The sequence below is a fragment of the Castanea sativa genome, chromosome 10 (assembly GCF_040712315.1).
Source record: "Castanea sativa cultivar Marrone di Chiusa Pesio chromosome 10, ASM4071231v1".
Taxonomy (NCBI): Eukaryota; Viridiplantae; Streptophyta; class Magnoliopsida; order Fagales; family Fagaceae; genus Castanea; species Castanea sativa.
This window is the reverse complement of record NC_134022.1, coordinates 32,759,437-32,826,973: the sequence shown is the minus strand read 5'-3', so window position 1 is coordinate 32,826,973 and position 67,537 is coordinate 32,759,437. Positions and strand designations below refer to the sequence as shown.

The window sequence follows — 67,537 nt, the reverse complement described above, 5'->3', positions numbered from 1 at the left end:
CGTTTTTCATTAGTCCTCCTCGGATAATGACCATCCACTTCTCTATCCAAGCTATATCTTCCTCAGAAGCGAAAGCATAAAGTATAGAATACAATAACATACGAGAGTTATGAATCATAACATGTGTATATATAGTAAACTAAATCCTAAACTAATAGACTTCTAGTACAAGTAGAAGACTTGACTTGCACACAAAGCAAAATTAAGCTTGAGTCTATACTAATGGGCTAATATATTTTTAACTATAGGTATTGCAATTAGGGATCTACCAATTTCCCCTTTAGGCTTTTTCACCGTAATCCACCAATATATTCTATATAATATTCGCAATATTCAAATACCCATTCTTGGTTTAGATTGTTTTTTCACCGGAATCTGCCCAAGATGATATTCTTTTTGGGTAATAACACATTACATTTACGGGATAAAGAGATTTTTTGATGAGATTATTTTAATATAAAAATATTGAGACAACTCTTAAAAGTTTTAGATCAATGCATTTAAACTCAATTATGTTGTCTGTGGTACCTGTCCAACATTCTTTTTTACAATATTAGTTGTTTTAATTATAGGACCATATCTTGGAGGCTCAGTCCCATTATCATCTTGTACATCACTCCTACTACTTCTTCTAGACCTCCCTCTTATTTCTTGTAGAACACTCATAAAGTGTGCCTATAAATATGTTTCTCCTCTCTTTCAATAGGGTTCAAGAAGCCCTAATTGCTGACCATAATTTGGCTCAACATTAATTTAATTGCTGACCATAGTTTGGCTCAACATTAATTTAATTGCTGACCATTGTTTGGAACAGATAACAGTCATCGTCTGCCACTGTCTTTGCATTCTGCATACATATAGTTGTTTCTCTTGGATCTCTATCTTTAAAATGTCTCTTGGACTTTTGGGCACACTGATCGATAGATCTCTCATTTCACACGTTGCCCATAGAAGTAGCCACGCACCCTCACGAGCAGCACATGCCTCACACGTCCAGAGAGACTCGAGTTTGCTATGTCATATCAGTCCTAGAGTTTGTCGTGCAAACGCCAATTTGAGTGACATTAGCCTTGGTTCTACATGCTAGTGTTTGTCATCTGTTAATGTGGCAAAAGATGACTCACAAACTATTATGTTTTCCACATTAACAGAATGCATATATGCCAGCCATCATTGATTATTGATCGGCATTAACAACAGTCGTCATTAACCGGTTTTTTATCACTATTTTCCTCCTAGCATGGTGCTTTTTATTATGTTTTTCCAATAAATTTGGTGTGGAGTCCGTTTCTCAATTTGAGGCTTCTACAACATTGAAATTGGAGAATCCTCTTGAAAGCAATACCAAGGATGTCAAAAAATTCTTAAGTACTACAGGAATGGACTTAGATTTACGAGTTAGGGGAGTCGAAGTATAAGTAAAAAAAAATTATGAAATTTCAAATAAGTATTTATTCAGCATTAACAAACTATCAACAAAGACAAATATACAAAATCATTGTTTCATAATACATTATAATACAATTATCTACTAATAAAGACAAAGACAAAGACAAAGACACAAAACATCACTTTTTCTTACTGCATTAGAGTATTTGTATAAACTCATGCAAATATTTATGTTTATTTTAGCATAATTATAACATTTTTATTTTATTTATATACTTACTTTTCAAAATATCTTATATCATATTATTTATTTTACAATACATTTCATGAGAATATTATTTCCTTCTCAATTATTATTATTATTATCTTAAATCATCTCTTTTTTCCTCAACCAAAAATCATTGTTCTCAATCTAAATAATTTCTAAAATATTTATTTGCATAACTATAGTAATTGTGTAAAATTTCCCAATCACCTCCAAAATACACTCACATTAGTCTATGTATCATTGTAGAAGAATACATTTGTGCTCTAGTAATTGTATAAATTTGCAAAAATGTGTTTGTGCTACAGTAATTGTGTAAATTTATACGGTTACTGTAGCACAAATGTATTTTTGCACAATAATACATAGATTGATGTAGGTGTATTTTGGAGTTGACTGGACAAATTTTGGGCCTTATGCTATTTTACAACCGGTACAAATGCTATTAAAATTAAATAAATTAATGTAGAATTGTAGAGGAGGGGCCAAATATAAAATTGTATAGAAAATACCTCTCTCTCTCTCTCTCTCTCTCTCTCTCTCTCTCTCTCTCTCTATATATATATATATATATATACACACACACATGTATATAATTTCTTACGACTAGGTGAGGCTTGGGTCCCACCTAGTTCCATCCCTAGTATTTCTAGAGTACGGTAAATAGTGCTTCTCTTTTTCACATTTATTTTTAAGAAAGTATTAACTTACATTCATGGTGAGTTATTATTCTAGATATATAGATATATAATCTATGCCCACTAATCCAAGGATGTCACCCAACCCATTCATATTATACTAGATACATAGATAGTACAAACAATAGTGCCTATGCTCACAACTTGCGTCTCTTTCTTTGTGGTCATAATATTTGGGAAAATGTCACTATATAGGGAAGAAAATTTAGACAGCACTAATATTATTCTGAGAGCTCCTGTGCCTCTCGTCGTCATAATTATTTTTAAAAAAGTATAGAATGTTGAAACTTTTTATTTAGTGGGAGCCACGGCCCACAAGTGATCATAGGCTAATGACAATTCGTTTTACTCGAACTAATTATATTTCTAATAAGTGTGTGTGAATATATATATATATATATATATATATATATATATATATATATATATATATATATATATATATATATATATTATTAAAAAAAAATGTTTCAAATGGAAAGAAAAGAACGGGGGTTTCAAGGAGGTCATGGTTCCCTTGGTCCCAACGTGAGCCCACTGGCGGAGCCAGAGGGGGGCGAGGGGGGGCACCTGCCCCCTGACTCCTTTCAAAATAACAGAAGTTATAAAATAACAGAAGTTTAATATTAAAAAAAAAAAGAATACTACAATTGGTGGAGTTTCAGAAATTTTTTTGAGGGTGACCATTAAGGAATTTAAATTATTCAAAATTTAATAAAAAGAAAACTTCATATATTGACGACAAAACACACACATGCAAACACAAAGTCTTACAATTTCCTTTTATGAATTTTCTAATTTTGAAATCGTTACATGATAGTCTAATCATCAATATTGCAAGTTACATCTCTTTCAAAATTTTAGTTAAATAAAATTGACTTTTTTTTTGGCTAATAAGGACCTAATATGTTATGGGGACTAAAGTTTGAGGACAAAATTTGACTACAAACTAAGTTGTAACACAAGACTACAACTCTCACTAAAAAAATTAACATTATTACTGTAAGTGCACAATTGCACCTGGACCCAAAGACAATTATGGGCTCAGGCCCAATGAGCCTTAAATAATGAAATTTGTAGAGCGTGGGCTTGAAATCTAGATTAGAGGTACTGAGAACTTGATAACAGACTATGGTGTGCAAACACTTGTAAATAATGAATGATAATTGCAGATGGACCTTCTCGGACGTAAGCCGAGGACTACTTCTGTATTATTTCTCTTTCTTTCTTAAAGATTGCAATTCTTTTCTTTTTCTCCCTCTTGGTTACAGACTGCCCCCCTAAATACTTCTTCTCCTAATGCTTTATCCACGTGTTGTTCAAATCCTCTCTCCTCTAGATATTTCTTCTCTTAGTGCCTTTGAATAGTAACCAGAAGTTTCAGTTCTACTGTTCAGGGGTCACTTCCCCATTAATGCGGCCAGGGAGGTAGGTGCAGAGTCTTTAATGTGGAGGTGGCAGCCTTTGCTCATGATATTTTTCTAACACCGGTGTATCTAGAAGGTTCAAGGTTTCCCCCTCTTAACCAACAGTCTTTCCGGAATTCTGCCTTGACCTTCGTAGTGAATCTCCGAGTTCTCTTGGGTCTGTCCGAGGAGAAACTCACCATCGGATGTGTCCTCGGACCCTCGGTGTATAGGCCGATTCGTAGTACTAACAAATTCTTAGCTTAAGAACAGATCGGCCCTCCTTGCTAGAGCCCAAATGCCCGCTTGGGTCCTTTTACTCCCTACAATAGCCCCTCAAAACTCTATTTTTCAACATCCGAGGAGAAAAATAGGGTTTTGATGCAACGAGAACTTACCCCACACGTTTTGTTAATAACTGCGCGTGAGGAGATCGTTTCGTGTTCTAGAGGATGCCACTTGGCAGTTTTAATTTAAAAAACGCGCGCATTTATTACCGTAAGTTACACCCTGTCCCCCACGTTCAACGTTGAGATGAGCATCTAACGGCCCTTGTTACCCCTTGAAAATTTGGGCGGGACGAATGCAATTCCAAGGCCGCTTCCCGCACGTCGTGACGCTTTGGGAACCGCGCCTTCATTTATTTCTTCAGAGGCTAATCCCATCAAAACATCAGTAATCACCTTTTCTCTGCAGAAATCCGTGGAAACTCGCACAACTTCAAACTTGTAAGTTCCTATTCTTTTTCTTTAACCCATTCTCCTCGGATCCTGTCCTCGGCTCCCATTTTAACAGTTCTCCCTCTTAAAACTTAGTCTTTTGTTCCTTTCTAATGGGAAAATTTAAGTGTTTAGTTGACACCGCTGTCGGGATGGAAGGTTTTAGAGCCAAATACCGTATTCCCAATGACGTAGGTTTAAGATACTGTCCGGCAGGAGTCGTGGCTGGGTCTAGGAAAACGGGGGAGGTTATCATCCCCATGATTGCCTTCATAGAAGGTGGGATGACCCTCCCTATGAAAAGCGTGACTAAGGAATACCTCCGCAACCACCGGTTGTGTCCTGACTAGTGTGCTCCCAACGTCTTTAGAGTCTTAGGAAGCGTCGATGCTCTAAACGAGCAGATGGGTCTGAACCTTACCTGGCATGACGTCGCCTTTATGTACGAATACCATAAACTTACTGGGGTAGGCTATTACATCAAATCCCGCTCTAGCGTAGTTAGATTGATTTCTTGTCTACCTAAGTCCAATAAAGGCATGAAGGACGACTACCTCATCGCCTCAGGCAACTGGCTCGACGGCCCCCACTGCCCAGTGGAGTGGGGAGATCCAGGTGTGACTCCTTAGGATCTAACTTCCCGCCCCATAGCTCCATCTAAACATCTTAAAATGTCCATTTACGTTTACTAAGCATTTTAACTTTAGTTTATTACATTTCTTGCAAATCTGACAATGTTTGTCTGTTTTGGTGTCTTTCTTTGCAGATAAACAATTCGTCCACCCGCGCTTGAGCCATTGCAACGTTGCAGATTTGAACCGAGTGCTACGCTCAGAGGTGTTCATGAGTGAAGACTTGCAACTGAGAGCGGCTCATTTGATATTAGGGTACGACCCTATCTCCTCGGACTTCCAGGAGATTGAGAACGCCATCATTGCGGGTGACCGGAGGCGAAGAAGGATTCACGTAGCCAGACCACACTTCTTAGCCGACCACGACATTCCTGACGACCCCTACACTATATTGTACATACAGCCCATTGCAGCAATCCCCCTCACCACGCACTCTCAGGCAACAGTTGTCCCAGAGGAATAAGTGTCTTCGTCGAACACGTTGGACGAGGAGATAAATAAGTTTCAACTTGAGGACGTCCAAAGGCCTCGTAGAAGCCCATTTGTCGTCCTCTCCGACGAGGAAGAGGAAGCCGCCGAGACCTCTAGGATAGCCGGTCTAGTGATAGCACGTCCAGACGACAGCTCTATTGAGGAGGAAATGGACGTGCTTAAGAACCTCCTGACTGCGAGAGGGGAGAAAGTTGCCAAAAAGGGGGCGAGGGGACCCCAAGCTCCCCCAGCCTTGCCACCACCCCCTCCTCCGGCCGAAGATCCGAAGAAGAAAAGGAAGGTAGAGGCCGAGGGGGCTGGTGGAGAGAAGCAAAAGAAGTTGAAACAGCAGCCCCCGCCGGCTCAGCAGCAGAAGCTGGACAAGGGCAAAGGGCGCGCCAGTTCAGTTGAAAGCGGGGAGATCAGAGACATGGCCGAGGTGCGCCGAGCACCAGCTATGTGGTCTCCCGAACTGAGACTGGATGGAGTGCCAATTCCCCTCCAGTCGAACATTAGGTTGTTCCAACAAGGCCATGCCCTCCACCTGACCGAGGCGTTGGAGCGTCCTCTGCTGCTGCCCAAGGACATGGAAGCCTTGGAGAAGATGAGCCAGCCTCAGCTGTTCCTTTCATTGAAAAGGGATTTAGCTCTGGTAAGTTCCACCTCACACTTATACTCTAGGTTCATTTGTAAACACTTTACCACATTTAACCCCCTGACAATTTTTTTGTAGGCCATCCAAGAAGTTTTCGCTGCCGAAAAGTTCGTGGAGGATTCTCGGAAGTGAGCTGGAATGGAGCAAGAGCTACAGCAAGAGACAGAAAGGTCCCTACGCCAGGCCCTAGCAGAAAATGGGAAGATCACATTGCAGCTGGCCAATCTAAAAAGAGAGAAAGATGGTGCCGAGGCCAGCTTAAAAATGATGGAGAAACAAGTGGAGGGGCAACGTAAGCTTCTTCGCCAAAAGGACGACGAGCTCTCCCAAGCCCAATGGGCACGCTCTGACTTGGAGAAGGAGCTTACGCGGATGAAGGAGGAGGCTCACACCCACAAGCGCTCACTGGAGGCCGCTAAGCAGGCCAGCTATCAGGAGGGAGTAACTGCAACGCAAGAACTGTTGATAGAAGCCTTTGCGGCCTTGTGCCGAGAGTACTGTCAACAGGTCTGGGGAGAGGCCTTGAACGCAGTAGGGGTTCCTCAAGCTTCCGAGTTGAGGAAGCCCGAGAACGTTTGGCTTCCCCTAGACATACAGGAGATAGAAGACCCTCTTGTTGTTGCCTCTCCTGCCCTTCCTCCCGTGGTGCTAGAACTCGTTCCTGATCCTACAGAACCTGAAGGTTCCCATAAAGAGAAGGACGGGTGTGAAGCTGCCGAGTAGGAGCAAAGCCAGAATGTAGAGCCCATCCTTCCTCTAACAGACAAAGGGAAACAAGTCTTGTCTACCTTTGAGTTGGAGCTGAAGAGCACAGAGGCTGGCAGCAGCTCCCTCCAAGACCCCCCTCCCAAAGCTTAGGGCCTAGCATAGGATTTTTTCTGTACTTTGCAGTTTTCTTCAAGTAATGATGTATTATGCTTATAATTAATGAAGAACAATGTTTATTTAACCTTTATTCAAGTTGTATTTATTTTACTTTATTCTTTTTGTGCTTTGTCATGAAAGTTCTCACTAACACATAGTTAAAGGAAGAACATAATAAATAAGTTTAACTCCACTTAGTTAAACAATTATAACTTTTAAACACCCATATGCATACTTGGTTTGCAAAGTATATCATTCAAGAATCTGGCAAAAACTAACTTAGCTTGGATGGTATGCAGTGCCTTACTTAGAAAGCCCACATGATAGTTAAACTTTGTAATCCGAAATATCAATTTTAGTAGAGTGTAAGGTTCGAAGATCATACTTTACAGAATCTTTACAAATGACAAGATATCAATTTCCACAAGGTTTGTGGTCCGAGGACCATACTCAACCAAGTTTCTGTTTGACACTTAAGAATAGTAACTTCAAATGTGAATTTTCCCAAAGTAGGAGGTCCGAGGACCCGGCATAACTAAGGTTCTGTTTAACAAATGACAAGATATCAATTTCCACAAGGTTTGTGGTCTGAGGACCATACTTAACCAAGTTTCTGTTTGACACTTAAGAATAGTAACTTCAAATGTTAATTTTCCCAAAGTAGGAGGTCCGATGACCCGACATAACTAAGGTTTTGTTTAACAAGTGACAAGATACCAATTTCCACAAGGTTTGTGGTCCGAGGACCATACTTAACCAAGTTTCTGTTTGACACTTAAGAATAGTAACTTCAAATGTTAATTTTCCCAAAGTAGGAGGTCCGAGGACCCGGCATAACTAAGGTTCTGTTTAACAAATGACAAGATATCAATTTCCACGAGGTTTGTGGTCCGAGGACCATACTTAACCAAGTTTCTGTTTGACACTTAAGAATAGTAACTTCAAATGTTAATTTTCTCAAAGTAGGAGGTCCGAGGACCCGGCATAACTAAGGTTCTGTTTAACAAGTGACAAGATATCAATTTCCACAAGGTTTGTGGTCCGAAGACCATACTTAACCAAGTTTCTGTTTGACACTTAAGAATAGTAACTTCAAATGTTAATTTTCTTAAAGTAGGAGGTCCGAGGACCCGGCATAACTAAGGTTTTGTTTAACAAATGACAAGATATCAATTTCCACAAGGTTTGTGGTCCGAGGACCATACTTAACCAAGTTTCTGTTTGACACTTAAGAATAGTAACTTCAAATGTTAATTTTCCCAAAGTAGGAGGTCCGAGGACCCGGCATAACTAAGGTTCTGTTTAACAAATGGCAAGATATCAATTTCCACGAGGTTTGTGGTCCGAGAACCATACTTAACCAAGTTTCTGTTTGACACTTAAGAATAGTAACTTCAAATGTTAATTTTCCCAAAGTAGGAGGTCCGAGGACCCGGCATAACTAAGGTTCTGTTTAACAAATGACAAGATATCAATTTCCACGAGGTTTGTGGTCCGAGGACCATACTTAACCAAGTTTCTGTTTGACACTTAAGAATAGTAACTTCAAATGTTAATTTTCTCAAAGTAGGAGGTCCGAGGACCCGGCATAACTAAGGTTCTGTTTAACAAGTGACAAGATATCAATTTCCACAAGGTTTGTGGTCCGAAGACCATACTTAACCAAGTTTCTGTTTGACACTTAAGAATAGTAACTTCAAATGTTAATTTTCTTAAAGTAGGAGGTCCGAGGACCTGGCATAACTAAGGTTCTGTTTAACAAATGACAAGATATCAATTTCCACAAGGTTTGTGGTCCGAGGACCATACTTAACCAAGTTTCTGTTTGACACTTAAGAATAGTAACTTCAAATGTTAATTTTCCCAAAGTAGGAGGTCCGAGGACCCGGCATAACTAAGGTTCTGTTTAACAAATGGCAAGATATCAATTTCCACGAGGTTTGTGGTCCGAGAACCATACTTAACCAAGTTTCTGTTTGACACTTAAGAATAGTAACTTCAAATGTTAATTTTCCCAAAGTAGGAGGTCCGAGGACCCGGCATAACTAAGGTTCTGTTTAACAAATGACAAGATATCAATTTCCACGAGGTTTGTGGTCCGAGGACCATACTTAACCAAGTTTCTGTTTGACACTTAAGAATAGTAACTATAAGCCCCAGAGGTATTTATAACTTTGAACTGTTAACTAACAAAAGCACATTTTATTAATAATAATACCTTCGAAGGTTATTTACATTCCATGGGCGTGGTACAATTCTTTCATCTAGGTCAGCTAGCCGATACGACCCTATGCCTGCTATTGAAACAATGCAATTGGGGCCTTCCCAGTTTGGTCCTAGCTTACCCTAAGCTGGGTTCTTAGAAGCGCCCACAACTTTTCTTAGTACAAGATCCCCAGGTGCGAGTGGCCTTAGCTTCACGTGGGCATCATATCCCCGCTTAGGCTTCTGTTGATAATAAGCCATTTGGACCATAGCTATCTCGCGCCGTTCCTCAACTAAATCCAGGCCTTTCTCCAAGAGGCCATCGTTATTCTTCGGGCTAAAAGAACTCGTCTTTAGGGTGGGAAAACCAGATTCCAGAGGTATCACCGCCTCGGCTCCATAAGTCATAGAGAATGGCGTTTCTCCCGTGGACCTGCGCGGTGTAGTTCGATACGTCCATAGAACATGTGGGAGTTCTTCTACCCATCTGCCTTTCGCATCGTCCAACCTTTTCTTGAGCCCATTGACTATGACCTTATTAACGGCCTCGGCTTGCCCATTTCCCTGAGGATAAGCTGGAGTGGAGTATCTATTTATGATGCCCATATCACCACAATATTTCCTAAAAGTCTTGTTGTCGAATTGAACGCCATTGTCCGAGATAAGTGTATGTGGTATACCGAATCTAGTGACGATGTTTTTCCAAAAAAACTTCTTGGAATCAACGTCTCTGATATTTGCTAAGGGCTCGGCCTCAACCCATTTAGTGAAGTAGTCTGTCCCCACGAGAAGCCATCTTTTGTTTCCTGCAGCCCTCGAAAATGGCCCCACTATGTCCAATCCCCATTGTGCGAAAGGCCAAGGACTGGAGAGAGGGTTGAGAACCCCTCTAGGTTGATGAATATTAGGGGCGAACCTCTGGCATTGATCACATTTTTGGGCATAGTCCTAAGCCTCCCTCTGCATATTGGGCCACCAATAACCCTGAGTTAGAGCTCTGTGGGCTAAGGATCTTCTCCCGGTGTGGCTCCCACAAATCCCTTCATGCAGTTCTTCCAGAAGTGCTTCCGTTGATTCAGGGTGCACACATAACAAGTATGGTCCTGAGAAGGATCGTTTATACAGTTTATGGTCCTCGGACAACCAGAAACGTGGCGCCTTTCGACGTATCTTATCTGCTTCAGACTTGTCTTTAGGAAGGATGTCGTTCTTAAGAAAAGATATGACTGGGTCAATCCAACTAGGTCCAGGCCTTATTAGATGGATGCGAGCTGTGTTGATAGCGGTAAGAGTTGGCTCTAGCAAATCCTCTACGAGGATAATCCTGGGCAAACCCTGAGCCGAAGACGTTGCCAATGTGGCCAAGGAGTCTGCATGGGTGTTTCCACTCCTAGAAATGTGAGCTAAGATGAAGGAGTCAAATTCAGCTTGCTGACGCTTGACCTGGGCCAAATATTCTTGCATTCTTGGGTCCCTAGCCTCCATGGTCCCCGTGACCTGGCCGACCACTAACTGAGAGTCCGAGAACGCATGGACTTCCTTTTCACCCATCCTATGTACCATGTTCATACCCACCAAGACTGCTTTGTACTCGGCCTCATTATTAGTAGCCGAGAATGACAGCCTCAGAGATTTTTCGAAGACAATTCCCTCAAGGGATATCAGGACAAGTCCGACACCAGACCCTCTCTGATTAGCTGCCCCATCCACATACACTTTCCAAGTCGGAGGTGCTGCGGCTGTGATCACACCAACTGATTTTTCATCCATGTGTGCTTCTTTCAGAGTTTCTTCTAGCAATGGTTCAGTAAACTCTGCCACCAAGTCAGCAAGGACCTGGCCCTTCACCGAGGTGCGAGGCCTGTATTTAACGTTAAAGGCTCCCAAAATGGTTCCCCACTTTGCCACCCTGCTAGAGTAATCGGAGCTGCGTAACACCGCCTTAAGAGGCAATTGGGTCAGAACCACCACAGTGTGGGACTGGAAATAATGAAGAAGCTTCCGCGTGGCATGAACTATGGCCATAAGTGCTTTCTCCAAGAGTAGATAGCATACCTCGGCCTCATTCAAAAACTTACTAACGTAATAGACCGGTCTTTGCACCCCGCTTTCATCCCTTATGAGGACCAGGCTGACCGCGTGGACGGTCACTGCCAGATAAGCAAACAAGACCTCGTCCGTCTCGGGGCGAGACAAAATGGGTGGCCGAGAAAGATATTGCTTAAGCTGTTGGAAGGCTAACACGTAGTCCTCGGTCCGTTGAAACCCTTTCCATTTATTCAACAATTGGAAGAAAGGACGGCACCGGTCAGCTGACCGAGAGATAAATCTGCTCAGTGCGGCAATCATTCCGGTCAATTTCTGGATTTCTTTTAGGTTCCGAGGCGGTTGCAAATCCTAAATAGCCTTGACCTGCGCTGGGTTTACCTCTATGCCTCTATGAGTAATCATATATCCCAAGAACTTTCCAGATCCCACGCCAAAAGAGCACTTTGAGGCGTTAAGGTGCAACTTGTACTTTCTTAGCACCTGGAAGGTGTCGGCCAAATCTTTAACGTGTGAAGGTATTGTTTTACTCTTCACCACCATATCATCCACATATACCTCAATGGTCTTCCCTAGTTGCTGTTCGAACATTCTGGTCATCATTCTTTGGTAGGTAGCCCCAGCATTCTTCAAACCAAACGGCATGACCTTATAGTGGTAGTTCCCTGTTGGAGTAATGAAAGCAGTCTTCTCTAGATCTTCCAATGCCAATGGAATCTGATGGTAACCCTGGAAGGCATCCAAAAAACTCATACGAGGATGTCCGATAATGGCGTCCACAAGCTGATCAATACGCGGCATTGGGAACAAATCCTTGGGGCAGGCTTTATTCAAATCTGTGAAGTCCACACATACTCTCCACGTTCCATTCTTCTTTTTAACCACAACCGTATGCGCCAGCCACTTGGGGTAGAAAACTTCTTTAATAGCCCCTGCCCTCTTGAGTTTGAGCACCTCTTCCTTCACAGCCTCGGAATGTTCTTTGGAAGAACGCCGATGTGGCTGCCTTCTCGGAACAATGGCAGGATTGACGTTTAAATGATGACAAATGAAGCTCGAATCTACGCCTGGAGCCTCATAAGGGTCCCACGCAAAAACATCAATATTGCCTTTCAGAAATTCCAACAACTCCATCTTCTCCTGGTGTGGCAAACGTATGCCGACTTGGAAGAACCTCTCTGGGTCATCCGCTATCAAAAACTTCTCTAACTCCTCACAAAGAGCCTCCTCACCTATCACCACTCCAAGTGCATCCGGAGCTGTTAATTGCTATGAGTCTTTGATGAGTAAAGCCGATGACTCGGCTTCTGTCTGATGAAGCACTGCAGCCGATATGCATTGCCTGGCCACCGATTGGCTGCCGAGGATCTCTTCAACATATTCCCCAGAGGGGAACTTAACCTTAACATGCAAGGTAGAGGAGACGGCTCCCAGAGCGTGCAGCCATGGCCTGGCGAGGATGGCTGTATATGGGGAGTACGCGTCAACCACAATGAAATCCACCTCAACCGTTTCTGAGCCAGATTGAACGGGCAAACGAATCTGTCCCTTCAGCACAACGGCCTTTCCTTCAAAGCTTATGAGTGGCGAGTCATAAGGAGTAAGATCTTCCAGCTTCAACCTTAGCCCCTTAAATAAATCAGGGTACATGATATCTGCACCACTGCCCTGATCAATCATCACCCTCTTCACGTCATAATTCCCTATCCTGAGAGTGACCACAAGAGCATCGTCATGGGGTTGAATGGTACCAACCTTATCCTCCTCTGAAAATCCCAAGACGGGTAAATTCACCTTCAACCTCTTCGGCCTGAGAATGGGAAACCGCCATCACCCTAGTAGGACCTGAGCCGGTCCTGCCAAGTGCAGCGAAGATAACGTTAATTGTTCCCAATGCCGGCCGAGATGGATTATTCTTCTAATTGTTTGAGCCGGATTGACTGCCCTGCCCATTAGGTTGACACAGGTGCTGCTTCAGTTTTCCTTCACTGACAAGCTGCTCCAAGTGGTTCCAAAGGGTCTGACAGTTCTCGGTATTGTGGCCCACGTCCTGATGGTACTGACAAAAGAGGTTCTGATTCCTCTTCGCGGGGTCTCCTGCCATCTTACTAGGCCACCTGAAGAAGGGCTCCTTACGAACTTTCTCCAGTAATTGGTGTACTGGTTCTCGGAACACAGTGTTCACGGTCTGAGGTGCTGCCGAGCCGGACTGCCCGATGTAATCTCTCCTCGGCTTGTTGTTGTGGTATCTGTCCGACTTGAAATCCCTTCTCTCCTGCGGGATAACCTTTTCCTTACCCTTTCCTTGCTGCTGGTCTTCCTCTACCCTTTTGTATTCATCAATACGATCCATGAGGCGACGTACGCTGCGGACGGGCTTTTTGGTCAAGGACTTCCTCAAGTCGTGATCAGTAGGAAGGCCTACCTTAAAGGTATTGAGCGCCACCTCATCAAAATCACCATCTATCTCGTTAAACATCTCCTAGTACCGGTCAGAGTATGCTTTCAACGTCTCCCCTTCCCTCATGGTCATGGATAACAGCGAGTCCAATGGCCGAGGCACTTTGCTACATGTAATAAACCATGAAGCGAATGCTCTAGTAAGCTCCCCAAACGAACCTATAGACCCTGATTTAAGGCCGTTGAACCACCTCATAGCAACAGGTCCCAAGCTAGAGGGGAAAACTTTACACATCAGGGTCTCGTTATGAGAGTGCATCGCCATCCTCTGGTTAAAGTGACTCACGTGCTCCACCGGATCAGTCTGGCCATTGTAGATGGTAAAGGTGGGCTGGGTGAACCTCCTGGGGAGCCTCCCCTTCTCAATCCTCCGTGAGAATGGAGATTTGGAGAGTTGGTGCAACGCCCGACTCATAGCATCGTTCCCCAAGCCCCTGGAAGGAAGTTTCTTGTGTCTGCGAGCTGGCGGGTCATCCTCCTCACAAGAGGACATTGCGCTGGGGGGTGAGCATGACCTCGAGCTGTAACTACCTCTCCGGACCTCCACTGAAGAAGGATTAGATGAGGATGGTGAAGGCTTACGTCTGGCGCGGCAAAGTTTTCTTTTCAAACGATTAATCTCCTTCTGCATGGCTTTAACACCATCCTCGTGGGTGGCGCTGCCCCCGCCATGAGTATGGCTAGCCCTAGGGTATTCTGTATGGACGCTTCCCTCTCGATCCATTCGACGCTCAAGACGCTCGAAAAGATCCTCCGGTTGTGATCCTTGAGATTCTAGATGGTGTGAACCTAGGCCTGCCATAGTATCCCAGCTCCTTCCAGATTAGATTCCCACAGACGGCGCCAATTGTAAGTGCACAATTGCACCTGGATTCAAAGACAATTATGAGCTCATGCCCAATGAGCCTTAAACAATGAAATTTGTAGAGTGTGGGCTTGAAATCTATATTAGAGGTACTGAGAACTTGATAACAGACTATGGTGTGCAAACACTTGTAAATAATGAATGATAATTGCAGATGGACCTTCTCGGACGTAAGCCGAGGACTACTTCTGTATTATTTCTCTTTCTTTCTTAAAGATTACAATTCTTTTCTTTTCCTCCCTCTTGGTTATAGACTTCCCCCCTAAATACTTCTTCTCCTAATGCTTTATCCACGTGTTGCTCAAATCATCTCTCCTCTAGATATTTCTTCTCTTATTGCCTTTGAATAGTAACCAAAAGTTTCAGTTCTACTGTTCAGGAGTCACTTCCCCATTAATGCGGTCAGGGAGGTAGGTGCAGAGTCTTTAATGTGGAGGTGGCAGCCTTTGCTAATGATATTTTTCTAACACCGGTGTATCTAGAAGGTTCAGGGTTTCCCCCTCTTAACCAACAGTCTTTCCGGAATTCTGCCTTGACCTTCGTAGTGAATCTCCGAGTTCTCTTGGGTCTGGCCGAGGAGAAACTCACCCTCGGATGTGTCCTCGGACCCTCGGCGTATGGGCCGATTCGTAGTACTAACAAATTCTTAGCTCAAGAACAGATCGGCCCTCCTTGCTAGAGCCCAAAGGCCCAAATGCTCGCTTGGGTCCTTTTACTCCCCACAATTACATATTTTGAAAATCTAACAGTTGAATTACATGTTCTCTCTATGTTCTTAAAACACATGTCAAATTTTATGTCAATCGGATGTTATTTTCTATTCAATCCATAAACTTATTTTTTGTGTATAATTAGATTACAAAAACTCGAAATTTAAATATTTGATTGATGACATAACTATTGATCTTTGATCTTCTTGAAATTTTGCATATATGGAGGATATAAGAAGAAAATGTAACTAAATGGTGGATTTGTCAAAATTCACATCCAATAAAAAAATATTTAATGGAGTTGTAGCCTTAGTTACAACCAAGTTTGTTGCCAAATTTTGTCCAAAATTTAATTATGTTGGGCCTAAAAAATATTTTGGGTGGTCACAACGTTTTTTTAAGGATAAAAAAAATCATAAATTTTTAAAACTTATTTGTAATAATTATTATTTTTTCAGATCGAGGTGGTCCTATGACCACCCTAGACTCTATATAGAGCTGCCAGTGATAGATTACAAACAAAATGTTATAGAGAATATGTATACTCTTTTCTTTGAGTGTTGTTGCATGTCAAGAAGCATTTTGAAATAAATAAGAAATTCATAATGCATGGCAAGATAATTAGGTCAAAAATTATAAAGTTGTTGAGGCTGATGCAAGTACTAAACGACAAAAGGGCTTAAATAACAATCAAGACCATAAACAGAAGAAGAAAGCAACATAGTACAAGTCCAATGTTTCAGCACGTGTGAAAGAAAGAAAGCAAGTGAATTAGAAGCTCCAACTGTCATGTGCTTATTGGTATAATCATAGTGGTAGTTATGTTGTTAGGATGGTTGTTAGAGTAGTTAGTTTTGGCGCCTTCTTTGCTTCTCTGTTTGTACATATATATATTGACTAAGCTTGTAAATTAACACTTACTGGATTTTACTGAATTGAATCAATTGGGAAGTTCTCTTTCATTCTCTCGAAACTTCTTTCTTTACATGGTATCAGATTAGAATACTTCTACTGAAGCTCTGTTTTTTTTTTTTTTTTGGTTTTCAATCCTTAGATTTGGTTTTTCATGTTCTTGAAGCTTCTTTAATGGCTTCCATGACTGATTCCTCACAATTAGTCCTTGTTTCAACAAACCCTTCACAGTCTGTGCCTTCTTTAAGCACGGCTATGGCAGACGAGTATGCCAACAATCTCGGTTTTGTTCTCACCTCTCAACCTTTGATTGGTCTTGAGAACTACATGAGTTGGGCCAAATTAGTGTTTTTGGCTTTAAGTTCCAGAAACAAATTTAGTTTCGTTAATGGTTCAATCATAGAACCAGATCCTATTCTCCATTGTTCAATTCTTGGAGTCATTGCAATACCACAGTGCTGTCGTGGTTAACTAATTCTCTCAGTATGAAACTCAAAGCAAGTGTGATGGACATTAACAATGCAAGGGATTTATGGATTGATCTTAAGGATAGACTTTCACAGGGTAGTACTCCAAGATTGTTTGAGCTTGAGAATGATATTTCTCATCTTTCACAAGGTTTACTCTCTGTGAGTTCTTATTTCACCAAGTTCAAAACTTTGTAGGATGAATTTGCCAATTATCAACCTTTTACTGTATGTAATTGTGCTTGTACTTGTGGTTCTAAATCTTCTCAATTGGATGCTTAACATAAGGAATATGTTTTCCGTTTCTTAATGGGGTTAAATGATAGCTATGGATACCTTATTGGTCAAATCTTGTTGATTGAGCCTTTTCCTTCCCTTAGCAAAGTATGTTCTTTAATCTTGCAAGAAGAAAAGAGAAGAAATGTAGGTCATGGAGTTAACATGGCATATCCTGTTGAAAATGCTGCTACAATGTATGTGAACAATAGTAATAAAGGTCACAATCAAGGTTATAATGGTGGTAAAGGAGGGGGGCATTCCAAGAAGGAGAGGCCTATTTGTACCTATTGTGGTCTGACAGGTCACATAGCAAATAAGTGCTATAAACAACATGGTTACCCTTCAGGGTACAAAACAAAAGGGGGTAACAAGGCTATGGCCAATGAAGTCTCTGGGAATTTTGGAAATCTTGATGTTCTTGTTGCCTTAAACACTCATCAGATTAATGGTGGTATGCCCAATGTTGGCTTTCAATTAGACCTTGCTCTTGCATCACAAAATACTCTTGGTGTTCCTTTTAGAGGTGTTGGTTTGCAATCTAGTTCACAACCTTCCTTGTCATAATGTCCAATATCTTGCACAATGTGAGCAGTCACTCAATTTCTTGAAACATTATTCAGCATCTAGATTAGGCAATGGTACTTAAACCCATCACCAGGCTGCTTCAATGATGGCACCCGCCGCTTTTACTTCTTCCAATTTTTCAGGTAATCCATATTGGATACCACCAAACCTTTCTCATTCTATTTTCTCTAATCAAGTTGTTAATAGGCATGCATATAAATCTAATGATTGGATCGTAGATACTGAGGCTATTGATTATATGGTCCATTCTGTCTCTCAGCTTACTACTGTAACTTCCATTGTTCAATCTTGTGTCTATTTGCCAAATGGGGAAGAAGCTTTAGTGACACACATAGGCACAATGCAGATTTCTTCTACTCTCACACTTACTGGTGTTTTGTGTGTTCCTTCCTTTAGTTTCAATTTGTTTTCTATCAACAAGCTCACCAAGAATCTTTATCTTTGCCTTATTTTTCTTGGGAATTGTTGTTTTATCTAGGACTTTGCTCAATGTAGCACGATTGGTCTGGGTAAAAAATGTAATAGGCTGTATTTGCTGAAAGATTTTGCTCCTTACACTACTCTTGCTGTCACTGATGGTCATTCCTCTTCAGAATTAGGGCATAGTAGGCTAGGACACCTTTCTTATTTCAAGTTTTCTTTGTTAAAAGATGTTATAGATGTTGTTTCCAATAAAGCAGATTGTTGTGATGTATGTCACTATTCTAAACAAAAAAGACTTCCTTTTTCTTCTAGTGTTCATGTATCAACTAAGCCTTTTGAGCTAATTCATTGTGACCTATTGGGTCCTTTTGCCACTTGTACTCTTGATGGATTCAGATTTTTCTTAACCATAGTGGATGATTTTACAAGATGCACTTAGGTTTATCTTCTCAAACATAAATCTGATACTCAATTTTTACTTCCTTAATTTGCAACTATGGTTAAAAATCAATTTAATAGTCAAATCCAAACCATTAGAAGTGATAATGGTACCGAATTTCTTTTAAAAGAATTTTTTCAATCCAATGGTATTTTGCATCAATTGTCTTGCGTTGATACTCCTCAACAAAATGCAATTGTTGAGAGGAAGCATCAACATATTCTCAATGTTGCAAGAGCCTTGAAATTTCAATCCAAGGTACCTTTATGCTTTTGGGGTGATTGCATTTTGACAGCAGTATACTTGCTTAATAGGATTCCTTCCAAGTCTTTGGGTAGCAAAAGTCCGTATGAACTCCTTTTCAATTCTTTCCCTACTTATGCTTACTTAAAATGCTTTGGTTGCTTATGTTTTGCTTCAACTCTTTCCCATAATAAGCACAAATTTGCACCCAGGGCCAGAAAATGTGTGTTCTTAGGCTATCCCTATGGCATTAAGGGTTACAAGGTTTTAGATCTTGAATCTAACTCTATTTTCATTTCTATAGATGTCATCTTTTACGATCATATTTTCCTTCATTCTGTTCTTGATTCTACTGATAATCCCATTTTTGTCACTGATGTTGGTTTTGTATCTAGTCAGTCTTCTCTTTCCACTCCTTTGATCCTTACTTCTGTTGATTCTTCTCTAGCAGACCCCACTCCTTCCTCTGCTGCATTTTTAGATGCTCCTTTAGATGTCACTATGTCTACAGATCTTACTTCTTCACCTGCACCTCTTGTGTCTTTACCCTCTACCCTTGAACCTCCTGTCCTTAGAAGGTCTATAGATCACATCATCCTCCTACTTACCTTTCTGATTACTCTTGTAAGTCAGTTAGTAGCAAATTTGCTCCTGGTTTGCCATATGATGTTTCTGAGAATTTGTGTTACTCTCATCTTGGTCCTACTTTCCATTCCTTTGTTATGGTGTCACTTCCACCTCATCAGAACCTACTTCCTTTCATCAAGCAGTTCAATTCTCTGAATGGAAGGATGCCATGGCCAAGGAAATTAGTGCTTTGGAACTTAATAATACTTGGACTTTGACCTTATTACCTCCAGGCAAGTCACCAATAGGTTGTAAATGGGTGTACAGGATAAAGTATCATGCAGATGGCACCATTGAGAGGTATAAGGCTCGTCTGGTTGCTAAGGGTTTTACTCAAAAGTATGGCATGGATTATTCTGAGACCTTTTCACCTGTTGCAAAGTCTGTTTCAATCAGGATTGTTCTTTCTTTGGCTACTGTGAAAGGGTGGTACTTGTATCAGTTGGATGTTAACAATGCATTTCTCCATAGAGATCTGCTTGAAAATGTTTATATGTGTCTTCTACCTGGCTTTCATAGCAAGGGGGAGAATCTAGTTTGCAAGTTAAATAAAAGCCTTTATGGTCTTAAGCAGGCCTCCAGGCAATGGTTGAGGCAATGGTTGAGAAGTTTTCCACTACAATTCTGCAGATGGGATTCATTCAGTCAAAATCAGACTATTCCTTGTTCACTCACACCCAAGGTTCCTCTTTTACAGTGCTCTTAGTGTATGTGAATGACATCTTGCTTACTGGGAATAATCCAACTAGTGTTGATAATTTGAAGAAGTTACTTGATGCTAATTTTGGCTTGAAAGATCTTGGAGCTCTAAGGTATTTCTTGGGACTTGAGGTGGCCAAAACTGATGCTGGAATTAGCTTATACCAAAGAAAATATGCCTTAGAATTTTGAAAGACACAGGGTTTATTGGTTCTAAACCAATCAAGTTTCCTATGAAGAAAAAATTGAGGTTATCTAAGTATGCAGGTAAACCTCTTGCAAACCCTGTATAGTATAGAAGGCTGATTGGAAGATTATTGTATTTGACCTTAACAAGATCTGACATCACCCATGCTATTCATTGGTTGAGTCAATTTGCGTCACTGCCAAGGGAACCTCAATTGCTTGCAGCCAATAGGGTACTTTAGTACATTAAAGGTTCACCAGGAAAAGAGATTTTCTTTCTAAGAAATTTAGATTTGCACATTAAATCTTTTGTGATGCAGACTGGGCAGGATGCCTTGACACTAGAAAATCACTAACTAGTTATGCAGCTTACTTAGGTGACTCTTTGATATTTTGGAGATCAAAGAAGCAAGGGGTGATCTCAAGATCCTCAGCTGAGGCAAAGTATAGGGCAATGGATAGTGTGGCTTGTGAAATTACTTGGGTTTTGCAGTTGCTTAAGGATCTGGAGATTGATCATCCTAGGCTAGCTATGCTATTTTGTGACAATCAAGCAGCATTGTATATAGCTGCTAATCCAATCTTCCATGAGAGGACAGAACATATTGAGGTAGATTGTCACTTGGTGAGAGACAAGATTGTGGAAGGCATGATTAAAACTTTCCACATCGCAAGAAATTCACAAGTGGCAAATATAATCACCAAGGCATTAGGCTTTTCATCTTTTGCAAGATTATTAGATAAGTTAGGCCTAAAAGATATTTTTGTTCCAAGGCAAATGAAGTCAGCTTCCTTAGTTCAAGTCATTGAACCTAAGGTTCATGACTTGAGGGGGAGTGTTGAGACTGATGCAAGTACTAAACGGCAAAAGGGCTAGAACGACAATCAAGACCATAAACAAAAGAAGAAAATGACACATTCCAAGTCTAATGTTTCAGCAGATGTGAAAGAAAGAAAGCAAGTGAATTAGAAGCTCCAACTGTCGTGTGCTTATTGGTGTAATCATAGTGGTAGTTATGCTATTAGGATGGTTGTTAGAGTAGTTAGTTTTGGCGCCTTCTTTGCTTCTCTGTTTGTACATAAATATATATATATATATATATATATATATTTTTTTTTGACTAAGCTTGTAAATTAACACTTACTGGATTTTACTGAATTGAATCAATTGGGAAGTTCTCTTTCATTCTCTAGAAACTTCTTTCTTTACAAAAATGATAGTTTTGGAAGGACTTCTCCTTGGTAAGGATGATCATGGTTACAACCAGGGACGGACTCCGGTGGGGGCCTAAGGGGGCCCGGGCCCCCCCTGGGCCAAAAAAAAAAAAAAAAATTAGCAGGTTAAATTTTCCAAAAAAAAAAAAGGCTTGGGCCCCCCTTAGTTTTTAGCTTAGGCCCCCCTCCCAAACATCATGAATCCCTAGCCCGGTCGGCCAGCCTAGGAGGCAAGATCTCATGACCCATGTAAATAAAAAAAAAAATCTAAAAAAGATAAAAGAAGAAGAAGAAGAAGAAAACTCAGCAGTCCAAAACCTAACAGGGAAAGTGAAAAACGAAGGAAAAAAAAGAAAGGAAACTTAGGAAAGTGAGAGGTAAGACAGAGAGATAGAGAGGCAAGATAGAGAGATAGAGAGTACTCTGAGTCAAAGAGAGAGACCAATGTCGTGACGCTGCCGCCCATGCCCACGCCCACACTTGCGAGACCCATCTTGCTACCCAGTACCCATGCTGACGCTGCCACCATCACGCGAGAGTCTCCCTGTCAGTTGTCGCCACCGCCCACTCTAGACCCATCTTGCTGCTGCCGCCGATTGCTCGATCTGCCCAGCCCAACTTCGTTGCTCCAGCCTTTACAGTTCACAGGTATTTAATCTATCATTTCCTTCAAAACCTAATAAAAATGTTTGTGAATCCAGAATCTAACAATCTGTGCTTGTGGATTTGTGGTGTTTTTGTTTTTACTGATGAGTGATGAATTGATGTTGGTGATTGTGAATTGAATCTGTACTGCCTGTGGTTTTTTTTTTTTTTTTTTTTGGCTTTTTGGCTTTGTGACTCTCTGTCATTGTGACTCTCTCTCTCTCTCTTGTATTATATAGATAAGAGAGATAGAGAGAGAGTAGAGTTTGTAGAGATTACTCAGATTAGAGAATATTTGTTTGTTCTTTGTTGACTGGTAGTTGGGCATAACAGGGATAAGTGACTGAAAAAAAAAAGGTAAAGTTAAGAAAAGTTTTTGTTAGTAGTGCAAAATAAATTTATAGTGTTGATGGTGGGATTGAGTTAGTGGGTCAATGTCAAAAAGATGGAGACAGCACAAAGACAAAGAGATAAATAAAGGCAGACCAAAGATAAAAAGAAAAAAACAAATCATAAAATATAGAAAATAGTCACATAAATTTAAGAAAATAACAGTGATTCACTTGTGTCTATTGTTAACTCATAATACTAAATTAGATAAATTTATAAATTGAAAAGAAGTGAGAAATACTAAATTTATAATTAGATGCATCATGTATATTACCTAGATTCTAGTATTTGTCTTTAGTTAGTAACAACAACCTTTTGTGCGATAATATATATGATTCTTATTTTATTCGTAGATCATGAAAAAATTAACTACAATGCTTGATTTTTTCAAAAGAAAAGATTCAAATTCTTCCGAAGTCAACGTGAGATTGCTAACAACTAATGTTGCTATTCCAATTCTAGAAAATGTGGATGTTACAATTCTAGAAAATATTCATTCCCCAATTCCGAAAAATGTCAATGTTCCAATCTCAAGAAATATTCATTCCCCAATTCCAAAAAATGCCGATATTTCAATTCCGGAAAATAACCATATCTCTTAAACACAATTTCAAAAAGTTGATCTTGATTCTTTGGATTATGATCCCGGAACACGCAAACAAATATGGGAATATCATGTTAATCAACATGATGAAATTCAACGGGCTTACATTAAAAATGGTCCGCATGAACTTCCTCTAAAAACATACAAAAAAAGTGGAAAGCACAATCATAGCTTTCAAGCTTCTTGGTTTGAATATAATTCAACACGGCTTGAATATTCTCCTACAACAGATGCAGCTTATTGTCTACCCTGCTTTGTCTTTCATAATCCAAATGGGGTTGTGGGACAAAATATATTCATTGTTGGTGGATTTAGAAATTGGAAAAAAGTTGGGGGCAAAAATTGTTATTTTCAAGGTCATATAGAAAAAGATCCTAACTCAGCTCATAGAGTTGCAAAGCAAATGTGTAAGGATTTGATGAACCAATGGCAGCATTTACAAAGGTAATTGATCATTTCACTACTGAACAAATTGCAAATAATCGGTTGCAATTTAAGGCCTCAGCATCTTGCCTTTCAAGCTATAGCTTTTAGAGGTTGAGATGAAAGTTTTAGTTCATTAAATCGTGGAAACTTTCTTGAATCATTGGGTATTGTGACTTTTTGGAATGAGAAAGTTGCTAAAATAATAGAAAAATCTCTCAAAAATACAACCTACACATCACCTAGGATTCAAAAGGAAATTTTGCATGTTTTCTCAGCCAAAGTGAAGAAGGCCATTCATGAAGAAATTGGTGATGCAATGTTTTGCATAATGGTTGATAAAGCTTGTGATGAGTCCATGAAAGAGCAAATGACTGTGGTTTTTAGATATGTTGATGCAGAAGGCTTTGTGAAAGAATGTTTTTTTGGGCTTAATCATGTTGTCGACCCTGCGGCTTTGACTCTAAAGAGGGGGATATATTCTTTGTTATCTCAACATTGGTTAGATATACAAAATATTCGAGGGTAAGGATATGATGGAGCAAGCAACATATGAGGTATGTGGAATGGATTACAAGCTTTGATTTTGAATGATTGCCCATATGCTTACTACATCCATTTTTTTGCACATCGCTTACAATTGACATTAGTAAAAGCATCAAAACAAGTTGTCCCCATTAGTGGGTTTTTTCTTAAATTGCTTTTTTTGATCAAAATTGTTCATGCTTCATGCAAGCGTAATGAGCAATTGAAAGTTGCCAATGCTAATGAAATAACACATTTGATTGATCTTAAAGAGCTTGATATTGGAAGTGGAATTAATCAAATTGGCACTTTACAACGACCTGTAGAAACATGTTGGAGTTCACATTTTAGATTAGTTTCTAGCTTAGGAAGGATGTTTACTTCAATTGTTGAAGTTTTATTAAATATAATTGATGATGCAAGTGATGGAGAACATCAAGCAGAAGTAGAGTCAGCTTATGATGGTTTAACTTCATTTGAATTTGTCTTCATCTTGCATCTTGAGAAGGAAACTATGGAGATCACTGATAAACTCTGTCAAGCTTTGCAAAGCCAATCTCAAGACATTTTAAATGCCATGCATTTAGTTTCATCTACTAAAGCACTTATCCAAAAATTTAGAGATGATGGATGAGATGGCTTACTCACAACTGTGATATCATTTTGTGAGAAGCATTGCATTGATGTCCTAGATATAAATGCTTGTTATGTTGTGAGGCGAGGTCGAGCTCGTAATTAGTAAGATAACGTTACAATTGAGCATCATTATCGAGTAAATATTTTTTATGTTGCAATAGATTCTCAACTATAGGAACTAAATCATCAGTTTAATGAAGATGCAATGGAGTTACTTAGGCTTAGCTTACCTTTGAAACCTTGAGAGGCATTAAAATCTTTCAGAAGTAGTGATCTTTGTTTGTTGGTAAAGAATTTCTATCCACAAGATTTCACAGATTATGACAAACAAGTATTGGAGAAGGATCTTTATCATTTTGAGCATAATGTAGTCCAGGATCTAGAGTTCAAAAAATTGAAAAGTTTATCTGAGTTGTGTCAATGATTAGTGAGAATTGGAAATTCAGAACACTACAAACTTGTTTATAGAATGGTGAGACTTGTGCTTACTCTTCTAGTTTCTACTGCTACTACAGAGCGACCATTTTCAGCTATGAAAGTTGTCAAAACTAACCTTCGAAACAAAATGGAAAATGATTTTTTGACGGATTCTTTGATGTTAGACATTGAAAAGGATATAGCTTCGACATTTAGTTTGGATTCAATCGTAGATGATTTTGAAGATTTGAAAGAGCGTCGAGTTTCCTTTTTATAGATGATTGTATTAAGAAACAATAGTGTTTCGTGTCTTTTATTTTTGTTGGTAGATGATTGTAACTTAATATATTAAGAAACAATGATTTTTGGGTATTTGTCTTGGTTGATCGTTTATTGATACTATATAAATGCGTATTTTAATTTTTTTTTTTTCACTTATCTCCGGCCCTCAAGCTTGAAATCCTGGGTCCGTCCCTGGTTACAACTTACCTTTTCTATTTTATTTTATTTTATTTTGGGTTGTTAAGTGAAAGAACATTTCACACGCTCAGTTGCCGTTCTTGAAAGACTTTTTCTGCTTGGTAATAAAGGGCGTTCAAGGTTGCAATCACTTGCTCATATGCCCAGCATTGGTTATAATTTTATATTACAAGAACATTTACGTAGCCTTTGCGGTAGAAGAAAGTGTTCAAGGTTTCAATCACTTGCTCATATGCCCAGCGTTGGTTATAATTAATTTTATATTACAAGAACATTTACGTAGTCTTAATTTGCGGTAGAAAAAACGCGGGTCCCCAAATCCCTTTGTTGTAGGTCCAAATCCTAAACTATGATAAAAGAACATTTTACACGCTCAGTTGACTCACTTTAACTCCCAAAGTCATTTTCCAAAAAAAAAAAATAAAAAAAATAATAATAATAATAAAAAATATAAAACTCCCAAAGCCTATCCCTGACTTGGGTCTCCCCACTGAGATTGAGTCTAATGAAAAAGTTTTGTGCCACAACAAAAGATACCATATGTGCCACAGCTCGCCCATGTGGTGAGTTGTGGTTGGTGGAGGGTGATGATGGGTTCATGTAGAAACACTTCTCCATTAACCACAACTCGCCATATGGACGAGTTGTGACATAAGTTGTGTCTTTTGTTGTAACATTGGAACTGCTCGAGTTTAATTGACAATAGTAGGCTCGTCAAATGATGTCACTTGATTAAGAATAATCTTGAGACAAGCTTCAATTGTATATCCAAATTCACATTTTGTTAATTTGTGCAGTGGTGACATTTTTTATCCACCATCAAGGCATCAACTTGAGCAGCCCACAATTTTCCTTTAATCACTTATAATCACACAGGTTAACAAATTGTAAAATTGAGTGTGATAATAGTCATGTTCACTATAGTGTTGATTCTTCAAGTGATCAACCCCGCCCCACCTCTACTTTCTGCCGCGTAAATGAAAGATTAGAAGGCATGGGACTCACCTTTTTTGTATTTTACTTTGGGGTCAGCTTGGGTTGGCGGGAGGAACCTTCACTTGATCAGTACCAACAGTAGATTATCAACTCATTAGTTGCCCTTTATTAGACAAGAAGTCACGCATACGGCATACATTGATTAGGTATTAATAAAGCGAAAGATGATATTATTTTAAACAATCATTTTTGCTTCAAGCATATAGTTTATAGTAGGTGTTGCGTAAATAATATTAGGATCAGTCAAAAGGAAAAAATTGGTGGAAAATCTTTTTCCATGAAAAGGATTTTGATAAATCCTCTTTATCTTAAGGGTACATATCTACAAATCATAAGATGCTGGATCTTGCCCAACAATAATTAATTATTGAATAGAGTTCAAAGTAGTTACCTTTTTAAGGTTTTATTTAATATTTCTTCAAGATCGTAAATCCTACCAGCCTTGTGTACGTACCTTCCATGAGTATCATTATCTGTACAAAACTTTATAAATTTATTTGTCAGCATATTTTTATCTGAAGTGATTAAAGGGCAATAAAATTAGAAGCAAATAGTCCATATTGCTTGCTTCTTCTTCTTTTTCCTTTTCTTTTTCTTTTTGCTTTGTTTTTATCCCTGGGGACCAAGTTTCTAAATAATTTGAACAATAGAGAATAAGTACAATGGGTTTTCTATTTGTACCTTGAAAGGTGTAGGGATTTCCTTAATTTATATAGGGTGAAGGAATAAGCGGCTATTTTGAGTTAGAGAGGGGCTGCAATGTGCAATTACGGATTGATAACTCTTTATCATTAAACCAAGACACCAATCAGTTTTTGGTGTAGGCGAGAATTGAACCCTATATTTCTTATACAATCATCAGAGACTTTCTCAGTTGAACTAGCTGGAACTCACAATGAACGATTGAGATTAAAAATTGTTTTTAATATTAAATAAAAATTATAGTTAAAATATATATATATATATATTTTAAGGAAGTGATGTAATTGAACCTTAGCAGATACTTGCACCTTATTTCAATCCGTACAATGTCACTACAATCACAACATATCCTTCTGGTTTATCTAGTCGTCAACACCTCGTTTTCCCTATTCGGGCTTTAGTGCTTGTGCCTGCCACGTAGCTAGTACCTGTATCAGATAATATATATTGGTTTATTTGGATATGTTGAAAAAGTTCATTTTTCTTTTAAATGGCTTGAATATATTGTGAAAAGTATATAATGCTTTTCTATTAATGGAAATCCATGAATGGATATAATCTTTAATTATATGTAGATTTGAAATAATTAAGTATAAGATGATGTTTTAAAAAGGTGTAAGATAACTCAGAACAAAGGGTTCCCAAAAAAAGAAAAGAAAAAAAGAAAAGAAACTCAGGACAAAGTATATGAGTTTCTTTTCTTGGGATGCATCCAAAAGAAAACCAGTAGAGGGATTAACCCTGACTCTAAGAAGATTTTTCCTATTAAAATTGAAGTTTACCACAAAATCAAACCCTTGATCTTAAATTCTACCTCATTGAAAACCTATTACCCACTATCTATTCCAAGACACTTGGACTCTTCTAATATGAAATTTTTTCACAAACCATGTTCGTGATTCCAAGGAATGTCTGAAGATTTGATATCTGGTAGATGTTTAGCCTTACTTGGCAAAACTGTATGGCCATTAATGGACATGTTTTAATAGCAAAGTTGGCCTCATTAATGCATGTTTGATTACATCAAACATGCATACATGTTTGGTACACTGAATGTAGATTACATTAGGAATAGTAATCTTTATAACTGGAAATAAAAAACATTGTAATGGAATAACTATTACTATTCATAAATTTGGTTGTTATATATGGAAAGCTCGTAAAAGATGATGTATAAGGAAACTTTATATTTTTGAAAATATATTAATTTTAAAACTTATTATATGCACTATGGAATAGTTATTTCATCCATTATTTCATCCATTTTAAAGAGGAATAGCTATTCTTTAATTTAAAGAATAGTTATTCCAATATAATAACTAATTCATGTAATAAAGGTGCAACCAAATAACCGAATTGATATTACACATGAATAGCTATTCTATTACAAGAGCTATTACAGCATACCAAATGTACCCTAAGTAATTTGAAAGTATTAGTGAATATTGTATCTCTCTTGCTCTCTCTTTCTTCCTTGTCTAGTAGCAAGAACCACCTTGAGCAATAACATAGAGGTGTGGTTGGCAACGTGAATCATTCGGCAAATCGATCCTATAGGTATGTAACAATTCTTTTAATCTTCATATTAAACACGTACCATGATTGACTTTGTGGCTTCACCCTTGATTACCAACTGAAATCAATGTCTTCAAAACTATTTTTTTATTCATAGGGTTATGGTGAGTAAATGTTTAGGGTTTCTTACTTTCTTCTCTATAGTGCATGACAATACTCTTAGGACACGTTTGATATAGTGTAATAGACACTACAATATAATAATTATTCCTATAGTTTAACTTTTTTTTTTTTTTGAGAAACTTCCTATAGTTTAACTATTCTTTAATTTTGCTATGTTTTTATTACGAGAAATATAATAGTCATTTCTTATAAATAGTTATTTTTAAAATGAGGAATAATTATTATTTTCTAAAGGGGTTGTAATAGTTATTCCTTAGTAAGTGTAATAATTTTTAAAATGAATATATTTTCAAATAAACAAACTTTCAATATACACATAACAATTATAAAAGTAAAAAATCATAATAAATAATTCATCTCTCTCTTAAATTTTAAAAAATTATATTATTTTTAAGGAAATATAATCATATGAATAAGATATTTCCTAAAATAACTTTTAAGTTTTATCCTAATGTTACATCTCACAACCAAACTTACAAATAGATTTAGTTATTTCATTACAACATATTTTATTACTAATAATAAATATTACCTTTCTTGTCGTAATCTTCATTCACTGTATCAAGGTGCACTTAAAAAATAATTTTTAGTTGATCAAGCAAATCTCAATAGAGGGTGTCGAGAGGCTTGTCCTGATTGATCGAGATTTGATCAAAGGTCATTGAAAATCTAGTAATTGCTTTCTCTTGAGCTAAATCTTGGAACTTGATCCTGTAATTGAAAATTGACATTATAACTTAATTAAGATACATAATCATGAAACTTGTCAAGACTAGACCTAACACATATTGTGAGAGGAACGCTCCTTAAGGCTGTCTCATAAGATCTTTTCCCTACATTTTCTCACTTTTTTCAAGGTACAAATATACCTTAGCATACTTTCAACAAAAAATTAGATAAGTTGTTCTCAAAGGACACTAAATATTGTTCCGTATTCAAATTTTTAAGGGTAAATTGCAAATTACACTCCTAAAGTTTGAGAGTGTTTGAATTTTACACTTTAAAGTTTCAAAATTTGGGTTTTACCTCCTAAAATTTAGAAGTATTTGGTTTTACACCTTGACGTTTAAAAATTTGGCTTTTACCCCATAATTTTAGGGGTGTTTAGATTTTACTCCCTAAAGTTTGGGGTGCTTGGAATTTACACCCTCAAATTTCAGAATTTCAAGGTGTAAATTTCTAACGTGCCCAAACTTTAGGAGTTAATCCAAATTCTAAAACGTCAATGTGTAAAGTCCAAACACCCCCAAACTTCAAGAGGTGAAATCGAAATTCTGAAATTTCATGTTATAAAATCAAACACTTCCAAACTTTAAGGGTGTAATTTGTAATTTACCAAAATCTCATAAAAAAAAAAAAATCCATATTTTCAATAGCTTCAATTATTATAATGTTGGTTGTTGACTTCTTGTTATGATTCTGATTATGTGGAGCTATTTATGTGGTGTGCACATATGGAATCCAAATCTCTACAAAGTGTATGTTTGGATTGCACTGAAAACTGAATTTTCTCTGCGTTTGGCATTTTTCTGTAGGTTTCGTGTACTGTTCACGAGACCCGCAAGTACGGATTTCAGCAAAAATAACTTTAAAACTAGGTCTCATGGTACTATTTATATATTTAAAAATTATTTTGTTACAATGTTTTCAGTTTTCAGCAATAAACGGTATCCAAACAGACCCTAATACATTAAAATGCATGAGGGGACATGGTCCCCCAATCCCTGTTCACCCCCAAAATGAAACGGACTTGGGGAAGAGAAATCTTTTAATGATATTAAAGCTACCGCCCACTTATTGAGGGGGGTAAAAAAAGGATCAGACCTGCATGACAGGATGTGATGAACTTTATGTTTTGTTATTTTTCCATAGTGAAAAAAAGAAAAAGAAAAAGTGAGAAAAAGTGAAGTTTTAAAAAACTGTATATAAAACTAAAAGCTGATACCAAACTCACCCATACACTAATGACATCTTTTGTTAACAATTTACAGTAATTTTTTTTGAGAAACCAATTTACAGTAATTTATGGATAGAAGCTATACATAATTAAATTGACAGTATGCTTCATAACTAAAACTACAAGTAACATTAGTTATAATGATTTAGGTAAGCTATTTAAAATTGTATGACAAGTTACTGAAAAGTAAGCTGTTAACAATTAACAGTTAATGATTGAAGCAAAAGAAGAACATTTTTCATGAAATAGTATAATATTCGATTCTTAAACCCTTCAACCATGTTAAAAGAACACAAGCATTAAGCAAGTTGCAGCTCTTGACATCAATCAAATACAATGACCCCTAGAATGTCCCTACTGCACAGAAGTCAAGCACTTTCTAAGATGACCTAATATCTACATTAAAGTTTTATTATTACACTATAATGGGTACGTATATAACTAACTCTGGAGGTATACATACAACAGGTTATAAAAAAGAAAAAGAACAGGAGGCATACATATTAGTATATAACAGGTAACTCAGAGAGTTCACCCAAACACTTAAACTTTTTAAAGTTCAAACAACCATGGGTTCAGTTCCAATTGAGACCTTCAGTATAGAGGAGAAGCAGCTGGACATAGAGGATTCTAGTCCAGTTCAGAGGGCTGAATGGCTTCTCAATTCTCCTGATCCACCACCTCTATGTCATGAGCTTATAAGTACAATAAAAAATACAGTCTTTCCTCATGGAAAAAAGCACTCTTCATCTTCCAAGAAGCAAACTCCAAGGGATTATGCTGCTTCATTCCTTCAGGGTCTATTTCCAATCCTCAGGTGGGGAAGGAAATACAAGGCATCAAAGTTTAAAAGCGATTTGATGGCAGGTTTGACACTGGCTAGCCTTAGCATTCCTCAGGTATATACATAAGTTACCCCATCAAGTTTGCTTACTAAGTTAAGTAGAACATTAGGAGAGGTCTTTTCATGGACTAATTCCTGGTATACATGCTGTATGGAATTTCTTGCAGAGTATTGGATATGCTAGTTTAGCAAAACTTGATCCTGAATATGGCCTGTGTAAGTTGCTGAGCTGAGTTTAGTGCTGTATATTATGCTTTAAGTTTCACTATGTACTGTTCTTTCAGACCCGGCAATATGCCACTGGCGAAAGAAACAATTGTGTCAAATAGGAATTATTCTAATGTTGTTAACCTGAAAGTTTATGTTTGTTGATTCCACTAGACACAAGCGTTGTCCCACCTCTGATTTATGCTCTAATGGGGAGTTCAAGAGAGCTAGCTATTGGACCAGTAGCCGTAGTTTCCATTCTGATGTCTTCCATGGTTCCAAATATACAAGATCCTGTGGCTGATCCCATTGCCTACAGAAATCTTGTTTTCACGGTTACCTTCTTCGCCGGAACTTTCCAAGCTGTGTTCGGAATGTTCAGGTTTCTTTTAAAGATACATTTATTTTTTCTTGTAATATGACACTTGCTCCTTATTGTATTTGCTTCTCCTAACAAGTTGTTTTATCTTTCAATATTCACAGATTGGGTTTCCTTATTGATTTTCTTTCACATGCTGCAATTGTTGGATTCATGGCGGGTGCAGCCATTATCATTGGTCTTCAACAACTAAAAGGGCTATTTGGGTTTAGTCACTTTACCACCAAAACTGACGTAGTATCTGTCTTAGAGTCTGTTTTTGAATCACTTCACAGTGAAGTAAGTTCTGCTATGAGAACCATGGTTCTGTTCTTTTTCTTTTTTGGAATAGGGGTTTCTTATTTTTGCTCTCTTTAGTCTTAATGTGCTTTCACTGATTTGTTACAAACTTTATTATTTCCATCTTTGCCTTGCTCTTTCAATGACAGTGGTTTCCTCTGAATTTTGTCCTTGGTTGTTCGTTCCTGATCTTCCTCCTACTCGCCAGGTTTATAGTAAGTAATTGAATCCTAGCAATATTCCCATTTCTTTAGGCACTTTTTTTCTGCTACTTTAGTCAAATTATAATCATGTCATATTTGCAGGGCAGAAGAAACAAAAAGCTCTTCTGGTTGCCTACTATCGCTCCTCTTATGGCAGTTATATTATCCACTTTAATAGTGTTTTTGACCAAAGCTGATAAGCATGGAGTTAAGATAATAAAACACATCAAAGTAGGCGTGAATCGAAGTTCAGTTAATCAGTTACAATTCAACGGTCCACATGTTGGACAAGCAGCAAAAGTTGGACTAATTACTGCAATTATTGCTCTCACGGTGTGATTTCATTCCTTTTGGTTATATTGGTTATACTTTAATTTTGACTATTAAGTTTATTAATGATTATCAATCATTCACCTCAGGAAGCCATTGCTGTTGGCCGATCTTTTGCTTCCATTAGAGGCTATCATCTTGATGGGAACAAAGAAATGGTAGCCATGGGTTTTATGAACATAGCAGGGTCTTTAACATCATGCTATGTGGCAACCGGTGAGCTCTTCTTGTGAACTTTGCCTTTTATTTCTTAAAAACTTATCTTGGACACTGCAATAATCCATATATCCAATCAAGCTAACAAGCCTAGCGATGCATAAATCAATTATTTGACAGGTTTGGTAAATTACTGCAGGTTCATTCTCACGGACAGCAGTAAATTTCAGTGCAGGATGTCAAACAGTGGTATCAAATATAGTGATGGCCATTACTGTGCTTGTATCACTTGAATTGCTAACTAGGCTCTTGTACTTCACCCCCATTACAATCCTAGCTTCAATCATTCTATCTGCTCTTCCTGGACTTATAGATATAAATGAAGCTTTCTATATCTGGAAGGTTGACAAAATGGATTTTCTTGCATGTCTTGGTGCATTTCTTGGGGTCCTGTTTGCATCAGTGGAGATTGGCCTTGTGGTTGCGGTAATGTATATACTCTTTTTTTTTTTACCCTTTAACTTTGTTAGTCCACTGTGAGTTTTGGCATGGACTCATTTCCCTTTTCGGCTGTGCACATGATTGAGACAATTTCTACCTTAAAAAAGAACCCAACTTTTAGTAACAGACAACTTCATTATAATTGATTCATGATGGTAGAATAATGTTAGATAAACTCTGAATATTTTTATACTCGATTTGGATGAATCCAGTAGTCTTGTGACTGATGGGTTCCACTGTGAACGTGTTGACTCAATTCCTGTTTACATTATTGAGACAATTTCTGCCCAAAATAGGACCCAGCTTGTAGGAGCAGACAACTTAAAACAATAATTGATTCATGGTAGTAGAATAGTGATGGATAAACTCCAAATATCTAATGCTTAATTTTAAAGAACCCAGTAGTCTCATGATTATTGATTTCAATTACGTAATTGAGTTGGATTATGCAACTGCCATCTGATTAGTGGGTGCTCACACTATTGTATCCTTAGGCCTAATTGATTAGCAGACTTGGATCATCCCTTTTGGCATGTAGTTTCTGTTCATGATTGGTATGCACCACTTTCAAAATCTCCCTAGTTATTTGGATGAGCTAGGATAGGAGTCCAATGAGCTCTGTACTGAACATGTTCTCAGTAAAGTGACTAGTGACTACATGTTAGGATGAAGTATGATCATAGTTTTGTTCAATGTGAAATATTTTATTTCTTGTAGGCAGTATACAAAAATATTCATTGTATGGGAATGGGATAGCCACTTATTCTAACTCTGGTTGTGATTTTCGGAGTGCAGGTAACAATCTCATTTGCAAAAATATTACTAAAATCAATTCGACCTGGCATAGAAGAACTAGGTAGACTTCCTGGAACAGATATCTTCTGTGACATTAGTCAATATCCAATGGCCATTAAAACTCCAGCAATCATAACTATCCGTGTCAATTCTTCCTTTTTATGCTTCGCTAATGCCAATTTCATAAGAGAAAGGTACTGCATTTTTTGCATTTATTTGTGTACCATGAGAAAAAAGACACGGAAGTGGTGCAAGTTGAACTTAATCCATGTATGGTACTTATTTCAGGATAGTAAGGTGGGTGAAAGAACATGAAAATGAAATGAAAGACAACGCAAAGGGAAGCGTTCAAGCAGTAATCCTTGACATGTCCAGTAAGTGTTATACACTTGGATATCTGGTACCAAGTTGAATTCTGTTTCAATGATATCATATATCACTAACCAAATTGAGTTCCTTTTATGACAGACATGATGAACATTGACACTTCAGGAATTGTTGCACTAGAGGAACTGCACAAAGAGTTGGTTTCTCATGGCATGGAAGTAAGGAATTGACCTGTATTTCAAGATTTGTGATATTTCAGTTTATTTTGTACCTAACCTTTAAAATATATGTGTTTTTTCAGTTAGCTATGGCCAACCCAAGGCAGCAGGTGATTCACAAGCTGAAGTTGGCCAACTTTTTAGATAAACTTGGAAGAGGGGGGATTTTTCTCACCGTCGGTGAAGCTGTAGATGCATGTCTTAATTCTAACTTGGTTAGTCTTAGCAGCTGTTGATGGCTCTATGAGGTCTTGAATGTATACTAATTAAGTCGGCTAGCTAATTTTGTAACAAATATCCCTTAAGAAATTCACAATAGTACCAGATGTTGTGACCATGAACTAGAGAATAAAGACTATAGTGCACTATGGCTTGTGTAAAAAGGTACCAATTTAAGCTCGTTGTCTAATTTGTTTGCATGTCAAAGTACATTATATGATTGTACAGTATAATAGTTCATCTTTTGAAAGGTGGTACTGCCGCTGTGCCACAGCCAGTCAAAAATGATCCCATGGCCATATGGCATATAGGCTGCTTGCCAGTGTAAGTGTGAACTCAAGTCTCCAACTCCTTCCGACCAACAGGCTGGACAATGGATATCTTTCAAATTTACCAATAAATTATAGATGTATTTTGAAAGGCAATCAGCCCAAACCTCCATCCCATGGATTAAGCCTAAAAAATCCTCCTATTAAAAAATCATAACGCTTCCATGTCGGGTTAGGTCATAAATTAGATCAAACACAAACCAAATTGGACATAACCCAACAGTTAAAAAGGTTTGACTTAAGCCACATCAAATGAGAAAGGAATGAGGCAGGGCATTATAGGTAGCTACGTCAAATGAGAAAGGAAAGTGGACCGCATAGAACCGAATAGTACCAAAGTTAACTAAAGTGGACCAAATATGATCAAAGTGGATATAATGGACCAAATAGGACCAAAGTGGTCATAATGGACTGAATAGGACCAATTTAGACCGAATAAGACTAAATAGGACCAAAGTGAACAAAATGGACCGAATAGGACCAAAGTGGATAGAATTGACCGAATTGGACTGAATAGAAGAGAATAGGACCAATGTGGAACGAATAGGACCAAAGTGAACTGAAGAGGACCAATGTGGACCAAAGTGGACAAAATGGACTAAGTATGACCAAGTGAACCGAAGTCCACAACTGAAATATAAGAGAAACACTATTTGTAGTGGTAAATTTGGTTTAAAAATAAAATAATAATGTTGTAAAACCTTCAAGGTGAGGTAGCAAATATAAATATAGAATATATATGATATTAAGTTTTATTTATTATTTCTTATTTAAACATATAATTCATGTATCATAAATAAATATAGGACATTCAATGTTTGGCACATTGTTTTCAATCTAGGTTTTGATGTATTTGGCATCATAAAAAGGGGTGCACACAATTGTTATTGTAGTTGAATATCTAGTTTGATTGCATGGGCTCTACATATATTTGGCATGTGAAGATTGAATGATCTTCCTGTACTTAGTCATGGTGTGTTTCTTCTTCTATATGTCTCGTTGATGTTTCTATAGCGAGTTTCTCATGACTTCAAAGTTGAAACTACAACTACAATATTATTTAATTTTTCTATGAGGGTTCTTGCTTTTTGTATAGATATATGAGTTGAGCTTAGCCTAGATCTTTTACTTATATATGACTTTTAGGAGAGTAAGCCAGCTACACATCCTTTACTGTGAAAGAATTTGCGTTACATAGAAACATGCTTTAGAAGCAAGTCAAAGACTTGCATGCCATTCTAAGAAAAACAATTCCTAATGGGAGTCTAAATATTAAAATGAATGATTGATATTTGATTAGTTTTTGTCAAATAAATAAAGAATTCAAAAAATAAAAATTATGTGTCAAATAATAAAGAATTAAAAAAAATAAAAATTATGTGAAAATTTGTGAGTATACCTTTATGTAGCATAATATAAAAGAGTCCTAAAAAAAAAGTCAAACATTTTCGCCTATTATATAATGTCAAAAAATAGAGAATTTATTTTTAACAATATATTAGTTAATTAGAATTATAATTTTCCCCCAAAAAAATTAAAATTAAAATTTCTTTAGGAAAAAAAAATGAAACTTAATTAAATTAGAATTTATGTAGTATTGGGTTACTTTATTTAATTATCAAAATGTGGTCGGTTTAAATTATTACATATGTATATAACAAAAATTATTACATATGTAAAGAGTAATGCTTACGGCTATTTCCTAAAGTAAAAAAGGATTAACAAAGAACTCTACCTGCACGAACGAGAGACGCGCTATCTGAAAAGAAGAGAGAAAGAAGATGGGAGCAGAAGCAGAAGCAGAAGCAGAAGCAGAAAAGCAAGGAACTGAGAATGAGAAGCCGAGCCCGAATTCCATCACGGTGGCCCAGTTCCTCTCTTGGAAGCGCCAGAAGGTCCTTTTTCTTTAATTTTTATTTTCTTTAAATTTTTATTTTCATGTTTTTAATTCCTTAGCTGTTTAAGAAGCTTGTATTCATGAAATAGAGAATTGGGTTTCTTTTTATTTCTATTTTTATTTAATATTTTGGCTTGGAATTGGATTATTTGATGAAATATGTTCTAGTTTTTTGTTTTTTTTTTGGGAGTAGAAACTGAATGTCTATGCCCATATGGCTCAATTGATATTTCTGGTGCCTAGTTGCGTAGGAGTGATTTGGGGTTTATATTTTAGAGACCCTTAGATTAGATATGCTATACAAGTATTAGTGGTGTGATGATGTATACACTTTTGCTTGAGAATTGAGATGGTGGTGTAGGTACTTTGTATGTGGAGGACAACATATGTGTGGTGGAATGGGAATCTGGGTTTATTAAAGTTTATGTATTTGATTTAGTACTCTGTTTTTACTTTATGCTTCATATGTGGTTTTCACTTTCAGGAACTGTTTTAGTTATGATACCAACCCTGTAGTCTCTTGTCAAATTTTAGTAGCTATCTATCTATCTATCGCTTGGAATGTGATCCCTTTGTGGATAATATGGACTATTTGGAAAGAACATAATAGCCTGACATTTGAAGGAATTGAACAAGCTATGACGAATTGAAAGATGACCTCATGTTCTGTGTATGATTGGATGGTTTTCACTGGTTGTTAATTCTCTAATTTTCTGCAATTTCTTGATTGTTGTAATTTTAGATGTTTTGCCAGGCAGTTCATCTCCACAACCTGAGTACTTGGATGTGCTCTTTCTATATTTTTTATCAAAACGTATATAATATTAATTTAAGATTAAGTTGCGTTTACCTAAAGAAGTAAACAATCTCATTAAGACCCACCTCTGCAATTAAGATAATTGTTGGCATGTCATTTTAAGTTGTATTAGCAAACATAATAGAAGCCATAAAGATTTGAATAGACTCTTCAAAGTTCAAACAAAACTCACAGTCTCCCTAATCATGCACAGAGATACTCAACCGATATTGCTTGTAATGAAGATAAGCCTTACTGACTGATTAAAGTGGTAGATTCTTGATGCACATGCACCACTAGCTTGCATATTTTAATTATATCTAGTGCTTACTGCTAATAACCTCTATAAAGTAAAGGGTTTTCCTTGCCATTTCCATGTCATGTTGGAAAGCTAATTCGGAATGCCCAATTGGTAGTAGATCATGTGTTGCACACACAGAAGGTGTGTCCCCCTGCTGCTAGTATTTCTCCTAAGGTGTTTATAATGAGTTACACAAGTCAATTCACATCTAAGCTGCTAGTAAGCAGTTATTTAACAGCACTAGGAATTAGATGTTGTGGAAATATAATGAATCACATTCAATTAGTTAAATGCTAATCTCAGATCTGATTGCTCATGGCAAAGTTGAATTGGCTGTTTTGAAGGGCCTAGCCACACAGTCCAGTGTCCTTGGCCTGCCTTAGGACTCAAATTACACATTCCCTCTCACATTTCTAGTAATCAAATCTGAGATTTCTACTCAATTGGAGGTATTGTATCAAATTGATTTGCCACAGAATAATCCTTCTTAATACATATGTACTTTAATGCAGGATGCTGATGAGTCAGCTAGAAAAGCTGAAGCGGCGAGGAAGCGTGCGGAGGATATTGCTGCAGGAACAGTCCAAATGAATGGCCGGGAGCTGTTCTTACATGAGCCTTGGGTGTTTGATGACACTCGTCTTTGAGGTCAGCCTCAATGAAGGATAACATATGCTACTTTGTATATTAAATAAAGGGCTAACCCTATGAAAAAATCATAATCATGCTTATATTGAAGTTCTACTTTCAGTGATTCTTTTATAAAATTAACATCCTCTTTTTGTTTTGTTTTGTTTTGTTTTTTGTTTTTTTATTTTCTCTATCGGGTCTTATGGAAAAGAAGTATTTAGTAGATTTGGCACCAAGAAAAGAAAGAGTTGATCCAGATGGGAAAAACGCAGTAATCTGTTTTGCAGACACAGATCACTTAAAACTATATTTGCTTATACCAAGGAAGTTTTATTTGCATATTTTCCATAACAGCTCTGTCATCTGTGATGGTACTAAATTTCTTCTGTAAGTGTCAATTAAGAAGTGGGCTATACTGATGTTTTGTATCGGTTGGCTTTTTTTTACCATTCAGAGCATGAGAGATTTTCTTACTATGTAATTTACATACTTTACAAAGCATTTGCACAGACCAAAATATCGCCTTAGTATCTGAGGTAAGCTTTATCGATTTAAGTTAGAGAGTGAATGCCTCTCATTCAGAGCATGAGGGATTTTCTTGTTATGTAATTTATATACTTTACAAAGCATTTACACAGACCAAAATGTCGCATTAGTGTCTAAGGTAAGCTTTATCGATTTAAGTTGGAGAGTGAATGCCTCTCATCACTCGCAATGGATCATCATTTTGTAGTTTATAATTTTGGTAATGCCATTCTGGACAACAGGTGAACAAATTGTAAGAGGCTTCCGATACTTATAAATAAATAAAAAATTGTAAGGCTTCTGTTTACATGAAATACTTTCTCTCTCGACGCTAGGTCAAACTGCACACTCTCCCTCTTATGTCAATGGTCACTAGTCAGTGTCGATCTCTCAAGACCAGTTAATGTGTCTTGTTTTCTTGAGACGAGAATGGACGTTAATGTCGATAAATATATGAAATGCATACTGATCACACAAAAATTAATACATGGTTGACGAAAATTTCTGACAATTTATATGGACCAAACTCTTTTAGAGGGTTCATGGATAAGAGTATATCTCCCATCAATTCTTCTGAAGGCATCTCAATTAAGCTTTCATTCTCTTCCTCATATAAGTAGGAGGGGGGGGGGGGGGGGGGTGATTATCTCTCCTAGCTCATCCTGGAACGGGGAATTGGCAGATTTAAAAACCCTTCTTGAAATTTTGGAATAAATATTCCCCAAACTCATTCCTCTACCTCTTTGGATGATGTCGTTGACAGTTGATAAATGAATTTTTTTTTATTAGAAAAAAAAAAAAAAAAAAACTAATGATGGTTCATCAAATGTAAAGAATTGGAATTGGAGTCGCTTCTTCAAGACAAAATCTAGACTTTACACATTACTACCCTAAATTATACTTTATGACCTTAAATTGGAGTCGACTTCTTCAAAGTTTATGGCACAAAATGTGCATTTGAATAGTTTAGAGTGCAAAGTGCAATCTTGGGTATAGTTTAGAATGGTAAAGTGTAATTTTTCCAAAAATCTGAACTTTTATCTCTATATCTATACTACTATTTAAGCGGTTGCTTCTATTTGGACTAGATTTTTTTTGTGTTCCAAAATACCCTTATGTCCCTAAATTTAAGTAGAGACAGAACTAAATGATAGTTTAGTAAAAATACATATCTAACTTGCACTAAGATATTGCCTACAAAATAGGAACACTTCTCCACTAACCCACTTCTTCAAGGCAACTATACGTTTTTTTTTTAAATAGAAAAATAAGTTAAACACCCCACGTTTATCCAAAAACAAATCGAAATATATATATATATATATATATATATATATATATATATATATATATATATATATATATATATATATATATAAACTAAAGAACAATTCGGATTTTTTTTTCTTCTAAAATACCCTTACATTCTTATGTTTAAATAAAGATAAAACTAAAGGACAATCTGATAAAAATACAACCCTAACTTCTACTAAACCATTGCCTAAAAAATAGGGTCACTTTCCTATTGATTTTCAAATTTATTTATTCACTTATAAATTAGATTCTCAGAATAAAAATTATATATATAATAAAAAACATAGAGTTTTTTTTTGTTACTACCACTAAAAAAAAAAAACCTCATCTCATGCGCAAAGCGCGTGTGACGAGGCTAGTAATTCTTATTTGCATGGGACCTTCCTCTATCTACACCTAAAGGTTTCTAATTACTGCTAGATTACTCTATGTGATAACTTATTTTTCAAATGCATTTCGATAATATTCATTGAGAAACTGTAACATTATATGACAGTATCTGTATATATTAAGAGGATTCAAAAAGTTAGTTATTACTTTTTTTTGGTCAAAAATATATACCCTAAATTAATTAACCAACAACTTAAAAATGAGATTAATCTATACTACTATTTAAGGAGCTGCACCTGTTTGGACTGGATTTTTTTTGTTCCAAAATACCCCTACAGCCTATGTTTTTTTAAGGGCAAAACTAGGTAAAATGCTTCTTTAACTTCCACGTAAAATACTATCTACAAAATAGGAACACACTTCCAGTACACTCACGTTGGTTTTCAAATTCTCTCAATTCTATGTTTTCAAACTCCTTTCACCCACCTCTTTGCTTTAGATTTCAATAACAACAGTAGATAGATTTGAGGTAACGTCTTTCTTAGATCAAATTTCAGCCCTCGCTCTCTCTCTCTGATCTCTATTTGGCCATGTTTTGCTTATTGTTATTTCGAAACTTACTGGATATTTTCTGATCTATTGTTCTACAGGCCTTTTGGTTTAGGAGGGGCCGCAATTTAAAGTTGGAAAATTGTAGGTTGTGTGTTCATAAGGCTTTCAACCACGGGTTTCTATGTTACCAAATTAATTGAGACTTTAATTCTTGCGATTGTGTTGTGTCGGTGGTTTTTTTTTTAATATTTTATTTCTCTTATTATGCATTTCTGACTTAGTTTTGTGCACTTCTGTTTTCCTCCTTTTTGTTGTTGTTTGAGTTTGGCTGCCAAATTGTTGATGCATAACCTAACCTTCATAGTGATCGTCATATATATGTTTGATGCAGAGGGAAGAAAGATCACGATAATGCTACCGTATTTTTTTTTTTATTAAAGCTCAAAATGAATGTGTCTTCTATTTCCCTCAAGGCCACATCGAAACAGGTTCATTTTTAACTCTAAAGCTAGCATTTTTCACCTTACCTTAAATTGTTATGGTTTGCAAGTCTGATTTTGGGCAACAACTGCGAAAGCTTTAGTTTTTTATTTTTTATTTTTTTATATATAGTTTTGGTTCGTTTTTAACTCTAAAGCTAGCATTTTTCACCTTAGCTTTAATTGTTATGGTTTGCAAGTCCAATTTTGGGCATGACAGCTGTGAAAGCTTGAGTTTTTCTTGATAGTTTTGAGCTGTTGTTTTTGGGTTTTGTTTCGAGAATGAAATCATGAGGTTCTGGATCTCGAATGCTAGGATAATTATTGCTTAATTTTTAAAAAATGGTTGTTTTATCTCCTACAAAAACTTATTATTTTATCATGATTTACATTCTAAAAGGAGTACACTTTTTTATCATTATCCTTTTCATATCATTATCTTATCTTATCTTATCTTTTTTTTTCTTCTTCTTTTATTTGGTTAGTTTGATGGGTGTTTAAGTATTTTCTCTAATTAATGACTATTTTTTAAAGAATAGGAATGATATATATTGATTTGTCTTCATTTTTTTTTTTTTTTTTGTTGTTGTTGTAGTTATCGGGTTTGATCCATTATTTTATTGTATGTGTTCTAAGTGGTGCCCTCTCTTCCTCTTATTATTTTTGTTTGTTGTTTTTCTTACATTTAAGCCTTACTCTCTATTTTTTTTTAGGTTGACGTATCAACAATTTGATTAGATTGCATAGCAAGCACATTAGATGAATTCAGGTGAGCAAAGTGGTAGTCAATCTATTAAGTAGTTGTTAAAAAACATTTTTTGTAAATATCCTACGTTATGAAATTTAATATTTTCCTCTTTTGTGCCTTTCATTGCACATTTGATGATTTTTAATATTGTCATTTTTTGTGCCTTTCATCACAAGGTCAGTTTAAATATTTCATTTCACAAGTTTATGCTTCATGTTTATTGTACTTATCATTATTGTGTATGTTTTAAAGTCTCTATTAATAACACAGACACACATTTTGTATCATAGGTTCATGGCAAATGCTACTGGAAAGCAATTAGAATGTGGAACAAATAACATTGCTCCACCAATTTCTCCACCATACCCGGCATAATATTAATAAGTTCACATATTCCATGTTTCAGATGTAGTGAATTATTTTACAATTTTACCTTATGTAAATATTTCACTTTTCTACATTGATCCATCAACTTTTCATAATAGTTTTTGTAAAGGTCACCACATGTATTTTGTAAGTAGTTTAATTATTACGATTTCATTATGCATTTTCATTATATGCACTATTTATAAGATTTATTCAGAGGATCTTTTTTTCCTCCCCTAAAGGTTAATACTAAATTATTGCATCATCTTCCAATCAATAACACGTTGATTACTGCATAAATAAAATTGACAAAAATGGATAACAGTTACGGAATACTAGCCTCTGAGCACGCGCTCACGCGCGTGCTCAAGGCTCTTCTATTTTTGGGGTAAAAATTAATTTAGAGTATTTATTATAATTTGGGAGTACTACATTTTCCAATCACAAAAAAAACCTAGGGGTGTGATGAAAAATTATTTCACCTGCTAACGCATAGTATTCATCACTCCCCTAGGTTTTTTTTGTGATTGGAAAATGTAGTACTCCCAAATTATAATAAATGCTCTAAATTAACATTTACCCCAAAAATAGAAGAGTTTTTGAGCACGCGTGCAAGCGCGTGGTCAGAGGCTAGTATAAATTATGGAGGAAGCGATGAACATAATTTTATTAACCATAGCTTAATTATAACTTCTTGATATGTACAAAGTACAAAGTACAAAGCCAACCTTGAAAAAAAGACCACGCATAAACACACCCTTTCTTTTGGGTACAGTAAAGAAACGAGGAACATTTATTTCAGAGCAAAACACTAACCAAACCACATAACATAATTAGAAACACACACAACACAACTATATGAGCAGCATCTCTCCTCCTTCATTTTACTTCCTCTCATGATCAGGCACCCGACTATGGTTTCCTGCTACATCAGAGTATATCACATTTTTGTGAGCAGTGCAAGTATGAGATACTAATGGGAACAATTAGGGGGGGCTAATACAAAATACTAAAGAAAGAAAACCAATTTTATTAGATAATTTTCTTACAGAGGACTTGGACTTTTTAGGTCCAAACAAGCCCTCATGCTGTTATTTTTCTTAGATATGGTTATAAATTTTATGGCTCAAGAGACAAACCAATTGTAGGTCCATATAATTGTATAACATACAAAACAATCATGGGTTAATCTAGGTCAACCTAGAGTTATTTTGTGTAGAAACCCTATATTGGATTTAATATAATACAAATGCTTAATAGTCATAAGCTTTTTTTTTTGGTAAAAAGCTAAGAGATTGGTAGTTCAATTGGTTAGTACATTTTGATATATTTTCGACGGAAACAACTTCGATTCAAATCCTCATAACCCCAATTATCGATGTAAAAAAAATGGTTTATGTGCCTTTTTATTATTATTATTATTATTATGAACGAGAGTATCTAAACCTCTTTAAGTATTTGACTATTCTATTTGGTGTATGTAGTCTCTCGTCCCACACACATTAGATTATTTATTTTTTAAGTATTTTTTTTCTAACTTAGTATCCATTTGGTTTAACTTTTTAAAAATGAGATGTTTGAAAAACTATTCTTAGATTTTTTTTTTTTTTTTTAAGTTGTATTTTGAAATATGCAGCTTGGAAAATCATTGCATTAAACAAAGCTTCTTCTTTTTTTGGCATTTAATGCAATTTTTTATATTTAGGTTTTAAAAATTGTTTTATTGTTCTGTTAAAATTTGAACATATGTTTACTCCTTAATTATTGGTTTTTTCTTCGAATAAAAAATCAATTAGTTTTTTTGTGTGATTGAGTTTCAGGATGATCTTTTGTTTGATAATAATAAAAAAAATCTCTGCCAATTAATGGAACTAACCAAAACCCACTTTTTTTTAGAAGACAGATTTTAAATCTAATTTATACATATATTCCACATTTTCTTTTTAATTTTCACATTTTCCTTTATTTTCTTATATATTTTTGTTACTATAATTAATACTTGGTTGAGAGATTTTAAAAGAACTACATATATTGTGAGATCCCAACGGAACAACTTGTAAGAGATCATCTGCAAGGGTTAGGCCGCAAGCTTCACCTGAGTTCCTCGTGCAAGGCACAAAGATGATGTCGGACTTGTTCAAGGTCTTCCTGCATTTCCTGAAAATAAAAAGATAATGAATGTCACCAAGCATATATATATATATATATATGGTGATAGAAGGACACTACGTCTCTCTCTCTTTTGGATGTAAAATAAATTGATTTGTGTATACAAGGTATGCCTATATATTACCTTGATCCTATGGTCGAGCAAGGCCATCATCAACAACCGGTCATATGCAGAATAAAAAGAGTCATTAGGTAGGCAGACCAAAAATGTTTACAATTTATATATATGAATTTAATTTGTACGTACCCCTCAAGCACAACTTCAAGTCCCTGTCTTGCGCAAATTTTAACAAGATGCTTCTCAATTTCCTATTTTATATATGTACAGATTTCAGAGACATGCAATAGTAAACCATAAATTTTCTTACAAAGCAATATTTGAGTAGAACAAGCACATATATATGACAGAGAAAGAAGAGAGAGGCGGTGTGTGGTGTCTATCACCTGTACTTCTTCTTCTTCTTTGGCATTCCTGTATGTCAAGGAAAAAAATATTTTTAGTTGTAAATAATACTAATAATAAAGAAATGAAGAAAGAAAGCTCAAAAGAAGTACTTTTACCTGCTTGACGTGGAACGAGGTCGCAAGTAACGAATGGAAACATTTTCCTCCCTAAACACACACAAAGAAATTATATCATATAGCAGTCTTCTAGTTCAAAATCTTATTGTTTGAAAAATGAGTAAAAAAGAAAATGAACATGTTCAATGATTATCAAATGGAGACCTCTTTTTGGGCAATGGAGGAACACTGCTGGGTCCCCTATTCCGTGGCAGTGTAAAGGAAATATGAAGGTTACGTGTTATTGGTCCCAAAGCAGCATCAACATTTCCATTTTTGGACTGCGGCTGTGGCTGCTGAACTTTGGCAACAGCCTTTCTTCTCTTCTCTTTTAGGGTAATCTTAAATGGAGCCATTAGTAGGATTTGCAGGTAACTGAAGAGACAGAGAGAGAGAATGAGAGAGGCTTTGTTGATGAGCTGGGTGAAGAACAGAAGGTTGTGGGGGCTGAATTTATAGAAGATAAGAAGTTACGTTTTTGATGTGTGGTGTTATGCGATACCATATTTTACTAATTACAACCGTTTATCTACTATAATAATTTTTTTTTGGCAAAAATGCAAAACTGACTTTCTATCTTTTAGCTTTTGTCATTTTAGTCCTCTAATTTTGAGTTTTGTCATTTCAGTCCTTTAAGTTTCAATTTTTGTCAATGTAATGTAGTATTCTGTTAGTTCTTAGTTACTGCTACCGTTAAGTTTAACTATTTAAAAAAAAAATTGTAATTAAAAGAAAATTAAAAAAAAAACTGTAAAAAAAGGAAACTGAAGAAAAAAAAAACAGGGAAGGTCCCCTGCTTCAGTCTTCATCCTCAGGCCTCCACCCTGTTTCTCTCACTCTCATAGCCACTTTATCAAAATCATCCCCAAGCTTCTTCACCAGCCTCCTCTTCTTAACCACAACAACCTCCTCTTCCTCCTCATCAATCATAGCTAAATATCTCCGCCTCTTCGTCGCGATCGGAGCTGGCTGCGGAGAATCCGAACCCAAAATGGGCTTCATAGGCTGGTTCGGGCCAGACCCATTTGGCGAATCGGGGTTCTTAGCTTCCTTCTTGAGCGTCCACTAGCGTTCGCCCGGAGCTTGGTGACGCTGCCTTCGATGCGGCCTTGGAAGTGGAGGTGTCAAGATTCTACAAAGAAAGATAGAAAGGATCATGACAGAAGCAAGGATCAAGTGAAGAAGAAGATTCGCAAGTCTGCTGCTTAAACGACAACTTTGTCCACTGTGTTAGTTTTATATTTATACTACATGTAGCTTTGCATTTCTTGTGTTAGTTTTAGTGAGCACGTGGTTTACATGTGTGTGGTAGTTAGTTTTATTAATCAAGTTTAGAGGGAAATCTGGTAGTTAGTTAGTGATTAGTTAGTCCGTTTCCCCTGTTTTTCCTTTCCTTGTATATATATACATTCAGTCTCTGTAATCTGTTTTTTTAATGCAATATACACAGACATTCTCCAAGTCCAGAAACTGTTTTTCTCTGTTTTCCTAATATGGTATCAGAGCAATTTTTAGCTTCCGCTTAATTTTCTCAATTCCTTTTCTTCCCAAAAGTTAGGGTTTTTCTTCTCATTTAGAATCTTGAAGCTTCATCAATGGCTTCTTCTGGTCAAGCTTCTGCAATCATCAAAATTGATGAATCTCATCCATTTTTCCTTCATCATGCTGAAAATCCTGGTGCGATATTAGTCTCACAATCATTGATTGGAGGTGAGAACTATCCTACATGGGCAAAATCAATGGAGAGAGCCCTTAGGATCAAGAACAAGTTCTGGTTGATTGATAAATCGGCTTCTTTGACTTCAGCCATGGAGAAAAATCCTTTCTTGGTTCAAAGCTGGTCACGGTGCAATGAAATTGTGATTTCTTGGATTGTTAATTGTGTCTCTCCCAGAATAGCCACGAGCATGGTGTATCGCAAGACTACTAAGGAAGTCTGGAAGAAGCTCCAGAACATGTTTTCTCAGGGTAATGGACCTAGGGTTTATCAATTATAGAAGGATCTTGCAAGCTTTTCTCAAGGTGAACTATCTGTGACTGAATACTTCACCAATCTTTCAATTCTATGGGATGAACTACAGAACTATGAACCTCTTCCTACATGTTCTTGTGAGAAGTGTGTGTGTCATATAAATGAGAAGATCTCAAATATTCATCACAGAGAAGCTGTTATGCAATTTTTAATGGGTCTCAATGACTCTTTCTCTCACATTCGAGGACAAATTTTGTTGATGGATCCTATTCCATCTGTTGAGAAAGTCTTCTCTTTGCTGATTCAAGATGAGAAGCAAAGATCAGTTGGGCATGGCAGCAACAATGGTCCTTTTGTGGAGTCCACAGCACTTGCAGCTAAGGCCATGAATCTTGATTCTAAGACCTTCAAGAAAACTAAGGAAAAGCCTACTTGCAGCCACTGTGGATTGCGTGGTCACACCCTGGAGAAGTGCTATAAACTCCATGGCTACCCTCCTGGCTACAAGACCAAGCCAAGGGCTAATCAGGTTTCATCTTTTGATGCTGATCAAGAGTCTGTTGCTGTTACCACTCAACAAGCATTTCCTTTTACAATGGAGTAATGTCGGAAATTGCTTGCCATGATTGGAGGGAATGATGCCCAGGCCAATACTGTTGCCATGGCAAATAATGTTGCTCTCAATCAAGCTTCATGTTCTCAGTCCACACCCCTAGAAGGTAATCTCAAGCACTCCATATTTTCTGCTAAGCTTGTGAATAGAACTGCCTTTGGTGTTGATACTTGGGTCATGGATACAGGAGCAAGTGATCATATTGTCTGTTCTATTTCTCTTTTTCAGTCTTATACTACTATTTCACATTGTGTTGTTGAGTTGCCAAATGGTGAATCAGCACATGTCACTCACATTGGCATTGTTAAACTTTCTAACTCTCTTATTCTTGAACATGTTCTTTGTGTTCCTTCTTTCTCATTCAATCTCTTGTCTGTCAACCAACTTACTCAAAGATTGCCTTTGTGTCTTGTGTTTTTGTCTCAATACTATTTCATTCAGGACCTTTCATGTTGGAAGACGATTGGAGTGGGTGAAGTCCATAATGGTTTGTATCTACTATAGAAGAGAACTTCCAAGACTACACCTTCTCTGTCAGATCATCTTTCCAATCACAAGTCCTTCAAGTCAGCTTTTTCTTCTTCTGTTTCTTCTAAAGACATGTCAATCTTGTGGCATTTTAGGTTAGGCCATCCATCCTTGAGTCGAATGTCTATTTTACAGAATGTTCTTCCTTCTTTTTCATCCAAGTGTACTGATGTTTGTACCATTTGTCCTTTGGCAAAGCAAAAGAGATTGCCTTTCCCTTCTCAAAATAATCAGTGTAATAAGCCTTTTTCATTAATACATGTGGATGTTTGGGGTCCATATTCTGTTTGCACTCATGATGGCTTTAAGTTTTTCCTTACAATTGTTGATGATGCTACTAGGTCTACTTGGGTGTACCTCATGAAAGCTAAGTCAGATGTTAAACATCTTTTAATCTCATTTTATAACATGATTTACACCCAATTTGACACTGGTATTAAAGTGATCAGGTCAGACAATGCTTTTGAATTCTCTTTACCTGATTTTTATAATGCTCATGGCATTGTGCATCAAAAGACTTGTGCCTATACACCACAGCAAAATTCTGTGGTGGAAAGGAAACACCAACATCTTTTGAATGTTGCAAGGTCTCTTAAGCTCCAATCTAATCTCCCTTCTACTTATTGGGGTGATTGCATCCTCACTGCCACATACCTCATTAATAGGCTGCCTATTCCTTTGTTACAAAACAAGTCCCCTTTTGAACTTCTTTTCCATAAACTACCTTCATTTGATCACCTTAGAGTTTTTGGATGTTTGTGTTTTATCTCTACTCCTCTTGTTCATAGGTTGAAATTTGATTCTAGAGCACTTCCTTGTGTCTTCCTTGGTTATCCTTTCAATGTGAAAGGTTACAAAGTCCTTAATTTGCATACAAGGAAGATCACTATCTCTAGAGATGTTATATTTCATAAATCAATTTTTCCTTTCTCTCCTTCTTATAAGTCTTTGTTATCTGAGACACCTCCATTGTCAATTCCTTTACCTGCTTCTTGTAATCCTGTTTTTAATGGTTCTTCTAGTCCTAGTTTTGTTTTTGCAGACACACCTTTGAATCCAGGGACTCCCCCATCTAGTCCCTCCACCATTTTAGTTGGTTCTTTGCCAATTCCCTTGCCTACTGATCTTGATCAGTCCACTTCCTTGTCAGTTGATCTTCCTGCTGTGTTGCCTACTCAGCCCTCTTCCATGTCTAGTGATCAACCTCTTGTATTGCCTGATCAACCCCCTTCCTTATCTACTTCTGATCAACCTGTTACCCTTAGAACATCCACTAGGGTCAGTCATAAACCAGCTTATCTAGATGCTTACAAATGTAATCAAGTGTCTTCCCATTGTCATTCCAATTCCTCTAGTATTGCCCATCCTTTGTCTTCCTACTTGTCTTCTCACAGGTTGTCCTCTAAACACTTGCATTTTTGCAATATGATTTCCTCCATTGAGGAACCTAAGTTCTATCACCAGGCAGTCACTGATCCCAAGTGGAGAGAAGCTATGGCTGCTGAGATTTCTGCCCTTGAAGCTAACCATACTTGGGTTCTCACTCCTTTGCCTTCTCATAAGAAAAATATTGGGTGTAAATGGGTGTATAAGGTGAAATATAAGTCAGATGGAAGTGTGGAGAGGTATAAGGCCAGGTTGGTTGCCAAAGGCTTCACTCAAAAGGAAGGCCTTGATTATTTGGAGACTTTTTCTCCTGTTTCAAAGTTGGTTTCTGTCAAATGCCTCCTTGCAGTAGCTGCTGTGCAAGGCTGGTTTTTATGTCAACTTGATGTAAACAATGCATTCCTTCATGGTGATTTGAAGGAAGAGGTATATATGGACCTTCCACCAGGCTTCCACAGCAAGGGGGGGCTTGTATGTAAACTTGTCAAGTCCTTGTATGGTCTGAAACAAGCCTCCAAATAGTGGTTTGCTAAGTTTTCCACTGCTCTACTCATGTTGGGTTTTACTCAATCTAGAGCAGACTACTCTTTGTTTACTAAGAAGACTTCTACCTCATTCATTGCTCTTTTAGTATATGTTGATGATATTTTACTTGCTAGTGACAACAAGCAAGCAGTGGATGAATTAAAGGTTCTTCTTGATCAACAATTTAAATTGAAGGACTTGGGTGACTTAAAGTTCTTTTTGGGTCTTGAAGTAGCAAGGGCTGCAAATGGCATTAGCTTATGTCAAAGGAAGTACATCCTAGATCTATTGAAAGAGGCTGGCATGATGGGGTGTAAATCAGCCAAGATTCCAATGGATCCTAATGTCAAGCTCAGTAAGTATGAAGGTAAAGCCTTACAAGATCCTAGTTCCTATAGGAGGCTTATAGGAAGGCTTCTATACTTAACCATAACCAGACTAGATATAACCTTTGCTGTGAATCGTTTGAGTCAATTTATGGCATATCCTAAAGAACCACATTTACATGCAGCCAATAAAGTCTTGTAATACCTCAAGGCAACACCAGGTCAGGGTCTATTCTTTGCAAGCAAGTCAGACCTGCACTTGAAAGCCTTCACTGATGCAGACTGGGCTTCTTGTCCTGACACTAGAAGGTCTGTGACAGGGTTTTGTGTCTTTCTTGGTGAGTCTCTAGTCTCTTGGAAGTCAAAAAAGCAATAAACAGTCTCAAGATCATCAGCAGAATCAGAATATCGAGCCATGGCAGTAGCTGTTTGTGAGGTCATTTGGCTTTTGTATTTGCTTAGTGATCTTCAAGTCAAGCACCCTCAAGCAGCACTTTTGTTTTGTGACAGTCAAGCCGCCCTTCACATAGCTGCAAACCCGATTTTCCATGAACAAATGAAGCATATTGAGATAGATTGTCATCTAGTGAGGGATAAGGTTTTGGAAGGGTATATCAGAATATTACATGTTAAAACTAATTCCCAAATTGCAGATTTGTTGACAAAGGCTTTAAATGCTCATCAATTCTCATTTCTTGTGTCCAAGTTGAATATGGTCAACATTTATGCCCCTATTCCACTTGAGGGGGGGTATCAAGATTCTACAAAGAAAGATAGAAAGGATCATGACAGAAGCAAGGATCAAGTGAAGAAGAAGATTCCCAAGTCTGCTGCTTAAACGACAACTTTGTCCACTGTGTTAGTTTTATATTCATACTACATGTAGCTTTGCATTTCTTGTGTTAGTTTTAGTGAGCACGTGGTTTACATGTGTGTGGTAGTTAGTTTTATTAATCAAGTTTAGAGGGAAATCTGGTAGTTAGTTAGTGATTAGTTAGTCCGTTTCCCCTGTTTTTCCTTTCCTTGTATATATATACATTCAGCCTCTGTAATCTGTTTTTTTAATGCAATATACACAAACATTCTCCAAGTCCAAAAACTGTTTTTCTCTGTTTTCCTAATAGGAGGCGCGTGAAGCTGAGGCCACCCATGGACCAGTTATGGGTTGGTTTGTTGAAATATTGAGGTTTGGTGGTTGTCTGCTTTAAAGCATAATGCATGTATGATGGTGGATTTGAGAGAGAGAGACTGATCTTGAGAGAGAGATTGAGATGGACTTTTTCCGTTTCTCAGTTTTGATTTCAGGGAAGGGGCAAAATGCGTTCCCCTTACATTTTTTTTTTACAGTTTTTTTTTAATTTTCTTTTAATTACGAAAATTATTTTAAAAAAAAAAAAGCCAAACTTAACGGAGGAGTAACTGATATCTGACAGAATACTACATTGAAAAAAATTGAAACTTAGAGGACTGAAATGACAAAACTCAAAGTTAGAATACTGAAATGACAAAAACTAAAAGATAAAGGATCAGTTTTGCATTTTTACGTTTTTTTTTTAAATTTTATTTATAGGTTAATAATTGGATGTATGATGCGTACAATAATAATAAATAAATAAAAGTTTTTACCATAGATTTCTCTTTACATTTGTAGTATGGCAATGAACTTCCCATTAGTCCCCTTCCTTACCATTTTTTTTTTTTAAATCCAATTGAAATTCCCTAAATTACAGGACTAACTTTCCAAAGAAATCACAACTCAAACCGAGAGGGGGGAAAAGGGTACATAGTTAGATTATGTGGAAAGAAAGGTTGGCTAAATGCTAGAGGTATTTTAAAATTTGAGAAATGGGTGATAAATACGGAGAATGAAACAATGTTTGTGTATATACATTTTGTATCTGATGAGTTCTTGGAAATATCCATTGCTGAATTGTATTATCTGCTTATACCCCTTAATTACAAAATATGAAAATGATATATAAGAGATTAATAATTATCTTATTTATAAAGTTTTAAACATTTTTTTTTGGGTGCTTATGTATAAAGTTAAAGGGTTGGATCGACGGTAAATAACCAATTGACATTTAAAAAAAAAAAAAAGGGTGTATGTGAAACAAATAGAACGTTTGGTATAATTTTCAAAACCTTAATTATTAAGTGGATTTCAGCTAGCTCAATTGGTAAAGTATCTGATGATTGTATAAGAGATCTGGGGTTCAATCCCCGCCTACACCAAAAACTGATTGGTGTATTGGACTGATGATAAATAGCTATCATCAGGGGCAGACGCTATAGGTTGAAACTCTCTAAAAAAAAAACCTTAATTATTAAATAATGTAATTTTAACAAAAGTTATATCAACTATGATTTGATATGTCCTATATATCTTATATGTGTGGCTTTTAAATTTGTCTCATTTTTAATTACTTTTTATCTCATTTTGGGAGGAAATTTTAACTTAAAGATAAGTGGTAACCCTAGTATGACCTACATCACAATGGTTCTCAAACCAATTTTGCATTTTTTTGGTTGATAATTAGATACATTTATAGCATATTCTACATTCTCTAATGTTGTCATATTGAATAATCTGCTAAAAGAAAGAAGCTTAAGAATCTATAATAGGAGAAGCTTAATGAGAAGAGAAATGCGTGTAAGTAACATTTAAATTCTAAAAATATTAGTCGTTATAAGTTATCCCTTAGGGGTTGGCTCAAGTGGTTAGGACTTTGGGGTTGGTAGCATGCTCCCTCCAAGTCTAAGGTTTGAATCCCCTTGAATGCAAACAATTTCTAGGGGCCGCATCCCACATTGGCAAAGCCAATGAGATATATAGACTCATGTAGGGCTGTACACGGTGCGATGCGGCCAGTTTTTGTGGTCATTTCTGCACCGCACCGGAATCTTTGGTTTCCTAAAAACCCAAGCCGCCACCGCACCTAAGGAATGGTTCTCCGGCAACCTTGGTGGCGGTTCTAGTTAGCGCGGTGGTCGGTGTCCACCTGTTTATCACACACACAGAGACGAAGAGATATGAAATTCTAAAACCAAAATTAAACCCAAAAAACTCAAGGATTCAAACCACAAATCAAAACTTAGATCAAATCTAAGTATCAAAAGATTCAAAACCCATCACAAACCCAAATATTAAAATCCATTACAAACCACCTGTTTGAGTTTGACTGAGTTGAGTGATGGAGTGAGTGGAGTCTTAGAGACGGAGAGCAAAAGTCTAAAAAAGAGAGAAAGAGACAAATTAGAGTGTTAGACAACTGGGTATGGTGTGTGGCTAGGAGAAAACAAGAAAAAAAAAAAAATTATACAATGACTTAAAAGTGTAGAAGTCTAAAGAGTGAAAAGGAGAAAGGAGAGTAAAGAGGAGAAATGACTAATAAGAGTAGTTGAGTAGGAAACAACTCAAGAGAGAGAGACCAAAAGAGAAAAAAAAAATTGCACAGTGACCTACTCAAACAGTGACAAGCATCATTTTTTATTTTTTATTTTTATTTTTTAATATATTTTTTTTCAAAAAACGCAAGTGGCAAGAGAATGACTAACCTATGCGGCATTTTTTTTCTTTCAAAAAACTCAAGTGGCATAACTGTAACCCACTAACCCATACGGCCATACAACATTTTTTTTTATTTTTTATTTCAAAAAATGCATCTGGGAGACACAGACTTAGACAAGACCACTCAAACTATTCTTGACACACATTTTGGACTGAGAAAAGTAGCTCACAGCCTCACACACGTTAACTTCCTTTTTAATTTAAAATTTCTTTTTGATAAGGACGTTAGGCTTGTACATTCATGGATAAGAATTCAAAATTTTTTTTTTTGATAAGAACGACCTTGTTCATGGATGAATGTTAGGCCTCTTCTAGTTCTTAGAACGTTAGGCCTCTTCTTCTTCAGTTCTTCTTATACATATTAACATATATATAAAACATGCTCGGGTCGGTTTGGTCTTCGTCGGTGTGCACATCTCAGCGCCGATGGCCACACCGGTCCGATGTCAGCACTAAAAATCTACTGCAGACCACCGTGCCAAAAACCTTCGGCGGAGCTCTGAGCGGGGCAGGCAGTGCGGTCAGACCGATTTTGTCGGTGCTGGTATATCCTTGAACATGCCTAGACTCATGTGATGTAGGCACTTTACATGGATCCAGTTTTTAAAAGTTTCTAAAAACAAATATTGGTCGTTATTTGCTTTGATTTATTTCCAATGACATCGATCAAGTCTTTCCAATTAAGTTTGATTTATTTCCTCTATTTCAGTTTTCACTTTTTTTTTTTTGATAGGAAGACCAAAACTTTTATTCATGAAATATTAAAAGCACATACATCCTGAGCTCATACGGATTCAATCGGACTGGGACATTCCTCAATCCAAGTGACAAAGTCATCAATCTTACATGCATACTGGGCCAATATGTGGGCTGGGGCATTCCCCTGCCTTTTAATATGTGAGAAAGCAAAAGTTCTAAATCCTTGGACTTGTTGGAGTATACCTGTAACTATGTTCTGAATGGCCGACGACGCCGTGCTAATACCGTGGACTGCATTATAGACCATAAGCGAGTCATTATTTGCTTTGGACGTGTTACATGGATCCAGTTTTAAAAAGTTACTAAAAAAAAAACCATGGGTCGTTATTTGCTTTGAATTATTTCCAATGACATTGATCAATTCTTTCTAATTAAATTTGTCAACGTCCTCTCTTTTAGTGTCGCTTTAACTAGCAACCATATAATGAAATGCATTTATTAACCGTTTTCTATTCAATCATATATAAGCTTAACGAGAAGAGAGACATGTGTAAGCAACATTTAAATTCTAAAATCACGAGTCATTATTTGTTTTGGACACGTTACATGGGTCCAGTTTTAAAAAGTTTCTAAAAAACCATTGGTCTTTATTTGCTTTGAATTATTTCGAATGACATCGATCAAATATTTCTAATTAAATATGTCGAATAGCATTACACAAATCAACGTTTCCCTCTTTCAATTTGACTTTAACTAACAACCATATAATGAAATGCATTTATTAACCGCTTTCTATTCAATCATATAGAAGCTTAATGAGAAGAGAGACATGTGTAAGCAACAGCTCAGTAGGGTTGGTCGAGTGGTTGGACACTCGGTTTCAAAGTGGCTATCTTGCAGCGGTGGAGCCAGGGGGTCGAGAGGGGCAGTCGCCCCCCTGCCTGCCCAAAAAATACCTTTAGTTATTTTCCAAACATTTGTTGGTTATATTTGTAGATGAACTTGTGTTTTGTTGTACTTGACATTTATTACTGTAAAGCGTTTTAACTATTTATTTCGATCATTGGACTTGATCAGGTAAACTCACAAAATAGTCAATCAACCTTTTTCGTTTAGTACCTTGGCTTTTAAATTGACCTACATGTTAAAAAGGTCAATTAATTTATCATCTACCTACTATTTTAAAGGGATGGGTAGATTGCCTTTCATGTTAGGAGCAATGCTCTGTTTCTTGGTCTAGAAACAGAGTATTTTTTAAGCCAGTCAAAACGTTTTTTTTTCTCATATCACTTCATTTCTTAATAAAGTCATTTTTTAATTAAAATAACATTCTACTAAACCAAGTTTAAAATTTCTCACCACTTTAGCTTAAAGCAGCAGGTCTATAGCTAATGCCCCAATGAGTCATTATACAAACATTTTAAATATATTGTTATATTAAGTTAATCTCACAATTTATTTTGAGTACATTGATTAATTTCTTGAATTGTAGATAAATACATTGATTAATCTCTTCAATTAATTTTTTATTTAATATGAATTGATTATCTTTATTTATTTATTTATATTAATACAGACTAATTTTTTTTAGATTAATTTTGTTTTCAATCATGACCTTCCCCCCTAAACTAAATTTTTGGCTTCGCCACTGCTATCTTGGGTTTGACTAGGAGCTCCTTAGTTCAAGTCCAGGCACCAGCACTCTGAAAAAACTCCCTGGGCTCATCCATCGCGAACAGTGATTAGTCTCTGGTTGAAAGTTTTGAAGAAATACTGTGGGAAACAAAAAAGAAAAAAGAAAAAAGACATGTGTAAGCAATATTTAAATTCTAAAATCATAAGTCGTTATTTGCTTTGACACGTTACATGGATCTTGCATTTTTTAACCGTTTTCTATTGAATCATGTAGAAACTTAATGATAAGAGAGATATGAGTAAGCAACGTAAAATCATTAGTCTTTATTTGCTTAATTTGGGCGCATTACATGGATCCAGTTTTTAAAAGTTACTTTAAAAAAAAAAAAATTTGGTCATTATTTTCTTTGAATTATATATTAAACGTTTTCTATTCAATCATATAGAAGCTTAGTGAGAAGACAGACATGTGTAAGCAACATTTAAACTCTAAAATTATCAGTCATTATTTGTTTTGGGCACATTATATCTTTGACCTAAATAAGATACGGTGATGCAATTACATCTTTGTCAAATTACATTTATCTATGGTGAGTAATTTTAAGGCTCTGTTTGGATACCGCTTATTGTTGAAAATTGAAAACACTGTAGCAAAATAATTTTTAAATGTGTAAATAGTACTGTGAAACTCAGTTTTAAAGTTTAATTTGCTTAAATCTGTACTTATAGGTCTCGTGAACAGTGCACGAGACCCACACAAAAACGCCCAACACAGCTAATTACAGTTCTCATCTCTATCAAAACTTACACTAAATGTTTCAAGTTTCAACTGCCAACGTCATCGATCTATGAGACTCTTTGACATGATTTGAACTCATCTTCCATCTTATCCACCATGTCCTCACTTTCCACATAAATTTTCATAACAAAAAGCAGCCTTAATTAAGATTGAGAGTTTAGAGTGTGAACTTATTGATTCTCAAAAAAGATAAAAAAATAAATAAAAATAAGTAAAAAGTGAACTTATTTAATGCGACTAATATAATTATATCAAGATTGACACAAAGCCAAAGTGGCTAACAAGTTGAGAACAATTAAAAAAAAAAAAAAAAGAATTGTTGCTTGGGAATAGAAAAATTCCATTGACATGAAAGAAAAAAAAGGACGCTATAATATAATAATATAATTTCCTAGAGTCTCTCAGATATGGGACATAATTAAATTTCGATCTTTGAAGAATTAATCATTGTTACACATTCTAATATACACTGTATATATTAGACACAGCTTATAATGTTTCTGTTTCTTCCCAAATCGTAGTTTTATTAATTTGAATTTTCCTCCCCCGCCAAAGTTTTCCTAGTATTTCACTTGAAAAGTAATTTCAGGTTAATTATGACGAAATTGTTCTTAACAAATACAATGAACTCAAATATATATATATAAAGTTAGAAATTTTTTCAATGATATGGTGATCTACATATGTACGTCACTGGCATTCAATTGAAGCAAACGTGGCTGTGTACCCTCCACAGAACCGTGCTTAGCATAACGCATCCCTAAAAAGCGAGCGTTACTTCCTTTTTTTGATTAAAAAAAAAAAAAGAGCGTTACTTACTTTTGTCTGTATAATTTTTACCATATACACCAAAAGCTGTGTTCATATCTCAGTTTCAGTTACATGCAAAAAATTCTTTGGCTGCTTCCTAACAAACACTAATAAGTGTTTTGCATGCCTTTAATGTGCAATTCACGTAACGTAAGTTGACTTTAATTAAATATAATATAAACGACGGTTACAAAAATCTTAAATAACATCCAGAAATGTCCAGAAATGCTTTTATAGAGAGGGATAATGGATCTATTAAGAGAGAGAGAATGAAAATATCAAAATATTCAAGTGACGTGAACTCGATAATTTCACGTTAGAAGCCTATAATAACAGTTATAAAAATTTTCAATAATATCTAAAAATATCGGATAATGAAAAATATCAACAAATATTTGCAATAATGTTAGTATAATTTTTGTTTTAATAAACTTTAAAATCATTAGCATATTTTGATATATTTTCTTAGTTTGCCTATAAATTCTTGCATTACTATGTACATTGCCCGTACATAATACTTGCTTTACAAATGATGGATAGCAAATCATAGCACTTTGCAATGTATTCATGAACCTAAACAGTTGTGTAATTAGCATATATAGGCCCCTACCCCCAAAACAACAATTTTTTTGATATATGAAAAAAGTATCTTTTGAGCCTTTACTATGTTGCACCTTTTATCGCCTCATATAGTAACCCCAGATTTATGTGTGTACTTTTAGCATATGTTTAATTAGGTTCATGCATATTGCAAATTTTTTGCAATATGCATGAACCTAAGCAGTAGTTGTGTGCCTAATTAGCATATATAGGTTCAAAATACTTTTTAAAAAATTGTCTACATAAAAAATTGATAATATGGTAGTTATTATTGGACATTTTTTATGATTGAATTTATATATGGAACTATCTATTTTACCGTTTGTGTTTGATGAATATTTATACAATATTTTAGGTGTACAATATTAATGAAATATTCTCTCCACTCAACTAGTTAGTTGGAACCTCTTAATATTTCTAATGATGCCAACTAAACTTTCAGCAACATTTTTCAAAAGTAGCATACCTAATGGAGTAAAGCAGGGAAGGGTTCTAGTTGAATGGGGGTTAGGGTTCCTTCAAAAAATTTGAAATCCTCCTTACTTCCCATAACGTATAAGAACATTTTCAAGAAAGTATTTAAATAGCTTCCAAATGATAGATACTTTTTTCATACTTTTTTTTAACATTTATACAAAAATAATATTTACAGCCAAATTTTAATCTCAAAATTTTGGGGTTATTAGGAATTGTTAACATGCATTAAAAAAATCTTTACAAATTAGTTATGGTCGATTGCATGTATTATTTTTCTCCATTATATTTTATCTAAAATCATACTCTTTGTTATTTCTTTAAATTGAATCATCTCACTCTTTTTTAATAGTTCATAAATATGCTCTTCTATAAACATAACCAAACCATCTCAAACCGCTCTCACTCATATTTTCATCTATAAAGGTCGGGCTTCGTTACATAATTTTTTTCATTTTGAATCCTATATTTTCTTATATTTCTACTTACTCATCTTAACATTCTCATTTAAGTTATACTCATTTTATAAATATTTTTTTTCTTAATAGCTTAATTTTGGGTACTATGGTTCATAGAGTGTAATTAGTCTTATAGTAGCCTTATAAAAAAAATTCTTTAATAATAAGCATTCCACTTCATCCACCTTACTTTTATCATATAATTCACGTTCTCTATTATCTTTATGAATTATTGTTCTAAGACATCACAGAGTCTCATTCTTTGGAATCTCGTGATCATAAAGTCATATAGTTCCTTCATCTTTAGTTTTATTTTTACTAATCTTAAATTCTATGTACTTTACTTCATGCCTACTTAACCCAAAACCTTTAGATTTTAAAGTATATCTAACCAAGTTTCTAACTTGATAATTGAATCAAAATCTAGTTTCATCTACTAAAACGATACCGTTTATAAAAAGTGTAGACCATAGGACTCTCTTAATAAACTTAATATAATTAAGAGGAACTTCTTTCTTTTTCAAAACCCACCTCCTAACCTTTCTTTTCCAACAATACCATATTTTATATTAAACTTACTATGGTCCCGTCAAGATAAAATTCCTAGTCCCACCCCTCGATGTAACATGAACTTATAGCCATACTGAGTTTTAATAGAAAACCCAATTATGGGTACTTTAAAAAAAAGACTTCAACTATTCAACATCATTCCATCTATATAAATTAGAACGACTATGTCTAGCTAACGATTAGATTGGTTATACAGTCCAAAGCTGATAAAACTATAGAAGGATGATGCAAGAGGTCCTATCATGAAGAATAACAAAGTCTAACAAGTTGATGCTGACTCATCAAATCTTTCATGGTCTTCCATTGCCTGTGACATTGAAAGATAGAAATAAATTAGTCAGGTCAAATATATTATAATTTGTATATCACATTATTTGGGTGGACTAAATTGTGTTAATTTTGCATTAACTAATTATTTCTTGATGTTGATATAATCTTGTGCCCTATAAAACTAGGCTGCATATTGAAAACAAAAGAAGAAACGACTTTATCGAAGCAATTACCAAGGAACTAGTTAGCTAGCTAGCCTGAACCAAATAGCCGGAGATGTGGATCAACAGGTACACCTATGCCCTCAAAATTTGGATCATAAAGGGAATTGTTGAGTTTCCTGAAAACATACAATTTTGATTAGTTTGAATATTCATAAAGAATGAAGAGAAAAAATAGCACTTAAAAGCATGGTATAATGAAAAAGTACTTTGCTTTAGGAGTCTGATCATTAGGGTTTTCAACTTCAGTTCCTTCAGGCCTAGAAGTCTTTTCTTCTCCTTGAGGATTGGATGCTGACAAACTCCTTTCTTGACTAACTGTTTCCGTCTACATTCAGGAAAGATACCTCATAATTATCTTTTGTAGTAGAATGCATTTAAACCTTTGCACCTATAGGCTTTTACAAATATAATAGGAAGAAGAATATGATTGCTCTTTTGTGCTTGGTAAGTGATCATACCCTGGAGCGTTTAGATGTCAACAATGATTCTCCACACGCATTTCGTTTTGCTGCAGATCTAAGTCCTTCCACTAGTCCCTTCTACAATGTTTCATTTTTATAAAATAAAAAAAAAAAAAAAAACATTATGCCATTAACTATGTCATAGTAAAGGTAACCAAGAAAAGTTACAAAAAGTAGACAATAATACCTCCCTGTAGCTTCCCACTGATAGTGTTTCTCGTAGAAGAGGAACTGGCTCTTTGGACAGGCTCCTAATTTCCTATTGACAAGATTGTAGGTTATCTTAGCAAGAACAGGAGAGGAAAACTCTCAAATAATATCTACAAGAAGAAAAAAAGAAAAAAGAGAAAAAGATTTTTACTCGTTGAGATTGTGAGTTCAGGCTTTGAGTCGGCTGAGTGCCAGGACTAAGGTAGGAGAGACTTTGTCTAGGAGTTTGATTCTGTAATCCTTGCGTTTGGATGGTCTGTAAACTATAGGAGAAGAAAACCACCAAGAGCATGAAAAATTTAGATATATATTCAGTTTTAAACTCAGTGTTAAAAAATATAAATCAATATAACAAAATCTTTCTATAAAAAAAAAAGAAAAAAGCTAACAAAAGTAAAATGTGGAACAAGAAATTACACATATAGTGTCACTAATGACACATCACTTCTATGTAACAAAATTAGTAGTATCCTTAACATCACTTCAAATAAATTATACAAAATGTAGAGATAAATGAGTTGAGTACCTAGAAGTCATTGAAGATTGAGGATGCAAGATTTTGTCATGTGAAGGATCAACTCGATTGGCCATTTCAGGAAATTTGTTGAGTTGTTGATACTCAGATGACTGTTGTGACCTACATTTGAAATCATTCAACTATAAGGTGAAAAACTGAAAGCATTACAAGAAAGTACAAGAAAGGTATACACAAATCCGATAAGCTGCCTATCTGATCGAGTAAGCATTAACTTTCTTATATAGAATAAAAGGTGAAAAGTACAGGATAAAGTACCTAGAAAGCATTGAAGGCTGAGGCAGCATGGAGCTACAAAATTTTGAATTTTGGACTTGCTCATGTTGATGGTCATAATCATACAACCTTTGGGTATGAACCCTAATAATAATCATGTAAAAAATAAAAAAGGAAACGCATATTAGTATTGCATCACTTTTATGCTAGTTAATTTTCCTTTTGTTTTAAAGTTGATGTAATTTGTAATATTGAAATTGAATGTCTAGGTACCAAGGCTGTATGGAAGATCCAGCTGTTGTGGAGTTACGTTGCTGTACATTAGATGCAAAAGGTGACATCGAGACCTGATTAGCTTGTTCATAATGATCCAGTGGATATTGGGACCTAAATTCAACGAATAGATAATGATGATAAGCATGTAAAGAAACTACATATTGATGCCAGTTGTGATCTTTGATCATTGTTACTAAGCTTAACGGTGTATCTCTTTAACATTTGATTATCATGATAATTACAATTGTCCCAAAATTTTAAAATGTTAAGTTAGGAATTAAACATTTAACCATTATTCCAACAACATTTATGAAGCTTAATATAGAAGTTACCAGTTGCCTACCCAGAAAACATGATTGGTTCCTGCAGCATGGAACTACTACCATGCGAAGGATAAATATTTGGCATCAAAGTTGCTAATTGATTAGGTTGTTGACGACCATACGACTGTTGGAGCCTACAACTCAAGATAACAATGAGTTCATCAACATGCATAAAACTGGTTATCTTCATTGAAAGCTATTGCAATTTACACCATCTCAAATTACGGAATAGATGAAAGTAGAATTGAGACCTAGAAGGCATAGAAGATCCAGGTAGTATGGAGTTCTGTGTCGTCCAGACTTGGTTAAGTTGTTGATGATTTCCAAGTAGGGAAGGCCTGAATTAAACAAATCATAAAACCCCTTAGGTACAATTAAAAATCTAGTTTAACAGAGCTTTAACTTTACCAGACAGAAATATTTGTTGTGAGTTAACAAGTACCTGACCGAGATGGAAAGATCCTGAGTCAGCATGGGGTTATAAACTTGTGGATCATACATGTTAGATGGCACCGTTACTTGATTAACTTGAGGATATACGTAACTTCTTGGCCTATAACTAGCAAAAATAATAACAGTAAATATCATCCGAAAGCATGCTGGTTATTCTATCCTTAGTTTAACCAAGGTTTAAGTTCCCAAATATACACCCCAAGGAATTATATATCCTTAGTTTAACCAAGCATGCTGATCATTCCTAAGGCCTCATGAGTTTTAGAGTTTGAAACCTCTAGTTAGTCAACATCTTTGGATCACCCCATTTCTTCATGTAATTCCTTACTTGGTGTCCATGAGACATAAAGAACACATACAGACAGGAAAATAGTCCGATGCTCAAATAGCTCTAGACACCCTCGATAACACCAACAACAAAAAAATTCCAATACATAAATTAGACAAAAGCTAGATACGATACCTAACAGGCATGGAAGGTAGCATGGAGAACTGATATTGAGGATCAAACACGTTTTGCATTTGCTGGACTTGGTTAAGCTGTAGCTGATTAGTCAACTGTTGGGGCCTAAATTTGAAGTATCTATTAATAATATGCTTGTTAACGTAATATTTTCTATGTGTGCATGTGGGTGGGTGTTAAAAGAGTAATTAGTTACATAGTAAGTACCTCAAAAGTGTATAAGCTTGAGGTTGCATGTGGTTGAAATATTGCGGGTCATATACACTAGCATTCATGAATTCATTAGATTGGTGCCTGAATCCAAAGATTAGATTTAAATCAAAACAAGAATATAATAATGTCAGAATAATTAATGTGTGTGTGTATATATATACACACACCAATAGTCGGAAGCATAGCTAAGAAGATGAGAAGTCATATATATATACCCCAACTGAGTTAATTGTCTGTAAGGAGCATTCTGGATACTGGGGAGCAAACTGGCCTGCGGTTGGTTGATTGGCAATTGTCTTTGATTCATTACATCTACCTCTATCTGCTCATGGTGAACAACTTTGACATGGTCAGGCTAACATGAAAATAATGAGTGTAACCTAATTAAATAGACACTGTTGTAGAGTAGTGATCTTAGGGTCAAATGATAGTACTCACGGAATTTTGAGGGAATAAAGTTGGGCCGACAGATGGTTGCTGACTGAGGCTGCTGAAATTATTGTTTGAGATGTTTTGCACCATTTGATTGTTTTTGCTAGATTGAATGAATGGACCCATACTTTGAGGCCTATGATGATAAGGGATATTAACACACATTGAGCATAAAAAAGGGGAACAAAATGGAATAATATTAATAAGGAAAATTTACATTTATGATCCATATAAGTTTCCCTAAAACACAGAAGTATTCTATGGTTATTATGTCACTTACAACTTACGTGCTTCACTTATTTACACCTTAGTTAACATGGATGGAAAATAATCATGTGTTATGAATGGAAAGTCATTCAATCAAAATTTAAGGTCCATCTGACTCACCTTAAAAAAAAAAACATATTTAATTCTCTCACATCAAAATCTTAAATGGCATGGTTGTTTTAGAACTTGATCCAGATAGTACGATCTTAAGATTCGACGATCCTAAAATTGTTAAACAATCACAATCGTGCTAGGATCTTTAATTAGTAGGATTGAGATAAGATCTCGTTCCAAATCATGGTATCGGTGGAATCATTCATGATCCCACCACAATTCCTAGTTAATCTTGTATTTTGACATATTTTTAGCCAAATTTATGGGCATTTGACTTCCACTTTAGAAAGTTTTAGTTTTTGCAAAACCTTTTGTAACAAATTCACCACTTATTCAAGATAAATCCCTAATACTTTTTTACATTTCCCTATCAACGTTTGATGATTATTAACTTCTATTTAATTGAATTTATGCTATTAAAGCCAAAACTCATGTCAATACAATTGTTACAATGTTTTATAGTTAAAAACTTATTTATATTTTACTATATACACTTTTATCTTTATAAAATTTATATATTTTATTGCACATTTTGGTTCTCATTTTCTATTGATGAAGATTTTATCACTTAATGATGATGATTCTTCAACACATTATTACTAAAGGTGGTTTCGCTTTATTTTGTATGAAAAGTAGAATCATATAGCTTTTTATCTGACCCAAATGACAATCTATTAATCCTAGGTAAGATCTCGATTTTAAGAACCATGTATGTGAGTTGATTTAGATTAAGTGTAGATGTGATGTTACTATTTATTTTTGTTTTTTGTTTTTTGGTCTCTTTATTGTTTGTTTGGTTCTTTTAATTTTATGGGTAAGCCATTGAACTTGTAATGCATTATCTGGGGAAAAGGTAATTTTGAGTTGGTTTTAACCTATTGTACTAAAAAAAATATTGTATTTATTTTTTGTTAAATAGGTAATTACACTTATTTCATTATAGAAATATTAGTATTTCAAAGTAAATCACAATTTATATTTTTTTTAAAATGTTGATGACATGTAAAAATATAATCAACTCATTTTACCATATAAACTTTATAAAAAATTTTAATTATTGATGATGTGGAAAACTCTAATCCATATATATCAATGTGAACAGATAAAATTTTAAAAGTTTCACATTAGAGTTACCTAAAACTATAGAAAATCTTAATTTGGGACCATTGTGGCTAGATGATAAATTACATGAATCATAAATATAATATCAGTATGCATACAATGACAATCATATTATATGAAAAGAACAAAAATAAAAATTTTAAAAAAAAATTGACATACATAGGCATATGTTCAAATGGAGTGACAATTTCAGGCTGAATGTTCATCTGCTGATTGGAGTAGATCAAATTAGTCTCATGTTCAGCTTGAAATGAGTGAAGTGCTCCATTATTAGGTGCCACCAATCCCACCTGATCATGATCATAGTCAGTGATGATTCTTTTCTTTACAGATACAACTATTGATTTTGAAGCAAATACCAAAAAGAAGAAAAACTTAGAAATATAAATGCTAAAAAGAAAGATAAAACTAAAGAAAAGTAGCCCTAAGAGGTAGCACAATTTGGTTAGGGACCGCGTCTCATGAAGCGAGATTATTTGTTCAAAACTCTCTCACTCCTTCCTTATGAGTAAGACCAGATCATTCATCCAAGAATAAAAGAATAAATAAATAAATGAAACACTGTGTATCATCTTATAATTAAGGTATACAGTTGCTTGTGAAT

General features: G+C 36.0%; 3 protein-coding genes across 4 annotated transcripts; all 3 read left to right on the top strand.

Moving 5' to 3' along the window:
• The first annotated feature begins 31,454 nt into the window (after window positions 1-31,454).
• LOC142612774 (low affinity sulfate transporter 3) lies at window positions 31,455-35,612 on the top strand. The gene is made up of 12 exons (XM_075784927.1): window positions 31,455-31,832; window positions 31,945-31,993; window positions 32,159-32,366; window positions 32,468-32,642; window positions 32,792-32,857; window positions 32,948-33,178; window positions 33,265-33,391; window positions 33,531-33,817; window positions 34,628-34,821; window positions 34,916-35,001; window positions 35,096-35,172; window positions 35,256-35,612. The coding sequence occupies exons 1-12, from the start codon at window positions 31,503-31,505 to the stop codon at window positions 35,406-35,408; spliced, it is 1,983 nt and encodes a 660-aa protein (XP_075641042.1). The 5' UTR covers window positions 31,455-31,502; the 3' UTR covers window positions 35,409-35,612.
• A 1,787-nt stretch (window positions 35,613-37,399) lies between these two features.
• Window positions 37,400-39,861, top strand: LOC142612565 (uncharacterized). Of its 2 annotated transcripts, none has more exons than XM_075784657.1 (3): window positions 37,400-37,615; window positions 39,227-39,362; window positions 39,559-39,861. In XM_075784657.1, exons 1-2 carry the CDS (start codon window positions 37,502-37,504, stop codon window positions 39,359-39,361), a joined length of 249 nt encoding a protein of 82 aa, XP_075640772.1. In that variant the 5' UTR covers window positions 37,400-37,501; the 3' UTR covers window position 39,362; window positions 39,559-39,861. The 2 variants fall into 2 exon arrangements, with proteins under 2 accessions (XP_075640772.1, XP_075640773.1); XM_075784658.1 differs by having other exon boundaries at window positions 39,556-39,861.
• Window positions 39,862-47,983: 8,122 nt separating this feature from the next.
• On the top strand, window positions 47,984-48,964 carry LOC142612408 (uncharacterized). The gene is made up of 2 exons (XM_075784504.1): window positions 47,984-48,370; window positions 48,470-48,964. Exons 1-2 carry the CDS (start codon window positions 47,984-47,986, stop codon window positions 48,962-48,964), a joined length of 882 nt encoding a protein of 293 aa, XP_075640619.1.
• The last annotated feature ends 18,573 nt before the right edge of the window (window positions 48,965-67,537 follow it).

What these genes read in the sequence shown, in the direction of transcription:
- LOC142612774 (XM_075784927.1), top strand. Translation starts at nt 31,503, where the DNA reads ATGGGTTCAGTTCCAATTGAGACCTTCAGTATAGAGGAGAAGCAGCTG. An exon ending in CTAGCCTTAGCATTCCTCAG is followed by an intron (nt 31,833 to 31,944) that starts GTATATACATAA and finishes AATTTCTTGCAG; the next exon opens with AGTATTGGATATGCTAGTTT. An exon ending in CTGCAATTATTGCTCTCACG is followed by an intron (nt 33,179 to 33,264) that starts GTGTGATTTCAT and finishes CATTCACCTCAG; the next exon opens with GAAGCCATTGCTGTTGGCCG.
- LOC142612565 (XM_075784657.1), top strand. Translation starts at nt 37,502, where the DNA reads ATGGGAGCAGAAGCAGAAGCAGAAGCAGAAGCAGAAAAGCAAGGAACT. An exon ending in TCTCTTGGAAGCGCCAGAAG is followed by an intron (nt 37,616 to 39,226) that starts GTCCTTTTTCTT and finishes ACTTTAATGCAG; the next exon opens with GATGCTGATGAGTCAGCTAG.
- LOC142612408 (XM_075784504.1), top strand. Translation starts at nt 47,984, where the DNA reads ATGGCTTCTTCTGGTCAAGCTTCTGCAATCATCAAAATTGATGAATCT. An exon ending in CTCAGGGTAATGGACCTAGG is followed by an intron (nt 48,371 to 48,469) that starts GTTTATCAATTA and finishes GATGAACTACAG; the next exon opens with AACTATGAACCTCTTCCTAC.